General features: G+C 43.3%; 1 protein-coding gene across 3 annotated transcripts; it reads right to left on the bottom strand.

Moving 5' to 3' along the window:
* Positions 1–7,508: 7,508 nt before the first annotated feature.
* EGLN3 (egl-9 family hypoxia inducible factor 3) lies at positions 7,509–37,545 on the bottom strand. Of its 3 annotated transcripts, XM_058666327.1 has the most exons (7): positions 37,466–37,545; positions 34,820–34,946; positions 33,230–33,591; positions 13,159–13,278; positions 11,265–11,401; positions 9,986–10,059; positions 7,509–9,202 (listed from the first exon to the last, which is right to left on the bottom strand). In XM_058666327.1, exons 3-7 carry the CDS (start codon positions 33,584–33,586, stop codon positions 9,171–9,173), a joined length of 720 nt encoding a protein of 239 aa, XP_058522310.1. In that variant the 5' UTR covers positions 33,587–33,591; positions 34,820–34,946; positions 37,466–37,545; the 3' UTR covers positions 7,509–9,170. The 3 variants fall into 3 exon arrangements, with proteins under 3 accessions (XP_058522310.1, XP_058522309.1, XP_058522308.1); XM_058666326.1 differs by lacking the exon at positions 34,820–34,946 and having other exon boundaries at positions 37,466–37,516; XM_058666325.1 differs by lacking the exons at positions 34,820–34,946; positions 37,466–37,545 and having other exon boundaries at positions 33,230–34,070.
* Positions 37,546–72,089: the final 34,544 nt, after the last annotated feature.

Below are 72,089 nucleotides of genomic sequence, written 5' to 3' on the forward strand. Positions count from 1 at the left end.
TCTAAATACTCCAGCAAATTCTCTGCCCCATGTTACTGCACCTGTCGTAATAGTTGAGTCAAGCCATTGTTGGGATTCCAAGAAATTGCTTGCAGGTGATAGTTTCATTAACTGTGATAACGTACACCTTAGATCCCAACCACCAGCCAACAGCAGAGGAGCACTGGCTCAAATCCAGGCAAGTCTTAGCAGAAACATTTATGTGTTTTGTGTGTGTGCGCGCACGCACACGCGCACGCATGTACATGAGCTCCAGCAGTGGGATGTCTTCTGGACTATTCCTCTTACTAAGTCGGCCTCAGTCCAGCACAGGCACAAAACTGCAGTGACTGCATCAGTTGACAGGCAGCGTAATGACTACCACGCTAGAGGAAGAGCAGCTGAGCAAGAAATAAGGGAGATTTTACAGCCTCGTTCCATTATCAAAGGCAAGAAACATGAGTTGGAAGGGAGAGGCAGTAAATCAGTAACTGGTTAACTTCAACCCACTTGCAACAGCTGTCCAGGGCTGTTAACCTCCAACAGTAACCTGAACCCACCTTCCCAAATGGATTGAGTCCTGTGGAGAGCTGCCTGGGAGTGTTGCTAGAACTTTCCATGAACCTGTACTATGGTGTCTGGCAGTCAAGGATGGACCACCAGAGAAGCCCCAAAAACCATCACCTGCGTTTCTCTGAATCCTTCTTGTGCAGCTCTGGCCCTAACTCTCCCTTGATTCATCAATCACTAGAGCTGACAAGGACATTCATTGCTGTCATTCAGGCCTACTTCCTTACAACTTCAGACTCCTGACGCCAGGAATGGCCAGGTGGCTCTCCCCACACCCAAATCCAGTACAGATATCATTGCCACCAAGGTGCAATCATTTCTTTTTGGGGCACAAACCCTCTAACTTAGGCAGTGTCCACATTCAAGGGGCCAAAAAGCACTTTGGAGGTGGATTATGGTGTAATCAGTACTGGGGGCAGAGACAAGGTTAAGGAAGAGGAAATTGAGTTCTAAAGATTAGATAACTTACATGGTTTGCACAATGAGAAACAGCTGAACTGGACTTTCAAGCCAAGTTGGACTCCAAAGTCCCTGTTGTTTGCAATGCAGCCTGTTGCTTCGACTAAACACCATACCGTTCTGAAATACTGGTGACTAATTAACCAATGCCAAACAGTAAGCCTCCGGTGCCGCCTCTGGCACCTAAGAGAGCCCCTCACAGACACACAGCACTGGGGAGCCGTGCTTAGCTACTTCAGATTGCCCTGCCGGCTCGAGATGTTTGCCCTCCAGAAAGCAGCGCCATTCCCCCAGGATGTCAAAACCATGTGGCCTTACCTTATCTCAGAGTTGAGCCTTTTCCAAGCTTGAAAACACTACAGCACAGACTAAGTCTAGACCTTGGCAGCTCCGTGGCTACACTTCCTAGCCTGCGGCTCATCTGGCTTGTGGCAACCGCGGGCCAGAGAGGGAGGAATCGGCTGACTTTTAAGGACCCACCCTCCACAACCAGGCTCAGCTGCTCATTTAGAGAAGGAGTCGCAGCTGGGAAAGGGCTAACACCTTGCAGAACTTTAAATGCCAGCAACAGCAAAGGGTGCTCTCCTCCACCTCCACGGCCCGAATGGGGCTCGAGGGAAACACATGGTTGGGGTCTGGAGAAAACATTATCTAAGACCTAGAGTAAATGTCCTGTCTCTCCCCTCCCTCACCCTCTCTCTCTGGAGGCAGCTAGCCATAATCTAATAGGGAAAGAAATGGCCATGATGTAATTACTATCTTTGAAGATGAAACCTCCTAATAATATTACTTCCATTTGCATAGGTCATCACCAAGACCAGGCTCCTATGCGGGTTTGAGAGACATGATCGAATTTGTATAGTTCTAAGAGTTGCCACAGGGTGAGGTATGACTCTACCACTCATCCCATTTCACACATGAGGCAAGTGAAGGAGAGCAGCAGAGCCTACCTTGAGAAATGAGAGTGCCTTCAGCTGCCAGCACTCAGCAGGTGTCTCACCTTCCCCACCCTCCACCTAAGCTCTCCAGGCCCTTGTGTCTGCTCTGATTGGCACTAAATCTGTTCCCAAGAGTGCATGCTCTAAGAGTGGAGCTGTCAAAAGGTCAATCTAATTCACTAGTGCATGTGCAAACAGGTTACTTTCAACCATTTCAGTCTTTAGGCATAAAGCGTTCACTTTTTTTTTTTTTTACCATGCAGTTAGGCAATTTTTTATGTTATCGCAGTGCAAATCGTATATGGTCCTGGTGTGTGTGTCAGTCACTGTTGTAGAAACTTCACAGTCGCCTACGCCTCATCGAAAGTCAAGGAAGTGTGTGCTAATTGTACAACCAAGGAAGCTGAGGCAGTGATGACAGGAGCTTGGCAGAAGTCACATAGCTAGTAAGTTACGACTGCTTTCAAAGATTTAATACTTTTTACTAGCACCCACACAAACAAGTTTGGCTTTTCCCATTCTCGGTGCTCAGAACGGCAAGCCTGCTCTGCATTTACAATTTAAGACTCCAATGGCAGTTAATAGGAAAAAGATGTTAAGGCAAGAGCCAAATCAAATCTTAGAAGCAGCGATGTTCTGTTCCATTCTGTTCCATACTAGCGGTAGCAACAGTCATACGCTTACCTGTCATCTGTTTCCTCTAGTTCCATTCTGGCAGAGTCCCATGGCTTCCTCCTGCAAACGCCCCAGCTCCTGGCAGGCAGTCATCCCACCCAGCCTCTTCTGCTGGTTACAGCCTCCTTCCTATAGTTCTTTATGCTGCTAAGCGATACCACCTGCTGTTAAGTCAGGTTCCCTGCACTGTCTCTTGTGGTTGCCCTATGGTGGAAACTCCTTTTATTTTTCTCCAATTATTCCAGTAGGTGTACTGTGTACTGTGTGTTACATAATTCCTTCTGGCATCTTGTTGCTCTATCATAATAGGCAGCAGAAATGTTGATACTGTGTTCTGAAGTCATTTGATAACAGTCTTCATTCTCTGAAGCTATATCACCATTAAAAAAAATGTTTCCCCATGCCTATCATGGCAGTAGGAAATGTTAAGTAACTAAAGACATGATGTATGATAGAGCTAAGTGACACTCGAGAGACAACTGGTCCACTGAGAACAAAACGCAGTCGGAGGCCATGAAGTTCACGTCTCCAGCCACATTCCCATGCACACCCTTCTCTGGGGAATGCAGGCAGCCCCTGCAAACCCCATTCTCCTCTCCAGGTTGCACACTTCCTCTTGACTCTCGTGTGAGTTTGGAAGAGTTTCAGCCATAACCGTATTTAGTCATACTTGAAGAGGGGAAGTCGGAGAAGGCAAAGGCTCCAAAGAAAAAAAGGAAAGTGTGCGGACATAAGTGGCTGAGATAACAGTTGATTCCCAACAGACTTTTCTGGGAAAGCCATGGTCAGAGGTCAGATGACAACAAAACAAAACCCCAATCCCTTGCCCTCCATTTGGGTGGACAGTCCGTTTGATTACCTCCCAAGCCAAGCATCAGCGTGGAAACTGAGGCCTTTGATGTCTACTCTGGAAGTGACTCCAGGCCATCCTTGATGGGTGACCAGTTCCTCATAATCACTGCAACTCACAGTAGTCTCCTTTCCACCATCCCCTCAAGCAGTGTTTCTTTTTATCAAGATAATACCAATTTAATAACACAAGGGACCATGTAGACCCCAGAAGGAAAATACGAGTGCTGGTTGAAAACAGGAACATGCACAGAAGAGGAAATGTCCCAGCCCTGGGAAGTTAAGGCAGAATCTAGAATTCTGACGAGCTGCCCTCAGAGAAATTAGCTGGCACCAGACGCTGTGACCAGGCATTCCTGCACACACCTCTCTGGGAAGAAGTGTGTGTGTGTGTGTGTGTGTGTGTGTGCGCGCGCGCGTGCATACCTGGGGCTCTTGAAAAAAGAAGCAGAGGGAAGGAGGTCCGGACTGGTTAAAAATAAAACTTATCAGATGAGAATTAAGACCTGAGAATGTTATCTCTCCTCACAGCAGTGTGGAAAAAAACAACAACAACACAGTGTGTGAAGAATGCAAGCCCCAGGATGAATAAGCACAAAAATGGGAGGAAATGACTGAGTGAACGTGCCCAACGTGCTGGGGAGAACCACTGAGGAGGTGTTGGCTTTCCAGGATTGTTCAGCTCCACTCTGACACAGCCCAGAGCATGAGTCAAGCCCAAACCCCACAGGGTCTACATAAGCAACTGGCCAAGAGCCTGTTTCTGGAAGAAACTGATTTCTGTTTAAACGTCAATACTTTTCAGGATGACTGCATTTCACACTCCCAACCATGTGCTTGTATTAGCTTTAAAAAAAAAAAGTCAATTAAAAAAAAGGTGCTTAGGATATCCCGCTTTGCAGAATTTTATTGCAGGTAACATGGTCCCTACATTCTCAAACCCCAGACAGTCTGAATATTGAAGGCTTTCCCCAGCTGTTGGCCGCTGTTCCTCATCCCTGCGCAGCCTCTGAAAGGAAGAACTTGCCAGAATAGCTCTTTCACATCCCATTGCAGCTTCTCAGAGACCTATGAACTTCGCTCCCTTCAAACACACAGCACACCCAGACCCTGCTCTCCAACATCCAAATTCTCCCACAAGTCCTTTAATGTTCCTTATATTCCTTAATCTCAAATCACCTTTTACATCTTCAGAAACCATGCATCAGTTACAGGGACAAGAGATTTTTCTCTCAAGAAGTAAGCACAAAACACCACCTACTACATTTGTTTCTAGTGACCCAGTGTTTGCTCACTCACTGCTCCATCTGAGCTGTTCCTCCAACATTTAAAGAAAAATCACTATAGCCTTTATAAATATATCTTTTAAAAAATTTATTTGACTTCTATTGGAAAGTAAGATATACTGAGAGGAGAGATAGAGAAAGATCTTCTGTCCAATGATTCACTCCCCAAGTGGTCACAATGGCCAGAGCTGAGCCAATCCAGAGCCAGGAGCCTGGAGCTTCCTCCAGGTCCCCTATGCAAGTGCAGGGTCCCAAGGCTTTGGGCCATCCTCAACTACTTTCCCTGACCACAAGCAGGGAGCTGGATGAGAACCGGGGCCACTGCGACTAGAACCAGTGCCCATATGGATCCCAGGGTTTGCAAGGTGAGGACTTCAACTGCTAGGCTACCACACCAGGCCCATAAATGTGTCTTAAATCTTAGTTGCAGCACTGGGTACTTGCACCAGAGCCGACTTTCTTCAATGCTACATTTATCCAAGATCAAACAAACAAGATCCAAGAAAGAAACATAATTCAAAGAATTAGGTAATTTAACAAAATTAAGATTCAGCCTTCAATAAGCCACTTAAAAATATTAGTAAAGATGGCGCAAGCCCTTGTTACACACAAGTGACAAACCATCAGTAACAGAACTCCCTGCTGACTTTTCGGCTCTCCCTCCAGCCCATGCTGGGAAGTTAGGTCCCCTTGACCTGGGGACTTGAAGGTGGCAGCTTGCAGGCTGCCTGAAAGGCCCAGTGTGCTGCAGCCTGACAGAAAGTCTCCACATTACACCAAGAATCACAGTGTGCTTTCATTTCCAGTGGTTTCGGATACAAGAATGAGGGCACACCCCATGCAGCTCACACCCAGAAGGAGCCCCACACTCCACCACAATCCTGTGAGACATGCAGGAGAGATCCCATTGCAAAGTCAAGAAAGAATTCATTCAGAAAGCTGGTATTTTCTGCTTCTGTGGTTTTTATTGAATAACTGACACTCCTTCAGAACGCAAGGCATGACACCTTTGTTAATAACCATAACATTACATAAAAATATCAAGCAGCAAGCATTGCAAGCTCTCCTTCTCCGCTCCCTCCTGCTCTTTTGTTCGGAGCCACCTCAGCAGGAAGGAGGTATCAAAGACAACAAATAGCGAGGAGCTGGAAGTCTTGAGTCAAATCCTGGTGTGCCACTCCATTACTGTGTAGCCTTGGACAAGCCACCGAACTGTTCTGAACACATTTCCTCAGCTGTGGAAGAGGAAGGGCTGTCCGCAGTGGTTACGCAGAATAAACATTTGAGAGCACGTAGCCCAGGCCTCAGCATATAGGTATCCTCTGAGTATTTAGAGTCATCTTCCCCATTGTTCTCAGCTTCTGTACATCACGGCACTTTAACCCTGACCCTGACCACGCAATGTTAAGCCATGATAAATCCAGCCTCTCAAAGGATATAACTAATCAGCACAGTGGGAAGGCAGCATGTTAAAAATCATATCTGCTTGGCAGTGGACGAGGTCTAAAAATAGACTGGGTCTTTAATATTAACCAGCATAGACATTATCCAACAGAGTTCAACTAGAGATATCTTCATGTTTAAAAGAACCGCTTATTCCACTGTTTGGATCAGTCTCTAATCACCTTACTCACTTCTTTCTCAGCCATTCAGAGGATTCAGGACTGAAGTGAAGTTGATATTTTTCATTAAAGGTTTAGGAAGCCTTGGTGTTGGTCCTCGTTGTGGATCAAGTATCAAAGCATGTGGCATATCTAAACCCTTACCTTAAACAACTGCTGATCTGGCGTTCCATTTTCCATCACCAGTCTCTAAAACAATACAGGGCATTTCAAGACTGAATGGCCCCAAAGAATCAGGATGACCCAGCCTCTAAAAACAATGAGTTATTTAAAGAAAACCAAAATCATGTCTGAATGGATAAATCATGATTCAGTTGGCCCAGCACTTAATTGGTATTAACTACTCTATTAGAGATCTATTTAATGCACTTAGGTAAGACTTGATTTCCATGAAATTGGATCTTTGGCTCAAAATTTAATTTCTTATCAAGGACTCTGCACTATATAGATGATGTAATGGTGAGGTAGGCTCTTAACATTTCATTGCCAGGAATATAAATGAAATTGATCAGATTATTTGCCAAATAATGTTTCTTCAGCAGGGCTAAATCCTCCCCTAAATGAGGTATAAAGTAAAAAGCAAAAACCAGACACGGATTATTGATGTTGTGTTTTCCAGCTTAACTCAGATTCACTCATGAGCGTGCATGGAAATGGACTTGGTATCTATTTTATTAGTTTATGAACATTTGTCTGAAAGGCATAGCAAGGTGTAAAAGGTCAGATCTATTGGCAAGTCAAAATATTGACTCACCTGAATGACACAAGACACGCTCTTGGAACTACATCACAGTCCTTTAGAATAGTGGCACTACCAATCTCATGATATTAATTATGATGAAAACATAGTCATATAACATTCCTAGCACACATCCTCCTTTCTTTCTCGGTTTCTGTTTTTCAAAACTGTGCCAAAGGCTATCAGAGGCCACCTTTTACCTATCACAGTCCCAAGAGACAAAGGGCAGAATTATCACTTATCAATTTTCACATTCACAGTGGCCAATGGTTGGTGTATCTTACCTATGGGAACATAAAAATGACAGTCTGACCAAGCTGTCTAAAACTCTTAGCTTAAATGTGTTAAGGTTTTAGTAAGCTGTCAAAGATGAAGAAAAGGAATCAAACCATTAGAATTATAACATAGGAGACAGTGTTTATTCAAAAGTATTTACTGAGCCCTTGCTGTGTGTCAGGCACTATGTTAGGTGCTAGGAATACATTGCATTGATTAAAAACATACAAAATCCCTGTCTTCATTGTGCTCACACTCAAGAGGAAGGATAAAAGATAATAAACAAAATAAATAAGTAAATTACATAACAAGTTAGAAGGTGGTAAATACTACAGTGAAACAAAATTGAGCAGCTGTGAGAATGAATGATGATAAGTTTTATCTGGAAATTTTCCCAAACCAGGAAAGAAAAAAAAATAAACTTCTTTCTTGGAAAGTATATATATCTGTACATGACAAATGAAAATATTGCTGGCTCCTCAATATTCTTAGGGTTTTCAAGCAAGAATTAAAAAAAAACACAAGTAGAACTGCAAAGTAGGAAGGCTAGGTTTCATAAAATGGGTGCTCAACACAGAGTTCTTGAGGCAACAAGGTCTCTGCTGACTGCAGTAGGAGATGCTTCCACGGCTCTAGCAAGTTTCATGATTCATGCCACACTGTCACCTGCAGTGGGGCTGATGAGGCAGAAGGGACAGACAACGTGGAAGAATTCCAATAGCTGTTTGAGTCTTTTTTTTTTTACTCCGATTTCCTACTTATAATACAGCACCCAATACTTTTTGATTCTGTCAAATAACAGTGAGCTCAATAAAAATGAGAACTAGGGGAAAAAATCCTGGGAAGTCTGTATTTCCAACTCTAGCTTCCCTCTCCAATTGTTCAAGACATGCCCATTTATTGTATGGACATCAGTAGACTTAACTACGCTCTTCTCAGAGGTTGGCATCAAACTACCAAGATAGATTTCTCTTGTCCTTTGATTTAAATTCAAATTTCTATTCCAACCACACAATAAAATAACTCATACCTAGTGTTAGCTTTGGGAGAATTAGGTTCCCCGGTAAAAAGTGAAAAAAAGAGAATAAAAGGTGCTATCACCATTGATCAGAATATCATTATTTTCCGGAAAATGGGACAGAGGCAGAAAGTTCAGATTTTAAGAGCTAAAATGAATGTATGTATCTACATGTGTCCACGCCTTGGGACAGTTATTAACTGACCACAATAATAGCAGCCATTTCCAGAGGTAATCATGCCATTAGGTTGTGATGATACTCCTGAAAGCCCATCAGCCCCCTGGGTTGAGAACATCTGGAAATTGTTCAGATGACATAAATTTGTTTCCTGTTGTTGAGATTTGAATAATGCCTCTCTGTGGTATCTGTCACCATGGTTTGTTTGTTTCTTTGCAAACCTCCTCCTTTCAAGGCAGGAAGCATCCATAAAGTGCTAGGAAGATTCATCCTGGTGCTCCCAGGCTTGTGTTTCAGCAGCCAATTTCACCAAACCTATCTACTAAAGCGCCGGCCAGCAAGGACGTCTGTAGGTCTTCCTGGAGTTACCAAGGGGGTCCATCTGGCAGAGATCACCTCTGTCGGTCACCGCAGTCTTGGCAAGAAAACACGAAGTACCACACGCAAGACAGGGATGTGAAGGAGGCAAACAGTCAGGGGAAGCTTGTTGTCACTGGAGAGGCCATCTTTGGATTTCAACTTACAGAGCAGGCGAGAGGGGGTTACTACAATGAAAGAGGCCAGCAGATTTCAGAGCACGCTCAGTCTTCGGCGAGGGCAGACTCACTCTTCCCTGGGTTGGGGAAGAAAAGACAAATCAAACCAAAAGAACCTGCAGTCAGAACATGCACCTCAGAACATCAAGCCAAACCTTCTGATGGAGCTCCACGAATGGTGTTTGCTTCCCCGGGCATTTGATAACTACACAGCCCAAATGGGTCATGGGCGAAGCAAACATTACCTGTCGTTGTTGTTTTTGTAGTTTTTTCCTGTGCAATTTCTCAGAAACTTAATCACAGGCGAGGGAGTCCTGTGATTGTTCTAAACAGAGATAGAACGTGTAGCATTTCCCACATTTTGAGAAGCAGTAATTTACCTTTGCATAAGCCAACTTTGCAGGATTAACGTCGTAATGCAGCATATTTGGGGAGATGCTGGTTTATAACCCTGGTTGGAGGGGATACACACTCAGTGCATATGACCTGAGCCCTGCTTTCATACAGAGGAGGCTTGGTCCCAGGCCAACATAACAGATAAACTGCCGTAGCTGATTTCCATTTCCTTTAAAAATGTTCCAGAATCACAGGCAAGATTAACTGCTCCTTTGGTTAACATTAATGATACAAAGTTAATTTTCCCATCACACCACCAGTGGGCAGTCTCAGAAGCTGATCTTCCCATTTTCTTAAAAGAGGAAAGGCCAAGGCTTCAAGATTAACGTATCAGGGTATCATTATACACGACACTAAACCACTGATGCAATACAAACGTGTATACTACAGATTATACAGAATTCAGTCATAGATTGACTTAATCAGAAGTTGTAACAACAACAACAAAAAAAGTGAGCACATACTAGTTAAATTCTTAAATTTCTTTTTGGCTTCTGCTCTCTCTTCAGCATCAAAGTACCAAACAGTCATAGCGTATCTGAAAGATAAACAGGGATAAGAAGTTTAAGCTTACCATACTGCTCTTACGCTCATCTGTAAAACCAATAGAAGTTCACTCCAATTTTAATTTAAAATTAACTTCTCTGGTTTTGACCCCATTTAAATGCAATGGAAAACAGAAGGAATTCCAGGTATGCACCAGGCATGAACCGGGTATGGTGAGGTCACTGACTCTGTGATTGGGTCTTCCTCTTTCTCTTGGGCATGGGGAATTCAACAAGGACTGCAACAGGTCAATGAGATCTATACAGAAAGGACTAGAAGAAAATCATTCTGCCAAAGCCTGGGTGACCAATGTTGGTGGGGAAAACACAACAGAAGGTAACATTTTGGTAAATAGCTTATTTTAAATCCCAGGACCTGTAAATTTCTTGGCTTCTTTCCTCTAGTTTTGGCTATTATGGTAAAGAAGTGAATAACAATGCCCTCAGGCTTTCCACTGCATGCCCACTAATTGGCTTTGTCCCATCCCTGGGATCAACTGAACAATGGATGCTTGGCTTTCAGGAAGTCTTCTTGTCTATGATTATCTACCGGAACTCTTCCCAAAGGTTTTTCATCTACTCCAGCTCTCCTCCTGTCTCCCTGTGGAGTCAGTCATTGTGTGACGGGGGAATAACCCCAGACTTCGGCCACAGATGACAGCTCCTGATTACCCAACTCCATAAAACAAGTCCCAGGTAGATTTCATGCTTGCACCTCTAGATTCCAAGATGATTTGGCATTTAGTACAAGGGCATTTCAAAGAGTTGGTGGAAAAATGGAATTTAAAGATAAGTTTATTTTGATGTGGAATTGTTTTGAAATTCACACATTGATTTTCTCCTAATTCATATTTTTATGTACTTTATGACGATCCTTTTATGAACAGATTTTTTTTGCACCAAAATAGACCTACATTTAAATTCCATTTGCTATGAAATTTTTGAAGTAGGCTCATGTGTTATCTCTGATTTTTGAAGGAGAAGACCCTTGGTGATTGTAATGTGATCGCATGAAGTTTTGACATAGACCAGTACGGAAGAAGCCACGATCTCCCTCTTTAGTTTTTAAGGACTGCAGATGGGTTTGCTTTAGGTCACTCAGTCTTCCCTGTGTCCCCAAGTTCAGAGAGTTCCCTGGAAATGTTGGTGAGGGGCTCGACATGAGTGCCTGCAGAGCAATCATAGCCCAATCTACTACCTGGTGGCGTAGGAAGGCTGCACTTCATGCGGGTTCCTGCGATCTGACCAGAAGAACAGCAGTCTATCAAAAATGGGCTCCACATCTGCTACAAATGATTTGCCTTCTGGAAATATTCTCAGGATTCCACCGTGTATCTGGGGACCACAGAGAAGGTAGATTATTTCGTAGCCTCACATACAGCTGACCAAGAATAAGATTTCTGCTCTACCAGGAAATAATGCCATTTTCCAAGTTTTACTTCAACCTCACACTGGGTACCAAATTTTATTTCATGTTTTTAAAAAGATTTATATATGTATGCATGTATCTATTTGGAGGGGCAGCTTTAAAGAAAACAGAGTTAAAGAGAGCAAGAGAAAGATCTTCCATCCACTGGTTTACTCCCCAAATGGCCACAATGGCCGGAGCTGAGCTGATCAGAAGCCAGGAGTCAGGAACTTCTTCCAGGTCTCCCATGTGACCGTAGGGTCAAAAGGACTTGGGACATCTTTTACTGCTTTCCCAGGCCATAAGCAGGTAGCTGGGTTAGTAGTAGTGTAGCAGTGGTGACATAAACCAGCACCCAAATGGGATGCTGGTGCCATCACAGGCGGAGGCTTAGCCTACGATACCATAGCTCTGGCTCCAAATGACTAACTTTTTGCATGTGTACTCAATCTGTCTTACAAGAATAGCCAAGTTTAGAGCAGCATTCAGGCCCAAGCTATCAACATCTTCCCCACAGCACAATGCCTATGGCTAACAGGAAGTCATTGACTTGCTCAATGATTTCATACTTTGTGCTTTGCTTTACTGACCTACAATCCCTCCTCTTGCCTATGAGAGCACCTCAGAAAATTTTACAGGGGACCAGATGGCTGCAATTCAGTCACGTTACTCAAAAGGGAGAATAGGAGACAAGCCTTGGCGCTAACTCACTGGTTTCCCAGGTTTTGTTTTTCTGACCCTAGATAAAATACCCTGCTTTTATGACAGCCAGCATTTGCCCTAATGAACAGGAAATGGAGACGCAGAAAGTTCAAAAGCCAGAAAAGCTTCAGAAGTCCCCAACTTCCCGGACTCTTAAATCATGCTTAACTTTCAGAATGTGTATAAAGTCCAGACAATCATTTGCAAGCATGGGCCCAGACTGTCTGTCTGTCTCTCTCTCTGTCTCTCTCCCTCTCCTTCTCTATGTTTGTGTGTGTGTGTGTGTTCTAAAATACAAAAATAAGCCACAAAGCCTTTGGCACTCACACACTATAGTGAGCCATGGCAAGCAGCCATCAGCAAGATGTATCACCCTGAGAAAGAGGCGTGTGAGGGAAATTTCTCTTGGGGACAGATCCTATAAGTTCTATTTTTGTGCTGTTCTCTCAGTGTTACTGTTGGAGTGAAACACGTACATCCTATTCTGTACTGAGAGTCCCATCAGCTCAGAATTACACTAAAAAAATGTATCTCCAATCCTAAAGATTAAATGACCTTCCCTTTGTCAAGCACCCATTCCATACCTTAATAGTTTTCATACCCAACCCCCTCCAAATTAGCTTTATATACCTTACCTTTTTTTTCTAAGATTTATTTTATTTTTGTTACAAAGTCAGATATACTGAGAGGAGGAGAGACAGAGAGGAAGTGGAGCTGCCGGGATTAGAACCAGCGGCCACATGGGATCAAGGCGAGGACCTTAGCCACTAGGCCACGCTGCCGAGCCCTATATACCTTATCTTAATCTCATGAAATTTAGTAATAATTCCATGGGGGAGGAGGGAAAGGAAAAAATGAACCAGAGACATGATTCATCAGCAGCAGGGAGAGAGCTATTATAAACGCAGAACTTTCCTCTGAACGATCTCAACTCTTCCTGTGCTTTCCTAATTCCACGCATGCTCCCATTGGTCCTCAATACCTTGGCGTCCCAGTTCTTGTTCAGATAGTAGATGCAGGTGATACAGCGGCCGTCACCATTGGGGTTGTCCACATGGCGAACGTAGCCCGTTCCATTTCCCGGGTAGCAGGCTACCATCGCCTACAAGGAAAATACCAAGAACATTGGTTAATAACACCGAGGTATCCTTCTCTTCCCACCGGTGAACAGACAATAAAACAGTCTCTTTGGGTGTTCCTTGACATTTCTAGGTGCCTGCAGTACAGGCACAGCATGTCTAGTCAGCCTCTTTGGCATGTAAGAAGAACATCCAAGCCATGCCTTAGGGCTCAGCCCGCTAACTGGTGAAGCAATAGTGTCACAGCTTTAGGACACTTCGGAGCCCTTCATCAAGACAGGGCGTCCTGTCTTTCCTCGATACCTTGCTTTGAGAAAACCATTGATGAGTACCATTCTACGTCCACAAAATGAGAATCATTTGAGGTGGGGCTTAGGGGTCATGTCTGCTGAGCACGTGCCTCCGAATCACTGCATCACTCAGTTGTACAAGACCCAGTCACAAAAAAAAAAAAAAAAAAAAAGATCAAGCTTGCTCCAGAAAATGTTTAGGACTGAAGAAAGAACAGTCAACAGAAAACAAATATGTTAACAGGGACAACGCAGTGAAATCCCCTGCAGGGAAAAAACCACACATATATCTTAATGTGTGCTTCTTCATGTTTTGCTTCTTCCTACCTGTTAAATATGAAAGTAGGTGGTACCAGGAGGCCCTCCTCTTTTGTACAAATGCTACCTGTATCTAACGGGTAGAGAAATAAAGCAGAAGTTTTCCTGAAAATTACTGTGGTCGCCATGGTGGTGTAGCAAGTTAATCATCTACCAGCAGTGCCAGCATTGTAAATGGGCTCTGGTTTGTGCCCCAGTTGCTTCGCTTAGGACCCAACTCCTTGCTTTTGCCCTGGGAAAGCAATGGAGGATGACTCAAGTCCATTGCAGCCAGTGGGAGAGTAAACCAGTGAATGGAAGCCACCCCCAGCCCCCATCTCTCCTTCTTTCTGTAAATTTACCTTTTAAATAAAAATAAATAAATAAAACTTAAAATTACTGTGACAAGTTAACAAACCTCTAATTTTTTTTCCAGGAAAAATTTATAACAGGGTAGAAAGGGAAGGGCAAAATACAGAAACCCACTTCTTTTCTTTATGGTACTCTGCATAATTTAAAAACATTTTTAGGGCCTGGCGGCATGGCCTAGCGGCTAAAGTCCTCACCTGGAACGTGCCGGGATCCCATATGGGTGCCAGTTCTAATCCCAGCAGCTCCACCTGTGGCCTGGCAAAGCAGTCGAGGATGGCCCAAAGCCTTGGGACCCCTTACCCGTGTGGGAGACTTTGAGGGGGTTCCTGGTTCCTGACTTTGGATCGGCACAGCACCGGCCATGGCGGTCACTTGGGGAGTGAATTATCAGATGGAAGATCTTCTTCTCTGTCTCTCCTCCTCTCTGTATATCTGACTTTGTAATATAAATAAATAAATCTTTAAAAAAAATTTTTATAGGAATGTGGTGTATGTGGAGAAAATAAGAAAGCCAGCAGTGTAAGATGAGGGCAAGGATTTCTTTTTTGTGCTGATGTTGTTTTAGTAGCTAGGACAGTGTCTAACACAGAGAAAGTATCCATTCATTTCATTCAAAAGCAAATGGATACATCAATGAATTAGTAAAAGACTGTTTCTCTAAACAGTTTACACTCGGGCCCGGTGGCGTGGCCTAGTGGCTAAAGTCCTCACCTTGAACGCCCCGGGATCCCATATGGGTGCTGGTTCTAATCCCGGCAGCTCCACTTCCCATCCAGTTCCCTGCTTGTGGCCTGGGAAAGCAGGAGAGGATGGCCCAAAGCTTTGGGACCCTGCACCCGCCTGGGAGACCTGGAAGAGGTTCCTGGTCCAGGCATCGGATCGGCGCATACCGGCCCGTTGTGGCTCACTTGGGGAGTGAAACATCGGATGGAAGATCTTCCTCTCTGTCTCTCCTCCTCTGTATATCCGGCTTTCCAATAATAATAAAATCTTTTAAAAAAAAATAAAGTTTACACTCCATTTACATTGATTGCTACTTCTTTCATTTTAAAGACCTGACTTATAACATGTATATAGGGGTCCAATTCATAATGTTCTGTGCTGGATAGACTCTGAAACACGCTAATAGTTCAATGAACCCGTTTCCACGTGGATGTTAAATCATTCCACAGAGCAGCACAAAAATGCAGCACTAGGTATCACACACAACACATTCTCTATAGGATAGAAGGCTGAATGGTGACTTGGCTTCACTAAGATCTTAAAGTTTCAATCTCCCTTATCTCTCACACTTGATAGCTTCATGCCCTAGCAATCCCCGTTTCCTGCCTTAGAATGCTGAAAATGCCAATGCAACGGCATCATTGGAGCTGAAGCTAGACTGTTAGCTTGAATGTGTTTTAGAAGGTGGAATCGTAAGGCAGCTACAGTAAAGATCAAACAAACGATGGTACCATCAAGCAAAGGATGACTTGGGGAAAATGGAATTGGCAGCAGACAGAAATGCTGGGCCTAGCTGGAAAGGAAGAGATTAAATGAAGTCACCGAGTAGGGAATTACCCACCATCTCTGGAAAGCAGCTATTAGGATTATAAGAACCACCACTGAGCCAATAATGAAAGTCACTTAAGCCACAAACAATGACTGGCTGGATTCCCTATCATCTCAGCCTCCCTACATTTGGGTGTGAAAAGAAAAAGTGCTCATTCAAGCCCACACTATGCTATCCTCTTTGGTTCTTAAGTAGCTCTGTTCCAGGAAAAGGCCAGGGGTCTGGATGCCTGTTGCCTACCCCATTCTGCATCTGTGTGACCTAAGGCCCCATTTCTTTCCTCTGTAGAGGGGACATGGGTTACTCCACCTGGGAAGACTGAAGAAGATCAAAGAATTAATCCAAGCACCAACATTGAAAGAGCTAGCATTCTAGAGACCTGAGGAAGTAGTTTATCTGCCTTAAGATTCAGCTTGGATTATGATATTAAAAAAAATAAATAAATAAATAAAAAATAAATAAAAAATAAAAATAAAAAATAAATAAATGCTGTTGGGACAACTGGTTGATAGCCTGCAGAAACAAAAAAATAGATCCACATCTCTCACCATACACTAAGATCAGATCTAAATGGATAACAGATCTAAACCTACATCCAGAAACCTTCAAACTTTTGGAAGAAAATGTTGGAAACACACTGGAACACTTAGGGGTAGGCCCTCACTTCCTAAAAAAGACTCCAGATGCAGTAGAAATCACCAAAATAAACAATTGGGACCTCATCAAACTAAGAAGCTTCTGTACAGCTACAGAAACAATCAACAAATAAAAAGGCAACCCACAGAATGGGAGAAGATCTTTGCACACGACATAGGTGATAGAGGGCTAATATCCAGAATATACAAAGAGCTACAAAACAACCAAAATGTCAAAACAAGCAACCCACTCAAGAAATGGGCACGGGAAATGGGCAGACACTTCACAAACGAACAAACCCAAATGGCAAATAAACATATGAAAAAATGCTCAAGTTCCCTGGCAATAAGGGAAATCCAAATTAAAACATCAATGAGGTACCACCTAACGCCAGTAAGACTGGCCCACATGAATAAAAGCACCAACGACACTTGTTGGCGAGGTTGCGGGGAAAAGGGAACCCTACTCCACTGCTGGTGGGGCGGCAGGCTGGTACAGCCTCTATGGAAATCAGTATGGAGAATATTCAAACAACTCAAATTCAACATACCGTATGATCCAGCAATAGCACTCCTAGGAATATATCCAGAACACTTGTTCTATGAGAAACCAACATGCACTCCTATGTTCATAGCAGCACAATCAGTAATTGCAAAAACATGGAAACAACCAAAATGCCCATCAACAGAGGATTGGATAAGAAAGCTATGGTTCATCTACTCCATGGAATACTACTCAGCTATTAAAAAAAACAAAATGCAGTTCTTTGTGGCCAAATGGGCCAAACTGGAAACCATAATGCTAAGGGAAATGAGCCAATCCCAAAAGGTTAAATACCACATGTTTGCCTTGATTTAAGATGATATGATGTTATGTATAACATGTTATGTTTTGAATGTTATATGTTGTGTATAAACTAAAATTGAAGTATAGGTGAGGTGGTCACAGAAGGTGGCTGGAAACCCGCATTTACTTTTAACATATTGGTTACTCATTACTATGTCAATTAATTCCATAATGATGTAAATTTTTGCTGATGGTATGTTGGAGCTTTCAATTGACTGGGATGATACTCTGCTGGCTCTGTCATCAGACCAGAGAGGGTATACCTAAGAAGCCGTTGAACTTGACGGGACAATAAGATGCTGGACTCTATGTTTGGTATACGCTTGCAATGGGGAAATCTCAACTGAACTTGAGCTGTGGTTATGCAGTAAGGTGGAGGAATCCACCATGGTGGGAGGGTTTGGGGAGGGGTGGGGAGAACCCAAGTATCTATGTAACTGTGTCACATAATACAATGTAATTACTGAAGTTAAATAATAAATAATTAAAAAAAAATAATTCTAAAGGTAGATACAGTCTCACAAAAGTGCATTCTCTGGTAGTTGTTGCATCTTCACAACACACATGGAGAAGAGCCAGCACAATTCCAAGGGATTTGCCGTTAGGACAAAACCCCCAAAATGTAAGCAAACTATCTGATTGCTTACCGGAGAGAGAGGAAGAGAGAGAGATTTTCTGGCCAGGGTGAATATCCACGCTTTTTCCTGGTTCCAGAAACTATATGCATGCAGCTTAAAACAATGGAAGGAAATCATTACAAGCTGCAGTAAGCCTGTTGAAATTATATTCCGTCAATTTGAATCAGTGAGCTTTCTGGAACACTATAAGACATGGGTCCTGCCATGGGTGCATTCTCAAATATTTGCTGATCTTCAACAGGGTCTAAAGCCACCAAGCTCCAAGATGTCCTAAGGGGCAAGCCTCACACTAAAAATTAGCCATTCATTTCTGTGCCAACCTGTGCACAGGGCAGTAACAAACTGCGGAAATGGATTGGCTTAACTGAGCTGCTATCTGAACCTCATCAAGCCTGGGGAAGGATTGAGTCTATCACGCAGGAAAACGCTTCAAGGTTTTACTGTTGTACGAATGAGGCCAGAGTGCTTTTAATGCTCATGAAACAATGATGCCAAGCAATAACACTGACACATACCAGGAGGATGTCATTTATTACAGGCTTTTTGTTTGCTCAAACTTCCTGATGGGCTTAATAGCCAAAATGTACAGAAGGCAATAACGTGATGGTGTCATCTACATGAACGTAGCATAGTGTAGTCGTATAGTTATATTCTCGACAGTAAAATAAATCTACACATTGCCTTTGCATCACCACCCTCCCCGCCTCCCACCTCCCACCGTCTCCAGGAGCCTCTCCATAGCTCTGTGCAAGAGGAAATGAGTAGGGGTGAGACAAGTGTTCCCTGGCTGACTCTAGACCATGCACAGAAGTTCTGGACACCAAACAGCCATGTTTGGACAGGGAGTGTATATGCATTCTTTAAAAACACACATGTATAGGCAGATTTGTCACAATATCAAAATATACTCCCCAAGGTCATTAGTAGAAAAGGAAAACAGTGGTTCCATTAGAGTTATTGCAAAACCTAAACAGAATACTGAAGAATGCAATCAGTCACACCCTGATTACAGGGACAACCCCTCCATCACACATTCAGAAACGGCGACCATCTCGCATCCATATGCTCTGGTTAAACCTCTCACTTCTGTATTAACCATCACACTTTGTATTCCTAAAGAAATGGATTTTATATTGCTCATGACTTTGGAGTCAGATTTGCTGATTAAATGGTTTTAAACAACTCACAGTACAAAATTTTAAAATGGTTTTTTAAACTTACTTATTTTCTTTTATTTGAAAGGCAGAAAAACAAAATGATGAAAATCTTCCACCTGTTTATTTACTCTCCAAATACCCAGAACAGCCAGTCCTGGACCAGGCTGACACTGGGAGCCAAGAACTCCCTTCCGGTCTCCCAGGTGCATGGTTGGGACTCAAAGCCCTGAGGAGTCACCCACTGCCTCCCAGGGTGTGCATTAGCAGGAAGCTGAGCTCAGAAGCAGAACTGATACTCTTACTACGGGATACAGGCCGCCTAAGGAATGCCCTAACTGTGACATCAAATGCCTGCCCACATACACAGAATCACCTACCTCCCTTTGCCAAGGAACATATCACAAGGGAGCATGCAATAGCTAACTTTTCAGGATAGCAATGAGGCTCGTTTCTTTCCAGGAACAAGAACACAGGTGACCAACTTGCAAGTGTTTTTAGTCAGCTGTGGGTAAAGAAGTTGAAGGCTACACATCAGTCATGTTTCTGAATGATCTGTGTTCAGCATATGCTGAGCATGGACAGCGAGCAGGGCAGCCCAAGGTTATACACTTCTTTGTCCTACACTCATGACTGACGGAAGGGTCCCATTGTGTAATTCATCTGGAGGTGAGGGGGGATGGGGCATAATAATTAGCACAAAAGCACTGTATGTACTAGAAGCAGTTCTAACATGGAAATCCTATTTTTGAAAGAAAAACAAAAATTAAAAAAGTCTTTAAAGTATTCAAACTGCATTAGGCAGATAGCCTCAGGGAAAGCCAAAGTGAGAGGAAAATCTGTCCTGGGCATGGTTTTCACAAGGTTGATTATTTATTTTTTTTTTTTTCAAAAAAAATCTAATGACAAATTAAACCAAAATGTCAAATTCAACTGTGTTCTATTTGGCTTTTATAATGAAAGCTTTAGCCTTCCACCAGCTTCCTCACTCAAGTTCACGGGATTTTCAAGGTTACCCTGTGGGCTCCACTGTTCACTTAATACCGCCAGCACTGTGTCCACGAGGCCTCTTAACAAGACAATGGCAATGCCACAAAACTTCCCCAAAAATGTCACTGACATCCAAGTTCACACTCCCTGCCAGGTGGTCCCATTCGGATATGCAAGTGCACATAAAAGTGAGGTCTCAAAGTGATGATGAAACTGCATTAACTCACAAGCCTAAAAAGTCCTGCCAAGATTTTTACACGTTCATTCTAACTTCAAGTAGAGAGTGATAAAGAAATAAGTCACAGTTAATACAAGCAGAAAAACGAGGAAGTTGCTTAAACCATCATCCCTTATCTTGGCATCTATGTTGTTGATAAAGACCAACTCTTCCAGAGCCTCTCATTAGAGACTGACGTAATGAAACAGGAGAGGTGCAGTTAGTTGGTGGTGGGCAGCAACACCAGGATCCAGTTCCCACAATTCTCTTTGCTGCGTCAACCCCTGCCCACACAAGTGGGGAGACTCAGAATGCCAAGCAGGCAAGTAGCTGTCCTTCACAATGCTTTCTACTGTTCTATTTCCACAATGAAAACGATGTCCATCTCCCTCATTCACCATGAATCCACACTAAAAATACCTCTACTCTCCAACCTACAAGCCTACCGCACCACCGCTGTGGCTACAGACCCTCACTTCCCAATGTGGGAAGCTGAGATGCCAGAACGCTGGGATAGCTCAGAAGCCTCCCGGCTCTGAAAAGACAAAGTTTGAGCCTTACAGAAACTCTTGGCTGCTTTGGGAAGGTGAGTCTGCCCACATTCTGGGACAGACAAGGGCACACAAGCCTCAAAAGGCAAAGAATTCCCCTGTCTTACTTGAAAGCCTGTCCTCAGGTGAACTTGGCCCAAGCTTCAGGACCATCCAAGCAAGCATCAGCAACAACCTAGACTCTGGGACCTTTGGTTTGATTGTCCTGGGTCAGTGATCACAGTGCTAGCAGGTTCCCTGGACTCTTCGAGATAAGCACCTCAATCCCCAGAAACAGGCGTGCGTACACACACACACACAAGGAAGCTGCATAAAGTGACAGTGGGTTTGCAAGCTTTGAGGGCTCCCTGCATTTGATACTGTCTTCCAGGAACCCTGCACTTCAGGCATGAACTTCTGAGTGAATCTCTCCCTCACCCTCCCTCACCCCACTCCCTGGAAGCCACAAAAGGCCAGGAATGTGAAAGACTATTGTCATTCCAATCTCAGTTGAGGTTAATTCCTCTCCTTGGAGGGGATTCAGCCAGAGCCCTGCAATTAGGCACAGTACACAGGGCCCCGTGCTGCAGCCCTATCAAGACAGGCCGTTGGGGTTTGGGAAGGCTGCCCTTCCCGTGGAGGCCTGGCTCCAAGCCAGCTGGGTGATGACTGAGTGACAGGGCTACGTGCGCTTCGTGAGGGTGGCAGGCAGCCCACACCCGAGTACACAGCCAGGCGGCCCGGGGAGGGAGCAAACACTTGGAGAGTCCTCCCTCCTTCCCCCACCACTCCCTCAGTCACGGGGAGAAAGCTTTCCCTGAATTACAAAGTCAGAGCAAGGCAGCCAAACTCAGGGTAAGAACACGAAATAAGACAGGCTTTTAACCATGTCCTTTCTAATGCCCTTTCCACCAGAGTCACAGTAGCCAACTCCTGACGACCCACATAGCCCGGTGGCACTTTATACACCGTGTCTCCAGCAATTTCCTGGATGCTGGGAAGGTGAGTGGCGGCCATGTCCCCTGAGTCATGCTGCTCACTCTCTTCTGCAGAAGCCATTAACCCTGCAAGTCATCCTATGGACCTGCAAGTTATCGTGTTGCCATGGCAAAACAAAGTCATGAGTAATTCCTAAACCAGGATGGGGGTGGGACTCAGGCTGTTTAACCACCTCTGAAGGGAGACAACTGTTTTATCAGAAGAATATACCTGAACCTGGAGTTTTATAAAGATTCTGGGCTGGGCAGAAGAGTTAAAAAAAAAAAAAAAAGAAAACGAAAAGAAAAAGAAGAACTGTTGTGACTGTGGGATTGTCAGAGAATTAAGTATGATTCTGTTTCGATTTTCAACTGCAACTCATCCGAAAAAATGGGAAGAAATCCATGACAACTTAACGACACTGGTGGGACAGGACTTAGTGAATGGTAATACATTTAAAAAAAACAGTTACCAATCAAAACATGTCATGAAAAACCACCTTGAGGTAATACTGTTAAGACAGGAAAACCCCCTATTTCCATTTCCACATGTCGACAAATACACCCACTGAGTGAAAGAATTGTCACACAGCAAGCCCAGACGTGAAATTCAAGAAATCCAGTGACCACATGGATTGACTGAACAAACATTTTTATGGTGTTTGCTGTGCCTGATACCATTCTGCATGCTTTACAAATCTTAACTCATTCGCTCTTAATAACTACACAAGATGGAAACATTTCCCTTTTATAGACAAGAAAACCAAGGCACCAGGAGGCTCGGTAACATGCCTCTTTGATCCCAGTGAAGCCTACTTGATGAGCAGGAGTTGAGTTTATGAACAAAAAGCACCAAGGGAAGAATTTCCACAAAAGCCAATGTGTGGTAGCCTAGTGTCTAAATCCTCGCTTTGTATGTGCCAGGATCCCATATAGGCACCGGTTCATGTTCCAGCTGCTCCCTGCTTGTGGCCTGGGAAAGCAGTATATTATGGCACAAAGCTTTGGAACCCTGCACCTGCACGGGAGACCCAGGGAAACTCCTGGCTCCTGGCCTCAGATAGGCTCAGTTTCTGGCAGTTGCTACAGGTACTGGGAAAGTGAGTGAACCAGTGGATGGAGGATCTTTCTCTATGTCTCTCCTCTCTGTAAATCTGCCTTTCCAATAAAAATAAATAAATCTTGAAAAAAGAAGAAGAAAAAAGAAAGCCAGTGGGCAAAGGAAATTGAATTTGATTCCTCCAAGCAAGCTCAGATGTACAGGCTATTGTCTTTACATGGGTTATTCCCTTGCAGGCCAGGTTAAAGCTCACTATAAAAGCGGCTTGGACTGAAATTGGTCAACAGCCCATGGTCTGGGCTGCTCTTACCTCCCCAAGGCACCCTCCCCTTCCTCTCCAAGGTCTGTATTGTAACTCTGATCAACACTTGTTTCAGAGTTAGAAGGTAAGTTAAGACAAAATTTAAAAAAATTTAAAAAGGGAATACAAAAGTTTGTTTCCCAGGGGAAGAAAAGGAGTAGCACCAGGCAAAGGAATCCGAAGGATGCGATAAATTTTCCTTACTGATGCCCAACACTTGTCCAGAGACAACTTCACTGCTATAGCAAACAGCCACGGATGCAGCACTTTCCACAGTCAAGTTGGAATTCACTAGATACAGACTCACTGCGGTTCAGAGAAGGGGTGAGATCCGGAAGAGCTGCTGTTTCAGGGAGAGGAAAGTGGAGGCTCTTCTAGGTGAGGATGGGAGTTGGGTATCTGGGTGGGGGCTGGATCTGAAAACAGGTGCTATTGCATCCACTGGGACCATCAGTGAAATAGCCTTCGTTCCACTCCGGGCTAATACGACAAAGGCTGGTCTGATGGTGCTCCTGCCTTACCAAACACAGGTTTACACACTGGACTGGGACATCAAAGCCCTCCATGCCAGCCAAAAGGCATGTGGCAGCCATGGATTCACCTCTAAGTAATCATACCTTTGATTCCAATTGAGCCACTGTCCATTTGTTTGTCATATATTCTGACCCCGCCCCCACAAAAGCCCCACCTTTCAGGCTTCTCTGACTCTAACATTCTTCTTATCCTCGAGGGCCAAGACCACGTTGAGCTCCTGTGTGGTACTCACAGTTGACACTAATAAATGCCCATTAATGACAGAATCATTGGCCCCCAAGGCAGTCTGTGAGCATCAAAAATCATTGACTTTTACCATTTTTCCTGGGTACTTTAATTCACTCTCTATTGGATACCTAGATTATTAGATACCTGTTAAGGGGGCTTGAGTTGTGGTGCAGGTTAAGCTACCATAGGGGTGGAGAGTTAAACATCTGCCATCCTATGGGGACCCAAGTTCGAGAGCCAGTTGCTCTACTTTCAATTCCACTTCCTGCTGATGCGTCTGGAATGCAGAGGAGCTGGATCAGAGGTGAAGCAGTCAAGCGTTAAAGACATGTTCATATGGAATGATGCTATTAAAGGCAGGTGCCAAACACACTCGTCCACAGTGTTGGCCCGTAGCTGCCTCTTAATGTCTTAATTTTATACATTGATTCTCAAACTTGAGCACAATTAAAGATCAGCCGGAGACACTGTGAACTTCCTAGGAGAAAAGCCAAAGAATTTGCATTAACAATATGTTCTCAGGTGGTGGTGTTGCTAATGGAGAGACCACTGAAAACCACAACTTTTTTTTGGGAAAAATCAAGAGATTTTGCCACTCCTAAGAATTAAAAAAAAAGTAATGTGGAATTAGTCCACTGCTCTAGTTAATTTGGAGAACTGAAAGGGACCAGGTAGTGCAGGAAATGAGAGGAACTCCTGGTGTGTGGCACAGTCTTTGTAGCGTCATTCCTGAAGTGAACAGCAACATTCCTGTTGTAACTTCCCAGCATCGCTGGCCTGGGTTGGGTTCTGCCTCCAAGGGTTACTGTCAAGTCCACTGTTACTGGAGATTTCTCTCTCCAGGAGTCAAAAACAAGGTACTTACAGCACTGGATGAAAAATATATTTCAGGTAAAAATGTAGTCTTTCTTTGCATTTAAGTCTTGCTAATCCTGGGAGAAGATATATATTGTTGTACTTATGTGAATACTCTAGATGAAGCATTCTTGGAGAACTGACTTGCCCAAGAGCACGAGATGTATATAAGGTGTAAAACATTCATCCTAGTGCCTACTAGAAGGCACAGAACAAACTTTTCAAATTAATATAAAAATAAATATCAAATTAATCCATAAATGAAAACAAAGTCCCTACACAGTGCCCTGGACGTAGGTGCTAGCCCACCCACCATCAGGTCCTACACTCCCACACTCTTCCAGCCTCCCACCCTTACCATAAAGTGCCTGCCTTTTCCATGGCAAATCAACCTGTCTCTAACACAGTCTGGCTGAATGGAGCTGCAGTGTAGCAGGCCCTACAGGTTGTTGACCACAAGGATCTTCTAATTGCCAAGACTTTGATGTTTGGTCTTGTCCTGTAGGTTTTGTTTTTCCTTTTCCAGGAACCACAGGCACAGAGCAAGAAATAACAATCATGTGGCTGACTGGAGATTATTTTGCCATCGTCGACATTCACATAAGAACACAAGAGGGTCATAGGCGTTATTGACCAGTCAAGAACCCAGACATAAGCTAACCATGCACCTCTCAGTGCCAACTTAAGTCTCTAAGAACTGACAGCCTTAGCCCCTCAAAGAACCTTGGAATTAAGCAATAACTGCCCATCTCCTTGCTCTGTGATCTGCAATATCTACTGGATTATAGACAGAACAAAAGGCAAAGATAGGTGACTTATGGTTAAAGTCTCTTAAAAAAAAAGAGACCAACTTTCTAACTTAAGGATTTCTACTGGGAAAGGGAAACAAAAAATTTAATAACGATTTTAAAAAAAAAGACAAAACTTGAGGTTCTGCAGTGAACTTTTTTTTAAAAAAAGCAAAAATAATCAAAATTATTATTTTCAAAATAATAGTGAAGTATAACAGTCACATTTGTATCAGTAATACTACATGTTCTTGCCTGAATCTTCAATATTTGTATTGAAAGAATTTTTTAAACCCATTCCAGTCATTTGAATTAACCTATGAAACACTATGAATATGAAAGACATGATCCCCCTGTGTGAGTATTGAGCTTCCCAAGTAGTACATCAACTCAGCTTTGACCATATAGATAACCAGAAACCAGAAGACTAAGACACAGGCTCAGGCAGAATTTTGTGCCTGAAAAATACAGAGCAAGCTCCTCCAGATGTGAAAGCTGTACTTTGAGTACATGGCGCCAGCTGTGGACTTCAGGTGATGAAGTGCATGGGAGGCTCTACCACCCACATGGGGCACCTGGATTGCTGCCAGCTCCAGGTTTGGGCAGAGAAGTATAGGCATTTGGGAGTTAAGTAGCAGATGGAAGGTGGGGAGGGTGGGGGAAAGAGAAAGAAAAAAGAAGGGAAAAGAAGGAAAAAACAAACACTATAACCCAAGCAATCGTCTGTGTGTGTGTGTGTGTGTGTGTGTGTGTGTGAGGCACGTTTACTCTGGAAATTTAGAAACACCGATCACTGAACCTTTTAGAGAATAAAAACCAGGTTGACTTAATCAGGAGGTATTGACACTGTGTTACACATGGAAGCAGGTACAGAAAGAATCCAATGTAAGACCTGAAAGCCTTCATTATACAACAGCCAATCCATGGTTCTGTAAAGCTGAGGTTGGGCTGGGGCCAGGGTAAAAAATGTGCATGCACAGTCACTCCCAACTCATCAAGATCAAGAGCAGAAACTCACCCACAGATTAGCATTGAAAGAAGATGCAAAGTTAGTCAGTGTCTCACTGGTTTAAGACAGAAATAATTGAGAGAAAAGGGGGTACAAATTCTAGGTATAATTAACCAAGCTCACTAATCTTGCTTGGCAAACAGACACAGAGCTCTGAATCTGAGCCAAATCAACGGCTCCTGGCACTCTGCCAATGCTCCGTGCCTCAGTCTGGCATCCTGAAATGATTTGTCTGTTGTATTTACAATTCCGATGCCTCTGGATTAGGTTACCCGCTGGGCACCCCAGCAGATGCCCGGCAGAATACATCGGAACTATCATTACTGTCAGAACATGTGCTCTGGACAAGCACTAGAGAAAAGTGACATGCACTTCTTAGAGCAACGTGAGTTAACAGCGACAAAGCACTGCTACAAAGGGCTGCCCAGGTCTGTTGCTGCAAACAACCTTCAAACTCCTGCTTGGTCTTCAATGGACATGGAGCAAAATGGCATCTCATTGTTCTAGGGGCCACAAAGTGGAGTCTAGAGCAGGGGCCCTGCCAGATTGACTCATCAAAGCCCATGGGTGAGCAAGTCTCTGGGTTTAAGCCCGAGGTGCTTGGAAGAGATGAGCTCTGCTTACGGGTGGGGCAGAATGGCCCCCTCCCACTTCTCCCACTCCACTCCTATTCCTGCTTTACGTTTCTTCAGAGAAATCTTATCGACCTGCTGCATTCTCAGAAAGGGCTTACACAATGCGAGGCTGTTGTTATTTATGAAATGAGGCATTTTCCAAGAGTCACAGTCAGCAATGAAGAATTTAACAATTTGGCTTGAACTGAATGACATCCAAAAGGGAAATAATTTACCACACCCAAAAGCTGAAGGCAGACCCAATTAAAGGTATTTCTATCACTTCTCAGTCAGAATGATATTTAAAATTCTCACATAAAGTGCTAGTCCAGCTAAACTGACCTAGCAAGCCTGGGCCCACTCAAGCTGACTCCTGGTACAAGCCAGCCAGGACAGGACCTTCTCTACTAGGGCGGCTGTCAAAGGTCCAGTGGCAATGACCTGCTCCCGACAGCATCGCTCCAAGTAGGAAAAACAATTCAACTGCTCGATGAGGAACTGGATTGCCGTGATTTCTGTTACATCTCTCCCTCTAGAAACCCTTCTTACCAAAGCCTGCTATGGTTGTGGTTACATATTTAGGCTACTTCATTTTAAATTAATAGTGAAAATGAAGAAATCCCAAAGAGAAGTAATAACAAATGAAAGTAACAATGGGCTTTTAAACCAAAAGACAAGAAAGCAAAGCTTGGGGGGGGCCACTATGCAACACTCAGCTCTCAGCTCACCTCTTGGAGCTGTTCTTCATTACGCCCACCTTCCATCTCCCTCCCCCATCCTTGTAGAGGTCTACCACAATGCAAGGCATTCAATGACGTCAATGGATAAAGTAAATTGATATCTTTCCCTCCCAATTGCTCACTTCACTGAAGGCAGATCAGGTTGTGGTGGTGTGGCCGGTAGACTAAAATGGAGACAAAATCATAAATACACACTTTTCCTTCTTTGTCCTGAATGTCATTCAACAAATAAAGAAAGCCATGACTACTCACACAGAGGGACTTGCTTCATTTTCACTGGGGTAGTGTTCTGATGACTATTTCCTAAATTTCCTCTCTTCAAAAGTTAAGTTGTCTCGCAAAAGCCTTCATAGGACTTTCTTATGTCCTTATGTCTTCATAGGACTTTCTTATGTCCTTACAGAAGGATATTCCAGTGCTGTAAACTCAGTGACCCCATCTTCCTAAAATACCTTATGCACAAGCAGACAGCAAGTATGATATCCAGTCCTCACATATCTCCTACAGACGCTGGAAACCTTACTTGTGACACATCCTCCACTGTCCCCAACCAAGGCTTTGATAGGTCCCTGAGCCAGGGTGAGACAACTAGACTTTCTCAAGCACTAAACAAAGGGATCATGAAATGTTGCCCAAGTGACCTCAAGGCCAAGGGTAGCCGTGATGGAGCCACCTTCTTGAGCCGCATGTGGAACAAAAACAAGACTCATGAGGAGCACAGAGGGAGAGAAGGAAAGAGTACAAAGAAGCAAAATGGAGGCTATGAACTTTCAGAAACAAAAGCAGCCCACTGGTCATCACGCATGTTCAGGGGTTTCTGGGCCCGATTTGGGGCTACAGGCTTCTCAGCAGCCCGGCTGCATTGCCTGCACTTGTCCTGAGAGCCTGGTCTGTGCAGTGCATTGTCCTGCTGCTGGCTCAAGTAGGTCACAACCAGGAGAAGCTCCTACTGTAACGAAGGGCTATTCCTGACACCACACAAGAAGGGTGGGCCGAAGCTGGTACTGCCCAACCACAGGGGAATAAGCCCACTACTGGGCAACATGTGTGCTTCGATTCATCACCTCTTGGGCCTAGACACAACTCCTGGGTGTCATCTCTAGTGGAGGACTTAACCTTGCTATTCACCATCAACCGTCCCAATCCCATAACCCAGAGCTGCAACCAGCCTTGCTCAAGAGGACCTTTCCTAAAACCCATAGCAGGAAAAACCCTGGCGGTATACTGCACTTCTGCCTCAAATATTTTCAACTGACCCAGTTCAACATTTGAGGTTTGTTTTTTTTTTTCAAGGCTTCAGAATTAGTTAGGTATATACTAAAATATTCTATAATCCAAAGTTACATGTAAGTTTCTTCACCACTTTATCCAAAACTCTGGCACAGTTTGCCCTAGACAGTGAGTGAATGCTCTAAAAACACTTGGAGGGGGGCCAGCCTTGTGGTACAGCTGGTTAGGCCACCATGTGCCACACCCACACCCCATATCAGTTGAATTGTAGCTTCTCTGCTTCCAATCCAGCAACTTGTTAATGTTAATGACCCAAGTACTTGGGTTCCTGCCACCCACATAGGAGACCCAGATGGAGATCTTGGCTCCTGGTTTTATCCTGGCCTAGCCCTGGCTGTTGCAGCCTTTTGGGGAGTAAGCCAGTAGGTGGAAGATTCCCCCTGCCCTCCTCTCCCTCTCCTTTACCCATCGATAAAGAAATCTTCATAAAAAAAAAACTTGTTTTATACATGGAAGGATGAGAAAATCGGGGGGGGGGGGGGGAGGCATAATAAAGAACAGAATCCAGAGCCGGACAAACCTGGATTAGACTCTCATATCTCCCACTTGAAACCTCAGAATCCAGATGAAGCCTTAGAATTCTGATAATGATTTTATGGACATTATCTTTTATTATTCATACAGTCCATTATATAGTTTTGCAGATATAGAGTGTCTCCCCTTTCCTGCCTCCTCCCTCTCTCCTCCCCACCTCCCCACCTCCCCACCTCCCCACCTCCCCCTGTATTTTACAATAAAACAGTCCTTCAGCTGCAGTCACAACTCCAGTGTTTTGCTCTTTACATGTGTCATGACATTATACGCACGACAGTGATGGAGAATCTAGTATCTTGTTGTCTTGTTGTCAAGGTATATTAATCATTTTATTGGAGGTCTTTTTTATGTACATTATCTTAATGTTCCTTTTCCCCCAAAATACTTTAAGGTATTGCTTTCCCTCAATTTTACACTTAGTGTCAACTTAAGCAACTTGCTTAAGGTCAAAAGATGAGTAACTCCATGCCTAAGCCCCTACAATCCAATGGTAAACTGCTGCTTACCACTGACTTAGGGCCAAATTGAAGCATTCAATTTGTTTCAGATCATTGTTCTGAAGATTGAGATGTCTTTGGAAAGTGCTGAGCACATTGCCAGACCCAGCAAGATGCTCAAAGGTATTTATTATTAGAGATCCTACACACAGAATTCATAGTGAGATGCTTCAAAGAGAAGAACTTTCAGTTCTCTACATTTCACATATTCTGGAAACTAGCCATTTACAAGATCTAGGCAGCGAATACAACACGAGAAAATGATGACCAATATTCATCTTGGATATAGCCTAAAATCTCCACCAGGAAATAGAAATCCTTTGCAAACCATAAGGCAATGACCATATTTGAGGTTAGGGGGCGCCATGCTGCTGTAGGATACAGGAAACCACTTTTCCACAGGGGCTTCAGCACCCCAGCCCTTCTTACCAACAAAGATAAAGAAGCAGATAAACTCTGACCAGTAACAACTTTTCTGGCAGGCAGAAGCACTTTCTAATATTTATTTCTGTCCTCTTCTGCAGCTTCTTTTTTTTTAGGATCAGTACATGTTTCTGTTTTTCTCAAAGCCTTCCCTATTGCTTCCCTCCACTAAAGGGGCTCATCGCTTCACTTAACAACCTCTAAAAATCCAGCAGAAAACAACAAAAGAAGTTAAGATGAACATTTTTATACACATAATGTCAAGAAATTCAAAGTTATTTCAAAAAATCAATCTAAAATTGTTGAAACAGAGTGATGGGAGCTCATTATACTACCTTTTCTATTTTCACATTTATGCAAGCTTGAAAATAAAATATTCAAACATGTCCAACCTTTAAAAAACATTTAAAAAACATTTAAAAAACATTTTTTATGAAAATTTAAAACCCGCTTGATGTACTGTTGGAAGCAATGCAACATGCAGGACTTGTTTGAGAGAAGAAGAAATAAGAAGTAAAAAGGTTAAATTGGGGTGAAACTTACATAAATCACTGGAAATGGGATGTGCCTCCACAATGCCATTAGAATAAACTTCAAACAAGAGACGACTAGCCACAATGCATCAAGAAGAGGACTTCTTCAGACAAGCAAATAAAACAATTTCACTGTACTGTTTGCTCAAGTCTGGTTTGCATTTGGTTCTAATTGGCCAAGAAATATCTGAATTTGCAGGTGTTTTCCTGAAGGCAGGAATAAAGAGCTCTGTGCTAAAACAGCCAAAGTGAATCTAGAAATCTGGAGTTGGGAGACGTACTTTCTGTAGACTTGACCAATGTTCTCTTTTCAACTCAGTCACCTGCAGGCAGAGTTGAGTGATTTCCCACCCAGAAGATAACCCATATCTGGGTAATCACATCTAGGAATTGTTATTCCTTTTCCTGAGTTAACACAGTGTGTTCCGTTCAATGTCAGTTCATTCTAGTCTGAAGCTAAACAAAAATCTTTAACTTTCAAATATGTCAGTGACCTCTTGTTAGCCAATTAATTCTGGCTCCTCCAGAGCAAATTTTGTTCCTAAAATTCTGGAGGGAAAATTCCTAGTACCTGAGATAAGAAGAGACCTTTAAGAACACTGTTAGGAAGCCAACTGCTTTCCAGGGTGAAGCTACCAGGGCCCAGCATCACTGAAGGTAAGCCTCCTCCTCCTTTCTAGGAGACAAGTAACACCACTTACTGCAAAAGCAAATCTCATTTTTAAAAAAAATGACTTTTTAATACACCAAAGTGATGTTGGAAGAATAAAGAAAGACTTTAATGTCATTCCTCTACAGAGTTCAGCTTATGGTAACTTTTCCCCCAAAAATCAAAGCAAAATTTAGAAGGCAGCATTTTCTTCTAAGATTCATTGCATGTGTATCCGCCAGTTGCAATACTTTCAGATTTCTAGACAGTTCCTCCTGGGTTGAAAGGTGAACAGCCATCTTTGGCTCCCGACTCTACTCACTCACCTCAACCCTCAGCTTCCAGTTTTTCTCAACTGCTCTGTTATTCAGAGTGCTCTATCATTTTGTGGGACAAATGAGACAACACCAGTTCGGCCTGCCACAGGATCTTAGACTGAGAAATGCTACATTTATTGTCTTAAGAACGGTACCCGGGCGGATGTTCATCTTCCCTCTGCTGCGAGCCTGCTTCGCCTCACTTGGGTTTCAGGCAACATTTTGCACAATTTTGAGTGTCTCCACACCACCATAGAAGCACAAGTCACTCAAAACTGACCAGGAAAAATGGGCTGGATTATCATTTGAAGGCAAGAATGAAGAGCAAGACTCTCCCAAAGGAACACACACATGCAGCAACATCCTGATGAGTGTTCATACATTTCTGTCAAAGTACCTGTGTGTGTTTCCAAGATTCATTACCAGCCAGGGAGTCACTTTCCAGCTCTGTGAACAAAAACATGGTTTCTTTCCAGGTCCAGCCACTTGCCCACACTCCCAGCCGGAACTCACCTGCTTGTGCTAAGAGAATTTTGCCATCAGCTCATAACTGGGAAAAGGAAGGAGGATATGCAGGGTTCAGCACCCAGAGAGAATTTCCTGTCAAGCTGATGATCTAACAGTGCTCTTTTCCAAGGAATCAAGGACAGACCGGAGAAGTAAGGAGTTTTACCCTTTTCTTTGTCCGCCTTCCTCCCCACACCTAACACCCCTCTGCAATAGCCAAATGGCCTCCAAAACTGAAGTGCTTTTGTAAGAATCCCATCTAACCACCACAAAGGGCAATCACAGATGTCCCTCCGAACAAATACCATGTTCCCTCACATCGCTTCCCGTCTGGATGTTGGTTAGCCAACCCATCTGGATATTTCAACGTCAACAGGGGTCATCCGAGCCTCTTAATGCAGACCTTCTAACAGCAGCTGGACAGGGGAAAACGGGGAGTGTATAGGGCCCAAGAACAAACCTGGCTGATTTCTTAGTTAAAACCCCAAACTCGCTCACACCCCTGCGAAGCTGGTGAGCTACAGACTGGAAAGGGCATACTCCTGCTGCCACTCCTGTCCCCCCCTCTCCAACCCGCAGTGTGTGATCCTCCCTACCTTGGACCTCTCCTTGACAAGGTATTTGCCCAGCCGGCTCCCGCAGTACAAAACCAGCCTGTCGATGAGCGACAGGAGAAAGTTGATGGCTTCGCAGCCCTCCTCGTTGCCTCCAATCCACGTGATCTGGTCGCCGCGCAGGTGCCGCTTGGAGACTCCTGCGCGCGGCCCCGCCAGCTGGCCATCCCGCAGGACCCCGTCCTGGTGCAATTGCTTGACGCGCTTCAGCACACAGTCGCCCACCACCTCGCCCAGGAAGTTGTCCAGGTAGCAGAAGCCCACCTCGTGCAGGCAGGGCACGATGTACTCTACGGCGATTTTCTCCAGATCCCGGTTCATAATGTGTTCCAAGGGCATCTCACCTGCAAGACGGAGAGCACGGACCCCTAATGTGCAGGCACGGGGAGAGCAACTCACGGGAGCGCCGAGCCAAGGTTTGGGAAGCGGAGCCCGGGGTTCAGAAATCTGTGGCGGCCACGGTCCCCCAGCCTCCGAACCACCGCAGCACCAGGGACAGGGGAAAGTTGTCGGCAACTCGGGCCCGGGGGGATCTCTGGTCAGGGAACAGTGCGAGTCCTGCAGTGCTCCGCAACCCAGCGCAGGACCAGCCCGGTGAGGAGTCGGAGGACCCCGTTGTAGGTGCCGAGCCACCGTAGCGGCGGCCTGGGGCAGGGAGAGGCTGTGGTCCGGCCCTGGGGCCGGCGGACTCAGCGCGTCATGGACCCCGCCCTGAGACCGCCTCCCGGGCCGCCCGCTCCGCCTCCTGCCCATCACCCAGCCGGAGCTGCCCTGGCCGCTGCCCTGGCCGGGAGGGATCCCAGCGAGCTGCGCGCCAGTCTCACCCGTTTGAGACCAGGGAAAAGCTGGAGCAGAGATGGGCCTTTTAAAGCCGGCCCATCATTTGCATATTGTTTTGCATACAATCCCCAGGCAAATGGAAAACCTGAATCTTAACTGTTCAAGAATTGCATAACAAGCTTTCTTGCCTGCCACGTTCTGGGTTGGTCCCATCACAGGTTTTTGCAAATAAACATGGTAACGAAGGTATTACCTGAACAGTGGTTTTGCTCTAGCTTTCCTTAGCAGGCTCCGGCTGCTGAAGGGGAGGAATGCAGATTTAACACCGAATACAGTAACAGACTCATTTAACTCCTACTGTGTGCTCACATGAAGAGGGGTGTGACTAAGGAAAAAACTCTGGGTCATAGCTGATTGAACACTGCAAATACTGCATTTTCCATTGCCACATATTTCCTTCTACTTACTTTCCATGGTCCTTAATAAAATATGATGTTCTAAATTTCTACTTTCAAAATCAGTAGCACACCTGTGGGCTATATAGACAGGTTCTCCCTCTGTCTCTGCTCCCCAACCCCGAATTAACTAGGTCTCTTGCTTTTTCCATGAATGGTTGTACCCCGAAAGGAGAAAGGAACAGATACCACCTACAAGACATTTTAGTAATTCACAGATAAGTCAATTGCATTATAGAGTTATGACTTTGTGTCCCACTGAACACCAGAAATCAGAATGGGAATGGGGAGGGCACATAAATTGTATGGAACACCATGTCCATATTTTCAGTTTCACCTTAATATGGACTTGGCTTCTTCGTTGAACAAGAGAAAGAACTCGATTTTCAGGTATTTCTGATTTTGTATGCAATTCTCCACAAGTTTTTCACTTTCACTCCTCCATAGCACAGAGCCCTCCACCTCTGAGGAGAGAAAAAGAATCAAAACAGGACCCACGTGTAGGAGAGGCTTAGGGGTACTCCAGGAGGAGCTGTCTGGTGGCCCAGGGTTTACGACTGAAACTGTTTCATCCTAGGAAGCTGGTAAGTCATAGGTTCACATTTTCAGCAGGAGGCGCCACTACTCAAACCTTTCAAGGGCCAGTACTCAAGGAACCTTCAGGTGAATTCCAGGACAGGATTCCCGACACGTAGTCCTCACAAACACTTCCTGGGAACACAATATCTGATCCTGAATCACAGCTGGATTCTGGGACGAGACGTCTAGTAGGAAAAGGGGACTAGGGAGGTTCACCAAGAAAATTCACTGAAAGAGATTGCCAGACAGACTAGCGTGACCCGGAACAAAACCTCAGCAGCCGGAGAAGGCAAAGGGGAATTCTCGGAGGGCGTCTGTCTCTTGGCTTTCTCTCCCTATTCAACCATGGTAAATATTTGCGCCCTGGACACGGAGACTTAAAGTAAAAACTGGAGCCCTGCTCACTTGTATCAAGAAGTGAAATGGAGATGAATCGCCAGACAGAAACAAGGCCCTTTCCTCCTATTTCTGCCGGACCCTCTCCCACCCCAAGTAACCAAGAACCACTCTGGTCCCCTGCTGGAATCTCCTCTAGTGAACTTCGGATGATTGGATGGCCAGCTGATGCCCAGACAGGGTTGGCCTGACTGTGGGCCCTGAGAAGCAGTGGCTAATGATCTTTGTCAATTTGGAGTCAACGGAAACCTCGGAAGACCTTGTGAGAAAGCCTCAAAGGGGCCAAAACTGACAGGGGAAGCAGTGACAGATAACCCTTGATCACTCTCAAAATTGTCCCAGCTGAAGAATCTTGGTAGATAGGACTGACTCCTTGGAAGAAAGGAAGGAAGGAAGAAAATTATATACTCATTTTCTGGAATGAACATACTGGGTGACCCAGGACTTTAAACCCCAGGACCAGTGTGAGCTTTTGGTGCAGTAGTTAAGTCACTACTTGGGACACTCACAATCCCATACCAGAGTGCCTGCTTCATGGCCCAGCAATTCCACTGACAATCCAGCTTCCTGCTAACACACACACCCTGGAAAGCCGCAGGTGATGGATCACATATTTGGGGGCTCTGCCACCCATGTGGAAAATGTAGATTAAGTTTCCAACTCCTAGCTTTGACTTAGATCAATCCTGGCTGTTGTAGGCATTGGGGTAGTGACACAGCAGATGGAAGACGTCTCACTGCCTCCCTGCCTTTCAAAAAAAATGATTAAAAATGCTTTAAGTACTGTTGATGTAGTACTTCACTATTTTTAGAGAGAAATAATAAGTCCAGTTCCATGTAAAGCAATAGTCAAGGCAAATTCTGGTGACTGGTGGCCTTAAATTGCTCTAGATTATTTTCATTGCAAGGCATGGGTAGTTTAAAGAGCAACTTGATCTCTCGGTGCCATCCCTTCCTAGCAAGGACACTCATTAATCAATCAAGGAATGTCCAGTCAGCTCAAGCTGGAAACACTGCCTTTGGCAGAGGAACCAAAGATACCATGACTGGCAAAATCATAGTGTGTGATTACACACACAGGTGCAGCAGGCTGGAGTCAGGCATGGGCTAAGAGTGTGAGCTCCGGGGGGATAAACTCAAGCTCCTTGTCAACATGCAGTTTGCTTTTGTTACTTGTCCATTACGTTTTGTCATTATAAGAATGGACAGTAAGAACCTTCTTGCAGAAAATGATGCTACTGTATGATCTATGAGTCACTGAAGAATTCAATCAGAAGAAAGCATTTTGAAGAGATGAAACTAACAGAAACTTCAAAACCCATGCGATATAGTCTCCGCTGATTTTTGTTAGTGAAATGTGTCTCCAGTAGGCAACAAATAGATGTTTTTTTTTTAATCCAGCTACTAATCTATGACATTTGATTGAACTTAAGCCATTTACATTCAGGGATAATATGTATGGGTGGTACTTTGGTCCTGTCATTTTAGGAATGGGTTGCTCTTGATTTTCACATTAGTGATTTAGTAGCATGTTATTTAACTTCATGGCAATGTAAATTTCTATTTTTCTTCCTATTGTTGATTTTATATTATGACTTTTCATTTGAGGGGATGTACAGTAGCTGTGAAATGGAGTCTAACATACCGAGATGTGAGGATTCGATGTAGTATGCATTTCTACTTCCAGACAAAGATGGACTTACAATGAAACTGTTTACTATATCGTAACAATAGGATGCTGGACTCTCTGCTGTTGTCCATGCCCGCAATGATGGACATATGACTTTGTACGAAGAACTATACTTTAGTAATGATATAGAGGAACTAGGTGGGTGGGGGGAATTGGGGAGGGGATAAGGGAAATGCCAGGAGGCTATGGAACTGTATCATAAAATGATAATAATAATAATATTAATAAAATGTAAAATGTGAAAAAAAGGAATGAACAGTAAAACAACATGGCATTATTAGTAAGTTAAAAAAAATTAATTTCCCTGTCATGCACTTACATCCACTTTGTCTTCCAGGGTATGTCTGCTGTCCAGATGCAGTCATGCTCAAATATGTAGAGGACAGGAAGGAAAGATGTTGAGTTTCTGTCCCTTAGAATTTAGAATGGAAGGGATCGTAGTTGTCTCCGGGTCTGATGTCATCATCCTGCAGATGGGGAATGGAGATGCAGCAGGCTGGACACTAGTAACCTTCTCAAGTCAGACATTTCAGGGAGGTGCAGGAAGAAGCCTCTGCCTTCTCTTCTGTAAAATGACAGCATTTTCACTTTCCTGTTTATGCATATTTTCAGATAAGGTGAACTTCACAAAACATCAAATTAACCACTTCAAAGGAAACAATTCAGCAGCATTTAGCACATTCACGAAGTTGTGTGGCCACCACCTCTAATCCCAAAACATTTTCACCACCTCGAAAGAAAATCCTCTAACCAGTAAGCAATTACCCTCTATTTCCTTGTCTCCCAGACCCAGAGAGCTGCTGACCAGCTTTCTGTCTCCACGGGTTGGTCTATTCTGGGTATTTTCTACAACTAGAGTTCTGTGATCTTTGCTGGCTGCGCTCTTCCACTTAGCATAGCGTTTTCTTTTTCTAAAGATCTGTTTTATTTTAACGTGTAAAAGAGAGAGGTGGGGGGCGGGGGACAAATAAAGATCTATCATCCATTGGCTAAGCCAGACCAATGCCAGGAACCAGCAGCTTTTTCCAAGTCTCCCTTTTGGGTATTGGGGCATGCATATGTACACACTTGACTACCTGTTTTCAACAGGTAGTAAAAATTTTAGGTCAAATTTAGCTTGTCTTTTTTAAGATACTAATTTGAAAGGCCTCTCCCTCCAGTTACAGAGGGAAGGAGAGATCTTCCAACTGTTGTTTCAACCGTTGTTCCAACTGTTGGTTCACTCCCCTAAATGATGCAATGGCTGTGACTGGACCAGACCCAAGCCAGGAGCCAGACACTTCATCCAGGTATGAGTGGCAGAGGCCTAAACACTTAGGCCTGCTTCTGCTTTCCCAGGAACTTTAGCAGGGAGATGAATCAGAAAACACAGGGTATCCAGGACTTGAACTGACTCTCCTACGGCATGGCATGCCAGGTCACAGGTTACAGCTTAACTTGTTGTGCCATAATGCCAGCCCCTATGCTTAACTTTCTGAAGAGCTGCCAAACTATCTTCCACAACAGCTGTACTGTTTTACTCTGGAAATATGGAAGGGGCGCCATCAGCTTTGATTTTATTTCTGAAGATAACACTCCACATTTCTTCTGTCCTGTCAGAAGTTCTACCATCCTGAGTTTCCCTCCCGCCTATTGTGCCTGAACACTCTTTTTAGTGTTTTAGCACATCAACAGGAGGTCTGTTGTCATACTTACTGACATTAATGTGTGCAAGGGCAATCTTATTTACTGACTAGTCAAACATTGATAACATTTGCTACTGTGCAAAAATAAATAGGTGTTATTGTTATTATTCATTGGAATTTTTATTATTATTATTCATTGGTCATACTGGGAGACCAAATTTAGAGACTTCAGTATAGAAAGATCATGGGATAAATCATTCGGAGCCATTTGTTTAGCATAGAAATGGTATCACCTTCAATTACTCCTTTTTAGTTGTTTTTTTTTTAATTAGAACACAATCATCTGTGATAAAAAAATTTAATAATTAGTTTATTAATACACCCATTATTGAATGGGCATAAACAAAACCATCAACTGATTAGTTAACCTCATAAGAGTTGTTTTACAAGCAAAAAATCAGATGCGCCTTGCCTCAGCTAAGGGATCAAGCATAAATTCAGTGATGTATGGTAACCTGAGAGCTGCTGGTAAAGAACTAGTCTGCTGGGGTGAATGGTTCGCCCCTCAGGACACAGGAGGTAAGTTCACTTCAATGGAGTCGGTGAAACCAGAAAAGATGGAATACAGGACCTTAGCTCACATCTGATCATGTTTCTTTCCTTGCGGAGTCTAACTCCTTCCCAGCTCATGTAAGATTGGCAAAGAAAGTGAGTTTCCATTTCTACCAGCTCTTAATTGTTTCTCAGGATAAAGACAAGCATCAGCTCCTCTTGGGCGCTCTTTGATGATTCTGGCCATGCGCAGATTCTGGGAAGTGTGATCGATCAGGAACACTCATTAATATCTTCCAATCCAACTCTCACTGAAGCTGAAAATGTCTAAAAAGCATTTCCATCAATCATGAAAATAGAGCAGTGTCAAATTTTAATATGAAGCATTAAAAAAACACTTCTGTTTAATTTAAATAAAGCTTTTCTTTATATATATATATATATATATATATTTTAAAGATTTATTATTTTTGGAAAGCCGGATATACAGAGAGGAGGAGAGACAGAGAGGAAGATCTTCCATCTGATGATTCACTCCCCAACTGAGCCGCAACGGGCCGGTGCGCGCCGATCCAATGCCAGCAACCAGGAACCTCTTCCGGGTCTCCCACACGGGTGCAGGGTCCCAAAGCATTGGGCCGTCCTCAACTGCTTTCCCAGGCCACAAGCAGGGAGCTGGATGGGAAGTGGAGCTGCAGGGATTTGAACCGGCGCCCATATGGGATCCCGGGGCTTTCAAGGCGAGGACTTTAGCCGCTAGGCCACGCCGCCGGGCCCATAAATAAAGCTTTTCTGAAGGAATTTCTAGTCAATAGCATTTTATCTAACATTGTGTCCTATTTTAAGAACAAAATGTTCAATTTAGGATAGTTTTGGATTTATAGGAAAGTTGTGGAGACCTATTTATATGTTCCCATGTTACTCATACCTGGTTTTCCCTATGGTTAACATCTGATATTAGTGTGAAGTATTTGTCATAATTTATGGGCCAATATTGATGTATTGTTATCAAATAAAGTTCTGATTTTATTCAGACTTCCTTTGCCTTTACTAATGTAAAGCATTCTGTTGAAACTTGTTCCGATTGAAATACGTTCATCCCTGGTCATCTTCCCAACTGTATACATCAGAAACCAGTCCAGAGTAGCACGGAAGGCAGGAATGGACACCTTCAGAATAGGCCTTTTCCCCTTCCTAACATCCCAGCAGCTCTGTGTGGATGGCACCATTGAGAAGCACTGTGGGGTTCTGGTGGCCGGCCCTGTCTGTCCCTTTTACTGGCCTGGCGGTGGCAGAAGGGAGCAGTAGGTTCCCAGGGGCCTGGGCGATGCTGTCATATCAGCTCTGGGACTGGTGCAACTGCTCACCCCTGCCCTTGCTCCACAGTCAGAGTCTCGTGGCTCCAGGATGGTGGGTCTCAAAACCAGAACATCCAATAGAGTCATCCAGCCAGCTTGTGGAAACATATACTGGAAAATCCCTGGCCTGTGCTTCTTATCCAGCAGGCCTGGTGTGGCCCTGAGCAACGTGCCTTTCTCCCAGCTCCCCACCACATCTGCTGGTCTGGAATGATACTTTGAGGGTCATTTTCTAAGCCAGTTAGTTCTCTGCCCTACCCTGGGGATTGTTAGAGATTGAAGCATGGGCGGGGGCTACATCAGCCAGATCCAGGGGCTCAGTTCCCTTGTTGTACATGAGAACCCCTTTGAAACTCTGGCAATAGGTTAGTGCAGGATCCCTATCCCAGATTAACAAATGCGCACTTTTAGGGCTAAGAGCTAGGTATGGGCTCTTTAAAAAGCACAATAAATTATACAGCAATGGTAATACATCAATCAAACATGTGGCAATTTTCATGGGCGGCAGTAGTGGGAACCTGGGGTCTGCATGAACTGAAGAATTCATGCTGGAGGGAGCAGTCCTCTCGTGTCTGTCTTTCGTGCTGGACTCAGAAAGGAAAACAAGCAGCCCTGGGGCCTCGGGCAGGCGTCTCACCCCCAGGAAGGGCGCTGGTCTCAGGATGAAGGCAACACAGAGGAAGGCAGGACAGGGTGTTGGAAGAACTCGGGATCTTAGTGACATCAAGGGGCTGCTTATCTCCCTGTTCCTGGAACCTGACCTACCTCTGGACTTCCAGTGACATGAGATAATACGTTTCCTCATGTCCAAGGTGAACTGAAGTCTGTTTACAACAGCTAGCAGTCAAAAACATTCTAACAAACAAATCCTGAAAAACAGGTATTTGCTCTGAAGCCTCTTAAAAAAAAATACACAGCCTCTGTTCTCCTCTGGTCCCCGGGCTGTGCCTGGTACCTGTCCACTGCACACTGCCGGGGACCAGCTCTTGAGCAGAAGCAAGTTTGATCCAGCAGAGAACAGAGGGGCAAGGTGATGCTCCCGTGGCAGGCTGCGGTCAAGATGTTGCAACTCCAGGCGATGCACTGCCAGCCCCAAAGTGAGACCCAGGAGAGTTCTTTCCTGCCTAAGGCAGGATATAACTGGGCAGAACCACACACTTGTTTAAAGTTTCTGGCAGTGCCTGCTGCCTTGACTGGCAGCCACGGAGGCCGGAGTGCTGTGCAGTGGCTGGTATCAGTGGTTTGGGCAGCGACCAGCTGCACAACATCAGGTTCTTCCCCCAGTGTCAGATGCCAGTCACTGCTTGGCTCTGGTAACTTCGCCACCAGAGACGCCAATGACTTGCTGCAGTCCTTATCTCTAGGTTGCCATACCTTCCCCCATTTTGTTCCTCTCCAACCTTTTAACTGTTTCTCAAATCTTTCCAAGGGTTTTGGTGATTGATTCTTCACACCGAAGTCCCTCTGTTTAATATGCCTTGTGCTCGCATCTGATCTTTGTTTGGTCTCCCAAAGGCCCACGTGTTACAGGTTTAGTCCCCCAAGTTTCATGTTAGTGGGTAACAGACTCAGGCTAATGGCTAATGAAGTGAGGCTGGAGACATAAGGCAGTCCCAGAAGCGGAAGCTGGCCTTCTGGGAAGTGATTCGACTGGATTAGTTGCTGGGGTGCAACCTCTGAGATGGTGGGTTTATAAGAAGAGGTCACACAGACACAGATGAATCTGCCCGCTGTGCAATTCCTAGGTCGCTGTGCAGTGGTCTGCAGGCACTCCACCCACCACTGCCACAATCCAACACAAACCATGGGGCTGCCTGAGCTGTGCACCAAACTGACCTCCTTCCTTTGTCAGTAGCTTGTCTCAAGTACTCAGTTGTAGCAACGAAAATCTAAATACATCTAATAGCGATTGCAATTTTACCAACTAGACACTGACAAATAGCCACATAAGACCTCAATGTCCATCTTGAACTCACTGGCAAATGGTACCAAGTGCTATAGTTCAATCCTAACTGTAGACTGTCCTCTTCTTGCTTTCTCCGCCATCACCACCACCAACCAGTCCAGCTCCCATCATCCCCTAGCCAGATGGATGTCCGTCCCAGCCCCCTGCCGCCTGACCTCCCTGCTTCTGTGCTTGCTCACGGCGATCTATTGTACACACAGAAGCCAGATCAGCTCTCCTAAGACACAGGTATTGTTTACTGCAGTTCCTTATTCCCTTTGTGATTCCTATCAAAACTTGATATACTGGCTGGTTGGTTTATGGCAATGGGTCTGTTTTGTATCTGTCTTAGCCAATAATGCAAGCGAAGAGATGTACAAACAACAGTATTTCCGGTGTCTGACACAAATCAGGCATTCAATGAATGTTCTGCAAAATTAGCCTTTTCAAAACTCACACATGAAATGTCATTTCAATAAATTCTGTATCGTTGATGTCTAGAATGTTTTTCTCTAGAAACAAATCTACAAATTTAAATCTAAAAAAGTAAAAAGAAAAATAAACAAACATTTTTGGGAAACAAGTCAAACTGATAAAAAATAAAGAACCACATATCGTTCCCACGGCAGAGACGCAAAGCTTCCTCCCTCCCAAATTAGATTTGGTCAAAACGCTTCTGTTGATAAAGTTTGCTTTTGCCAAAACTGGTTTTACTCTTTTAGTTAAAATAGATTCAGTTTTCTAAGCTGGTTTCCAAGTCATTTTTGAGGAAGATAGTCAGGGAATTTCACTTTGAATTCAATCTCCTTCTTAAAACATATTTAGCTCTTGGGCTCAGCACGGTAGCCTATAAGCTAAAGTTCTTACCTTGACGTGCTAGGATCCCACACAGGTGCCGGTTCTAATCCTAGTGACCCCGCTTCCCATCCAGCTCCCTGCTTGTGGCCTGGGAAAGCAGTCGAGGACGGCCCAAAGCACTGGGACCCTGCACCTGTGAGGGAGACCCGGAGGAGGTTCCTGTCTCCTGGCTTTGGATTGGCTTAGCATTGGCCATTGAGGCCACTTGGGGAGTGAATCATCAGATGGAAGATCTTTCTCTCTGTCTCTCCTCCTCTCTGTATATTTGGCTTTTCAATAAAAATAGATATCATAAAATAAATAAATCTTTTAGAAAAAAAGTGGTATATGGGCTGACACTCTGGCGGAGCAGGTTACACTGTGACTTGTAGTACCAGCATCCCATATGGGTATCAGTTTGAGTTCTGGTTGCTCCACTTCTGATTCAGCTCCCTGCAAATATGCCTGGGAAGCAGTGGAAGACTGTTCAATTACTTAGGCCGTTAGACCCACATAGGAGACCCAGAAGGAGCTCGCGACTCCTGATTTTGCTCTGGCCCAGTACCAGCTAGTGAGGCAGGCCATTTGGAAAGTGAACTAGCAGATGGAATCTTGCTCACTCTTTCCCCACTATGGCAGTAACTCTGCCTTTCAAGTATATAAAATAAATCTTTTTTTTAAGATTTATTTTTATTGCAAAGTCAGATATACAGAGAGGAGTAGAGACAGAGAGGAAGATCCTTTGTCAGATGATTCACTCCTCAAGTGACCTCAAAGGCCTGAGCTGCGCCAAGCCGAAGCAAGGAGCCAGGAGTCTCTCTGGGTCTCCCACAGGAACCTGCAGGAACCCAAGGCCTTGGGCCATCCTCAACTGTCCTCCCAGGCAATAAGCAGGAAGCTGCATGGACAGTGGGGCTGCCGGAACCAGAATCAGTGCCCATATGGGATCCTGGTGCATTCAAGGCGAGGACCTTAGCCACTAGGCCACCATGCTGGCCCAAAATAAATCTTAAAAAAAGTGCGGGTAGAGGTGGGACTCCAGCCCAGGAACTCCTATGTGAGATGTGAGTGTCCCAAGTGCAAGCTAACATTTCACAACAATACCTGCTCCCCTTCAACTATTTTTATATTTATTAAAAGGAAAGAAATATAAAAGAATAAAATCACAAGAATTTGTAATCTTATTTTTTTAACCTTTAACCAGTTAGGTCTTAACTAGTTTTGTCTTCCAGAGCTCCAATGAACAGATTTTAAATTCATAAAACAATTGAAGGATTTGGTGCGATGACTCAGTGAATAAATTCTCACCTTGCAAGCACTAGGATCCCGTGTAATTGCCAGTGTGCGGCACAGGTATTTCACTTTCCATCCAGCTCCCTGCTTGTGGCCTGGGACAGCAGTGGAGGACGGTCCAAAGCATTGGGACCCTGCAACCACATGGAAGACCCGGAAGAAGTTCCTGGCTCCCGGCTTCTGACCAGCTCATCTCTGGCCATTGAGGCCATTTGGGGAGTGAACCAGCAGATGGAAGATCTTTCTCTCTGTATCTCCTTATTTCTGCAAACCTGAATTGCCTTTCCAATGAAAATAAACAAATCTAGAAAGAAAGAAAGAAAATGGAAAAAAAAATGAGAGAGAGAGAGAGAACGAGAAAAGGGGGAGAGGGAGGGAGGGAGGAAGGAAGAAAGGAAGGATGAAAAAAGAAAGAAAAAGAAAATAGCTGAAGAAGGCAAAAACAGGAACTGAGACACTGGTCATTTGAAAGCTACTTCCCTTGTAAGGCAGGAACAAGGAAACAGAACAACAGGGGAACAGCTAACTAGTTACCTTGGGGTCCATCTTCTGCAGGAGGATTTGAGTATTTCATTGTCATGTGAACTAAAACTGGCCAGTTAGAGAAATCTGCCTGTTATCTCAGAAACTCAGATAAACAGCTTCCCTTCAGCTTGGAAATGTGAAACTTGGGTGACTCCAAGTTGACATTTAGTTTGATCTATTGAGGCCTAGTGCAGGAACTTAGTTCCAAACAATAGCTTTAGATGACTTTTTATTTAGCAAAAGAAAGGAAAAGAGAAGGAGGAAGGAGAAAATTAGGCTAGTAAATGAAATGTCTTACTGAATACAATGGTGTTACTCTTGAGCATGCCCCTCCATTTTTCAAGTGTTCTCTCCTGCTTTTGTTTCTGTTCTTATAATGATTTAAAATACACACACACACACACATACTCTCTCTCTCTCTCTCTCTCTCTCACTCACTGTTTCTCTCTCTCTCTCTCAAAGGGACATGTGTTCAGTGCAATAGCTGTTTAGCCACTTGCTGGTTCACCCATGAACCATATTGAAGTGTATGGGTTCAAGTGCCAGCTCTGCTCAAACTCCAGCTTCTTGGGAGGCCACAGTCAGTGTTTGGTCCCTACCATCCATGTAAGAGTTCTGAACTGAGCTCCAGCTCTTGGCTTGCTATCAACTTTTGGGGGGTGGGGAGGTGGGCAATCAGTGATGCACCATGGAAAGGAGCTTGTTGTGTTTCTTGTCTGTCTCTGGCCATCATGGCTGCTTGGGGAGTGAATCAATGGATAGAAGATCTTCCTCTCTCTGTCTCTCCTCTATATATCTGACTTTCCAATGAAAATAAATACTGGACCGTTCCCAGTCCTCATTTGAGAGTAGGAATGGTTTTGGAGCCTTAAGGACAAGAGGATGGGAAGCTAAGTGAGGCTGGTGGCTCCAGCCTTGGACAGAACATTAGTGGATTCCAAAGTGTGGTAAATATCACATTACCTGCGGAATGCCTGCAAACCCTCAATTTTCTTCCATCCCCACTTGTCTCCCCAAATCCCACCCTACAACCTCCTCACTGCGCAGTAGAACCTCTCTTACTACCAGGAGTGGGTCTGCCTGCCTGGTATGTTGGAGCTAGGAGGTCTAGCACAATTTTAGGGCCCCTCTTTAAGAATACAAACATAAAATGCCTGCAGCCAATATAAAATGTACCCAGCACTCCTGTGCCAGATACAAATCCAGCTCATTCTTCTCAATAATTACTCACTGCTTGAGTGCATGAAGGCACTCTAATTTATTGACTCACCTCCCATGGAGAGAACCAGATGGTGTTGTCCCAGCCTCTTGCTGTGACATACATTGTCATGAGTGTGTGTGATTTTCAATTTTCACCAAAATAAATCTATTTTTTAATTCTACTTCCATGAACTTCTCAAACTTCCCTTGAATATCATTTCCTACACTCATGCATGTCTCTTTAGGGAAAATTCCTAGAAGAAATTTTCATGAGTTTAGGAGTTTGTGTATTTGTAGGTTTAATAAATTTTATACATTACCTTCTGGAGAAGTCACCCCAACTTATATTCCCAGAAGCTGGATACAAGAGAAACTACTTCCCATGCTCTTGGGGACATAGTATCACTAACAATATTGCTTTATCTTTGCCAATTTGGTAGTGAAAAATTGCATCTTTATTACATAAGTGAGTGGTATTTCCTCATGGTTGAGTGTGTGTGTGCTCTGTTCATATCCCTTGCCCATTTTTTCTGATTTGTAGAAATACTTCATAATTTTGAGAATTAAGCCCCTTGACTATAATACATGTTGTAAACATCTTTTATTAACTTTTTATTAGTCCTTTATTACATTCATATCATACAGATTTTTTATTTTAAGATTTGTTCTGGGCCCAGTATAGTGGCATAGCGGCTAAGGTACTCACCTTGCATGTACCAGGATACCATATGGGTGCCAGTTCATGTCTAGGCTGCTCCACTTCCCATCCAGTTCCCTTTTTGTGGCCTGGTAAAGCAGTAGAGCATGGCCTAAAGTTTTGGGACTCTGCACCCACGTGGGAGACTGGGAAGAAGCTCCTAGCTCCTGGCTTTGGATTGGCTAAGCTCCAATCGTTGCAGCTACGTGAGGAGTGAACCAGCGAATGGAAGAGCCTTCTCTCAGTCTGTCCTCTCTGTATATCTGACTTTCCAAGAAAAATTAATAAATCTTAAAAAAATTATTTGTTCTATTTCACAAGAAAGCCAGAAAACCAGAGTTGCAGAGATGGAGAGAGAGCGATTTCTCTTATTCACTGGTTCACTTCCCACATGGCCATAATGGCCTCGGCTGGTCTGAAACTGGGAGCCAGGAACTTCTTCTGTCTGGGTCCCCCATGTAGGTGCAGGGACCTGAGGCCTTGAGCCATCCTCCACTGCTTTCCCAGACCATTAGCAATGAACTGGATCAGAAATGGAGGAGCTAGGAATCAAACTGATGCCCATGTGGGATGCTGGCCTTGCAAGTGGACCATTAGCATGTCATGTTACATCACTGTAAACTGGCCTGTATAGATTTTATTTTAAAATGTTACCAAATGTATTTTGCCAAAAGCGACCTGTCTTAGCTATGGTTATTGTTGAAGGTTCCTTTAAAATAATGGTATTTGAGCAGAAACCTACATTTCATGTAAAGAGTTGACTACTAGGAGGCTCTGAGGCAGGAGCACACTTTGAGTGTTGGATGAACTGAAAGAAGCCCCCGTGAACACAGCACACAAGAAGGAAATTGCCTTCTTGTGAGAGTGAAAGACAGGGAGAGAAAGACTTTCCACGCCCTGGTTTACTTCCTAAATGCCCAACAAGCCAAAATTGGTCCAGGCTGAAGCCAGGAGCCAGGAGCCAGGAGCCAGGAACTCCATCAGGTCGCCAATGTAGGTGGCAAGAACCCAAGTCCTTAGGCAGTCACCTGCTGCCTACCAGGATGAGCACAGAGCAGGAAGAGGAAGCTGATCCCAAGTACTCCATCATGGGATGTGGGATCCCAAGCAGTGGCTTAACGTGCTGCACCACCATGCCTGCCCCCAAATGGATGTACTAATAATTATCCCAACCTAGGCTACAATGGATTCTCACAATATTCCTTAGTGAGTTGCTGGTCCTTGGAATTCAGAGGAAACTCAAATATGTTTGTTCAATTAGTTGACATTTACCTCTCTTCAATATTCCAAGAGTTTCTATGATTTCACAACTCCAGCTTTTCTCTTTCTTTATGGTTGTTTTCCCCTTTTATACTATTTTTTTAAAGATTTATTTTATTTTGATTGCAAAGTCAGATATACAGAGAGGAGGACAGACAGAGAAGCAGATCTTCTGTCCAATGATTCACTCCCCAAGTGACTACAATGGCTGGTGCTGTATCAATCTGAAACTAGGAGCCAGGAATTTCCTCCAGGTCTCTCACACGGTGCAGGATCCCAAGGCTTTGGGCCATTCTCGACTGCCTTTCTAGGTCACAAGCGGGGAGCTGGATGAGAAGTGGAGCTGCTGGGATTAGAACTAGCACCCATGTGGGATCCCAGCACGTTCAAGGCAAGGACTTTAGCCGCTAGGCCACTGCACTGGGCCCTTCCTTTTCTATTCTTAACTGTACTTTCTGCCTTTCTTTCATTATCCTCATCCATGTTATTGCACTACCAATTGTTTATTCTTTATGGATAGCATTACAGACCAATGCTATGCTATTTATGCAGAAATTTCTATTTTCAATGACACCTGTTTCATATACATGGCTTGCACATACCTGACAGCGAAAACCTGTTTGACCCAGGAGACCCTCAGGATAGAAACCATGTCTTCCCATCCATGTTATATGCTGGTATCGAGACAAAGATCCACTAAGCGCTTGGTAAACAGGCATTACTACCATGCATTCAAAGACTGTTTTGCAAAACAGCTACTCGCTGATAGTCCAGTCTCCACTTAACAGTTGAGATTTAGAAACAGAGAGAGTGAAGACTGGCCAATTGAATCAAGATAGGAAATTGGTTCTGGAACCTTCCTCCTATAGCCCCAGTTCAAGATAAGATCACCAATGCAAAATGCAGTGGAAAGGATGCAGAAGGGCATGGAAATAAAGCAACCATGTTTAGGATCTAGTGCAATGGCTCAATTGGCTAATCCTCTTGTAGCAAGCACCAGCATCCCTATGGGCATTGGTTGGTGTCCAGGCTGCTCTACTTCTCATCCAGCTCCCTCCCCACAAGCAGCGTAGGATGGCCTAAAGGAAAGCAGCCTAAGGACTTGGAACCCTGCATCCATGTGGAAGACCCGGAAGAGGCTCCTGACTCCTGGCTTCAGATCAGCTCAGCACCAACCATTGGGGTCATTTGGAGAGTGAACCAGCAGATGGAAGATCTTTCTCTCTGTATCTCCTTCTCTCTGTAAATCTACCTTTCCTATAAAAAAAATGTTTAAAAAAAGAAAACATTTTCAGCTATAGAATCCTTATATTATATATCCTTATATTATGTATCCTATTTGAAGCCAAACTCGGTCGCACCTCTGATTAATAATTAGGTAGGGAGCCAGGTAGGGAACCAAAAGAACCACTAAACACGGATCAACACTTCCTGTTGGTAACCTAGCAGGTTCATCATGCCTTTCAGTTGTTTAACTCTATATCCAAAATACCACTGAATCCCAAAACTTATCCAAAATATCACTGAATTCCAAAACTTTCTATTGTAATGCTTTTGAACTCAATCTATTACCAACTCTTGGTCTGACACAATCCTATGGTTAGCATCCATAATAACATTGGTAGTGAAAATACCATTATATGGCTTCCACCCTTGATTATTCAAAGCACATGTAAAAACCCCCATTCGTGGCTCAATCGTCATTGCAGCTGAACTATGAAAATTAGTAAGGTGTGGCATGGTAAAAATTGCAACTACCCTAAACCTTCTAACAAGCTTTATGACTTACCCATTCCTAGCATTATCCTAATGTGACATAATCATGACAAGTTCAATTTACCTACTCCAGCCTGGTCTAATATCATTAATGGCTTATTTATCAGTTAACCATATAGCACTAATAATTGCAGCTCTTATCCAAACCCAAAGAACACCTTAAAAGCCACAGGCAGGTTAAATGATACTGAGTTAGAAAGAAGTAGTTAGAGGAGGGAGTTTTGACACTGAAATGGTGAAAAAAGAAAACAAAACAGGACTAGAAGACAGAAGAGGCTGCCGTCAGAGTTTGGGGCTACAAATGAAGCTGCATTGTAGGGTGGTAGGGGGACACAAGGTAGAGAGGAGTTTACATAGATTGAATGCCTTTTCAGGCCAAAAAACAAAACTTTGTAGACTTTAAATTCATAGATGCTCTGCAAGTTAAATGATTCCAGTTTTCCAGTTGTACAGGTTGAGACTCAGGAAAGCACAAAAGTTGGAGAAGGTGTTGGGATATAGCAGGTTAAGCCAATTCCTCGGATACCTGCATCTCATATCATAGTGTCTGGGATCCAGTCCCACCTCCACTTCCAATCAAGATCCTTGTAATGCTTCTCAGAAGCACAGTCATGTGGGAGACCCAAACCAAGTTCCTGACCCCTAGGTTTCGCTTACCCCAATACTGGTTGTTGAAGACATTTGGGGAGCAAACCAACAGAAGGAATATCTCTTCCTCAACCACTTTTTCAAGTACATAAAAATGAATAAACATTTTTTTTAAAAAAGCCAACTGCTGCTTCCAAATACACACAACCAGTGAGTGACAAAGCTGAGCTATGTACCTGCTCTGACACCACAGCCACACTCCTTTCACCCAATCAGGAAAAAAAAAAGGGTGGAATACTCCATCACGAACATTGGCTGGTAGCCTTATGAGAGCCCAGCAACTGTCCAGACAAACAGAGGACATGTTTTTAGCCACACAAACTGGGCCAGCAGGGGCCTGGTGTGATAGCATAGTGATTAAAGTCTTCACCTTGCATGCGCCAGGATCCCATGTGGGCGTCGGTTCAAATCCTGGTGGCCCTGCTTCCCATCCAGCTCCCTGCTTGTGGCCTGGGAAAGCAGTCGAGGACAGCCCAAAGCTTTGGGACTCTGCACCCACATGGGAGACCTGGAGGAGGCTCCTCGCAGCTGGCTTCGGATTGGCTCAGTTCCAGCCGTTGCGGTCACTTGGGGAGTGAATCATCGGACGGAAGATCTTCCTCTCTCTCCTCCTCTCCGTATATCTGACTTCTCATTAAAAAAAAAAAAAAAAAAAAAAAAAAAACTGGGCCAGCAAAAATGCCCTGCTTTGGTTAGAAGCAAGGCAAGGAGAGCTGCAGATTTAACAGATTTATTAAAAAATGTATTAATTACTTATTTGGTTACTCCTGTCAGCCAAGTTGATATCACGGCTTTTGATCTAAGGCCATGCTTTATCCAAACAATATCCCAGTGATTTCTCAAAGTAAGACCTCAACATGTATACTTTACAGATTCTGATTTCCTTTGGATTTCTTATTTCCCCAGAACTGACTTCTCTTGACACATTTTTCTTTTACACACAAATGATTATCTAATCTGAAGAAAAGGGCTCTTATTCTATGACAAAAGGGAAGATGTCTATAGGACAACAGACTCTAAAATGCTTTTAAAAACAAATCCACCATGGATTTAGTTGTTGATGGAAATGATTCTGCTTCAAACACATTGTAGTACAACCTGACATTTAAGCATAAAGATTTTCTAAATTTTCTTACTTGCTGATTGTTTATAATACATAATACAGAGAACCATACACTGGTTCACTCACCAAGTCTCCACACCGGCCAGAATTGAGCCAATCTGAAGCCATGAGCCTTCTGGGTGACTCCCATGCAGGAACAAGATCCTAAGGCTTTGGGCCATCCTTGACCATTTTCCCAGGCCACAAACAGGGAGCTGGATGAGAAGTGGAACAGCTAGGGCACAAAATGGTGCCCATACGGAATCTTGGTGCTTGCATGGCAAGGATTTAGCCACTAGGGCATTGTGCCAGGTCCTTATTTTCTGCTTTTTAAAAACTCAACAAATCTCTTCCGTATAAAAGCTAAACTATTTTCTTCTTTGCCTAACCATGTTCTTCTTATCACAAAGTACATAAATAAAGTACATCCATAAAGCTGATATTATAGGACAAGCTCAAACAAAAGTTGGAAAGAAAATCTAGAGGGTATAGTATCCCCTACGTAAATCCTAGATAGAGAGTATGCCAAAAACCAAGAGAGCTAGATGACTTATATTAGGCCCCTGAAGAACTTTCTATTTCCTAAAGCTTTACAGGTCAACCGTTTTCTCATTCAATGTCAACCAACTGGGCCCTTGTTTAACACTCAGTTGATGAATAAGAGACTTGGAATAGGTCCTTTGCCCACTCTGTTAGCATCTAAACCTATCAAATGGGGACAGGATTCACTAGGTCCTCCCAGATACCACCTTCCATGGTTCTTAGCAACTTAATGTTCCACTACCTTTCCCATTTATTTTATTTTATTTTTTTTCCTTTCCCATTTATTTTATGGTGAAGGCCGCATTTGGAACAATGTGAAGACTATGGAGAGGAGGTATATACTAGGGTATATACTAGGGTTTTTCTTAAAGTGATATGCCTGTGCTCTGTGTTAGCCCATTTTAAGTTATTGCAACAAAATCCTTTGAAGCAGCCCAAGTTTATAAAGAAATTAGTTCAGCTCACAGGTCTGGAATTCAAGGGCATGATATAGGCACCAGCCCCAAATTGATGAGGAGCTCTCAGTCGACAGTGGGAACACAGCGGGAAGAGGAGAGCCCATTGCCGAAGAAGGCCAAAGAGACTGCATGGGGGCAGGCTTAGGCATTTGCCAACTCACATTCATGAGGACTAACCAGGTTTTTAGCTGCAATATCTTAATCAGTTCCAAGAGTACCATACCCAGGGACCTAAGGCTGTCCCACTGGACTCTACCACTTTAGAGGTCCCACCATCACACTATGGGCTGACATTTAATACATGAGATTTCAGGTTGGCCTTGTGGCCCAATCATTGTGGCTTACTATTGAAGCCCTGCTTTGAATCCTGGCTGCTCTGCTTCCAGTCCAGCTCCATGCTAATGTACCTGGGAAGGCAACAGCAGAAAATACCCAACTACTTGGGCCCCTGTTATCCACATGAGAGACCCACATGGGGTTCTGGGCTTAGCATTTTTGGCCATTTGAGGTGTGAACCAGAAGACAGACCACGCTCTCTCTGCTCTTCTACTCTGTCACCCTGCCTATTGAACAAGTTTTTAGAAATCTTACAAAAAACTAAACTTTGGATAAAATTCACATTTAAGCCTTACCACGCTCTTTCCTTAGGAGATGCTAATGTCAACTGATCGGGGTTCCTCCTCTCTAAGAGACCAGTGCGATAGCTCTCTCCAGTGATTTGATCACATGATTCTAGCATAAAAACAGTTAACTCTGTTGTAAACCAAGATTATGGTTTTATTTAAAATCTACTCTGGCTTGATAGTAAACAAATCATTTCCAACTTGAAACTACCTAGAATTTCATTTTTTTTCTTTCAGTTACTCCAGTTTTTTTTTTCGGTTCACAATTTTATTCATTCTTGGACACTGAGGACAATGACAGTAAACTCACAGAATCTATATTTGCATAACTTTTGTGGTATACATTCAAGTGATGAACTTTGGCAGGTTTCCTCAAGGCAAAGCACTCTTGACAAAAAGTTAGAACTTTGTCTTTAATTCCTATTTTAAACATTTTATAAACTTGCAAATTTATTTCCCAACTGATTCAATCTGCCATCTCTAAATCTTGAGGGAGAATTACAGAATTACAGAAATGAAGATAAAATCTTGGTAATTTATTCAATTTTATCACTTCTGCTGATCCCATAAAAACACTCCATCTGTCAAATTATCTTTTCTTAAATAAAACCAGCTCTTCTCATCATTTTCTTGATAAGGGTATGCTGAAAATGAGGAGTATCTATGTTGTGAAAACTATTGACGTACCAATAAAATCTGTTCCTTTCAAATAATCTGTTCCTTAGCCTCTTTTGAGAGGAAAGCTTCCAGCTTCTATCATTTGTTTATAATTTGCTTGAGTAGCATGGGATTTATCACTTTGAGTGAATATATTATGGAATATTTGAGAAGCATACAACAAAAAAATTCTTATGCTAACATATCCTGTGATTTGGATTCCTGTCCACAATCAGTACATCTTTCTTTTCAAAATTTCTGCCTTGGTTTTCTTGGAAGCATAAACGGAAGAGTAAACAGAGAAGCCTAGCTGATCACGTGATCTCAGCCTTGTTTCTTTAATCACAGACTGTGCAATTGCAGAGGCACTTGAGCGACTAAGCTCTGCTAGAAAAACACACCTCCTGTGAGTTTTCTGATTTCTAATCTTTTCAAATAGAGATTCATTTATTTATATATTTTTTTTGTTTGAAGGACAGAGTGACAGAAAGAGGTAGGGACACACAGAGAAGGAGATTTCACTTCCCCTGACTCACTGCTCAAATTGCCACAGCAGTCAAGTCTGGGCTGGGACAAAGTCAGGGGCCAGAAACTCCGTGCTGGTTTTCCATATGGGTGGTAGAAGCCCTAGTATTGGAGCTATCGTGCAATGGGTCCCAAGTACATGAACAAAAAGCTGGATCGGAAACAAGCCAAGTGGAACCTGAATCATCACTTTGATGGGGTTTGCTGCATTTACAAAAGGTGGCTTAGCCTGTGGCGCCACAACTCCAGTCTCTCTTTAAAAAACAGTTAATTAAAAAATATTTATCAGATGTATACAGATTACACTTTCATGGGCTACCATGTGATATCATGCTTCCTGTTCACATTGTATAATATCTAATCAAGGTAAATAAATCCATCTTCTCAAATTGGTTTCTAATCTTAATTGGTCACCACTGTTACGACTATGATGGGCTTTGTCTCCCTTTACTAATCATTTGATTAGCTCTCCCATTTTATCAATATGACGTTAGAACTTCACTTTTGAATTCAAGGCCTGCCTAGGATTGCGAGGAAAAACACAGGACTCCAGTGAGAATTAAATTTCATACAAAGAATGAGACAGTTTATGTCTCAAGAAAATTAAATGTGTCTGTAGTTTCACTAGCTAGATTGGGCAACCCTACTTCTAACTTTTCTTGCTCCCACCATTTATTTTGTTTCATAAAAAAATTAGCAGGACCTTCCTTGACCTTCTGCCTTCTCTTGCCTCTACTTCTGATCTGTTCAACTCTGTTCTGTTCTAATCTGATCAACTCAGGTCTGTGCTGTGGTCCTGAGCACTCCTCACTGTCCATCTGCATGTTAGGTGTTCCAACACCAAAATGCAGAGTCCCAGGATGTACTGCAGTAGGAATGACCACAGTACGAATGTGCTGAATAGAGGAGAAACAGGTTTGAAATAGATGAACTAGAAACCAGCCTATGGAAAATGCCTCTGATTTTTCCAGTTATATTGGATAGAAATCTGATAGCTTTTCCAGATTTGACAACAACCGTAAACATCTGCACAGCTTTATTGCTAATAGTGATGCAGGGAGAACATTTTCTCTGAAAGTTTAAATGTCTATATGTAGTAATCAGAGTTTCACTGCTATGATGAAATAACTGATGCAAGGTACATTATAAAGAAAAGTATTTTGGGATCCTGGTTCTGGAGGTACGAGGTCTAGGGGCCTCATCTCCTTGCTGGGAGAGTATGGAGGGATATATGGCATTACATGACCAGAGACAGGGAATATACATGTGGTATGTGTCTCATAAACCACTGAGATTTGATCACAGGAACTCCACCACTGTTGTGACTATGATGGGATTTGTCTCCCGAAAACTCTTGCCAAATATTTATAGACTAAGTGTGGAGATTTGATCTATCTGTAGTGGTTAGGAGGTGGGGCCATTTGGGTCATTGGGGGTGTGTCCTTGGAAGGTGGGCCTCATAATACATTTGGTCATTGCAGTTCAAGTTCAGCTTGGGTTCTTGCTTTGTCTGGTTCCCAGAGCATGCCTCCACAACTATCATGGTCAGCCTCCATCAAATACTAGACTATGTGGCTACCCAGTCCTATAACCTTCAGCTGGAAGCTGAAATAAACTTTAACTTTCCCATGCTCTCACATGCTTCATTTAAAATAATGCAAAGCAGATCAATACAGAAAGTAGATCCTAGAAGCGGGGTAATTACTAGTAACTATTGCTGAAGCAGTGAGGAGATTCTGGAACTGATTTGGTACGAAAGATTGGGAAAAATCTATTGGAGCAGGCTAGAGAAAGCCTTGAGTATTATAAATACTGAGCATTTCAGGCAGTTCTGATGAAGGCTCACAGACCAGGAGGCTGGTGGAGATGTGGACAATAAAAACCTTGCTAATGTGGTTTCAGGTGGAAATGAGAACCTTCTCTAAAACTGGATTCAAGGTCACCCTTGCAACTTGGTGGCAACGAACATAGTCAGGTGTTAGGTGACAGTCCTGAGGATTTGTATAAAGCTGAAGTTAAGAATGGTGGACTAGCATGCTTGACCAGGAGACTCAAGGCAATCTAGTGTTCAAGTCACAGCCTGGCTCTTAACAGTTGCTCTTACAACAGGTTACCATGAGAATAACAGCAACAGTTACCAGAGCAGAAAGATCTGAAAAATCTGCAAGTTAGCCACAGAAGGTATGAAAAAAAGGTAGTGTGCTTAGGACAGGAAAATGCCATTGAGAAGCTGCTTCCTGAAGACATAGGCCAGGTAAAAGGCAGCACATGTTAACATGCAGGGCAATGTGAGAGAGATACTGAAGGCGTCTCAGAGATCTTTGGGCCTCATCAGAAGCATGCAAGTTAAAAATTGTTTTCCAGGATTTTCCAGAATGGAGCCCTTCATGAAGGAGTGGAAGGCCTGGCTCCGATTAGTGGCAGAACCTGGCATCGTCCACATGCTGCTGGCTGTGGAGATGTCCAGAGCACAAGAGTTAGAGAGTCATGGCAGCTTCCATCAAAATTTCAAAGCAAAGTCTGTAAGGCCAGACAGAATAGTGCTGTGGGCTCAGAACCCCTGCCTGCATAGAGTAATGCGTAGTGGAGCTGTGTGGGTAGACCTGTAGAGGAAATCCTGAAACACAAGAGGTGCCAGGAAAATGTGATACCTGCTAAGAAAAACCACAAGCAGTAGGGCAGACCAGTTTGCAAAAACCACAGACATCAGTGTGCAGCCTCGGAGAGCAGCTACAGGAACCCAGACCAATAGGACCATGGAAGTACAGAGGCTGGACTTCAAAGGACGTTGTGGACAAAGAGGGAGCCTAGACAGAGGTGGATTTTGGCAGTAGAGTCACTATAAGGAGCTTCTACTGGGGCAATATCTAGCAGAGCTGCAATGATGGGACTCCCACCTGCAGGAATTGAAACAAGGGGAGCAGAGTTCCAGGGGACAGGTCAGCCCCAACGCCGCATGAGGCTGCAGTAAGTGGAACTATGGGACAGAATGTTTGCCCTGCAGGATTTCCACCTTACTTTGGCAAATTAATTTTTCCTATATCCTTGACTCTCCTGTTTGCAATGGTAAGGTATATGCCTTTCCTCTCTTACCATTTTGTCTTAGAAATATCTCACTTCTTTCCAATTTTATAGGTTCACAGCCAAGAGAAATTGCCTTGTTTCAGATGAGCCTATGGATTATGGACTTAATGAACAAACAATTGTGTTAAGATGTTGGGACTTTGGAGATGGATGTATTATTGGTAGAGCAAGAGTTTGGAGAATCAGGGTGGAATGCTATGGGCATATTAGAACTTGTCCTCTAAGACTCATGCAAAATGTTTATGCATTAGAGGTACAAACCTGATCTTATTATGGTAATTAAAAGGTGGGGCCAGTGGGCAGTCTTTGGGTCACTGGGGGTATGCCTTTGGAAGGTGGTTCTTGTGAGAGGTTTGTATAGTTGAGTTCAAGTTCTCTCCCTGTCTGTATCTCTCTCTTGCAGATTACCATCAAGCATGCCTCCACATCTACCATGACCATCTTCCATCAGACCCCAGATTGTGAGCTGTTGAACTGTATAGCCTCCAGTGTTAACCTGAAATAAACTTTTCTTTCTCAAGAAAACTCCTCTTGGGTATTTTAAGTAAAATACTGGATTAATACAAACCTAATGACATTGTCTAACCATAATCACTTCCCAAAGGCCCCACCCATCTCTAGATACTTTGTTCGAGTTAAGTTCATACCCATTTACACCTCAAAATGGGGAATTAATTCCAACACTTGAAACTCGTGGACAAATCCACACCATAGCACTCTGCTATAGTAAAGACTGCATTATCTTTGTTCACTCTTCAGAAAACAATGCTATAAACTCACTGCCATAAAGGCAATTAACATTTATGATACCAATAATTTAGGGAAGTATTTTAGAAGTTTTTAAAGTTCATTTTCTTAAAAAAATTATATAATTTTTCTCAGATTTTATTATGGTGGTATTTGTCAATGTTCAGAAATGGTCATTATTGTCATTTATTTACTCCTAAATAAATATTTACTTATTATGTAATACAGGATGTATATTCATATTTATAATTTTGTATTCTCTTTCTCTTGGATATTTATCTTCATCTATTTGAAGTGAGTAATAAGGAGAGAGACAGACGGAAACAGAGAGGGAGAGATTTCCTCCCATCAGCTGGTTCCTCACCAAATGCCCATATAGTTGGCATTTGGCTGGGCCAAGGCCAGGAGCCTGGAATTATACTTGGGTCTCCAATGTGCATGGCACAGGCCCAAGCACTGGGTTATCACTTGCTGCCTTCCGGGATGCATTTCCAGGAAGCTGGGCTGAAAGCAGAGGTATGAGGACTCAAAGCAGTGTTCTGATATAAGGGCATGAGAAGCAAATTCATCTGTCGCGTTATAACGCCGACCCTGCATCCTTCTTTAAATGAGCCTCTACCAGTATGTGGACTTCAAGATCCCATCCAAATATTGATTCGTCTTTGTCTGCAGGAATATAAAACTGGAAGTACTTGCTGGGTCCTCATTAGTCAAAGTGAGAACTAAATGGTGCCCACACCAGGTGAGAAAGGGGGGGACCTGGGTTTTATAATATCTTTTGGGGGAAAATAAGAAGTGAACTTGATTAAGTCCAGAGAAGAAAAGCACATGCCTTTGACAGTGCTACACGCATTCTTGGAATTCTTTTCACTGGTCAGGTTCAGTTTCAGATAACTGGCTTGCTTTGTTTAGTCTTTCTGACATATTCTTCAGGCTTCTGTCCTTGCTTTTCCCTGCTTACTGCACACACTTACAAATTGTGCAATTTCATCTACTCCCGTGTTTATAATCAATACCTATAATCTATAACTTTGAGCATTATTCCTAGGAATCACCTCTTTCCCCAGCTTCAATACTCTTTTGAGGCATTTCCTAATTGCAGTGAACCCTAACTGCCACTCCTCACTATACTAAAGAGGCCCCAGCAGCCAATTTGCGTTTCTGCCTCCCAAAGTCAGCTGGATTAGAGGCAGCCATCTGATTCAGGATGGGACCATCAGAGACCTTTTCTCTATGAATTTAGGTTGAAAGGAAGGTGAAAGCTCTATTGGTTTAACTTTCTCCTCAGAGCTGGCCATGTCGAGGGTAAGGCTGCACTGCCGATGAGCCTCTAACCATGGCAGAGGAGCCAGGAGGCCAGTGGGCAGAGAAAGCAGTCAACAAGCTGACACGCAAGGTGAAGGAGAAAAGACAGCCAGAACAGGTGTCCAGTTTTCGGAGTTTGGGTGTTGGAATCTCCCCAATACCCACTGTTGAGACACTTCTGCATTCCCGGAAAGAAATTTCTACTTTGAGCTTAAGTTAGCAGGAGCCTATTTCCAATGTTTATGTCTATAAAAATACTTCTAATAGTTAGATATACCTGCTAGGCCACACTGCAAACTCAGATCAATCAACCTAAAAATGATCGCGTAAACAAAACAAACCTGTTGGCAGAAGAATTCCATCAAAGAAGAGTTTGAAAAGCACCACAGTAAGGCTTCCTGGAGCGGGTCCTGCAAGGTGGTCAAGGCAATCTTTTATTTAATTGAAAAGTTAAAAAAAGGAGTAAGTTCCCTGTTGCTTCTGTCTGGGTGTTCACCTGTCCGAATCCCCCAGACTGGAGCCCAGTCTTCCTGGTGTGCCAGTAGGCAGAGCTCCCGGGCGGCATCTGGCTTCCACAGGGAGGAGCCTCGCCTTGTTGCACAGTGCTCCCTCTGCAGAGCATCTCAAGCCGGCTGCCGTCACTCTCCACTCCTCTGGCCTCACAACAGAGTTTAATCTCTGTTCCAATTCAAAGATAAATGAAGGATGACACTCCTGAAGTATCAAAGTAATTCTCATTCCCCACAAGTAGTGTCTTCCTATGACACCTCTTCCCCCGCTCTTTGACTCAACAGGTTTCACTATTTCAGGGGAAAGATGAATATCCGAACAGAATAATGTCATTATTTGACTCACGATGTCAAGGAAATGCCTCAAGTTCACAGCAAGTTCATTTCAGGCTTTCTGAAGAGAAAAATGGTTTTGCCAAAATCTGAAAAAAAATTCTCCTTTTTCAACATTTCAAGAGCAAATCTCAGGGCTGGTGCTGGGGCATAGTAGCTTAAGCTTCCATTTGCAGAGCTGGCATCCTTGAGGGTACTCATTCAAGTCCCAGTTGTTCCACTTACAATCCAGGTCCCTGCTAATGCACAGACGACCTAAGGGATACTGGGATGGCAGAAATTTCAAGAAAAACTATTTGAAATGGTCAACTTCCACAAGGTCGTTAATTTAGCTCAGAATTGCTGAAATACCAGAAAAACTGGGCTGGCATTGTGGCATAGCATATTAAGCTGCCACTTGGGATGCCAGTATTCCGGGTGGGTGACAGTCAAGTTCCAGCTGCTCCACTTCCAATCCAGCTCTCTGTTAACATACCTAGGAAAGCAGCACTTGGGACCCTGCACCCACTTGGGAGCCCCAGATAAAACTCCTCACTAGCTGTTCCCTCTGGAGAGAGAACCACTGGTAACAACCTTCTCTCAGTCTCTCCTTTTGTCTCTGTAACTGTGCCTTTAAAGTAAATAAATACATACATCCTAAAAAAACAGAAAAAACATTGTGGATAATTTAATCATCTCTACAACAGTCTGTATCTATAAAAACTGACACTTTCCATCTTTTTAGGTCAAATATTGATTATCTGAAATGCATGGGACCAGGGATTATTTCAGATTTTGGATTTTTAAAAATTTATTTATTTTTTTTATGTCAAAGTCAGATATACAGAGAGGAGGAGAGACAGAGAGGAAGATCTTCCGTCCGATGATTCACTCTCCAAGTGACCACAATGGCCGGTGCTGCGCTGATCCAAAGCAAGGAGCCAGGAACTTCCTCCAGGTCTCCCACAAGGGGGCAGGGTGCCAAGGCTTTGGGCTGTCCTCGACTGCTTTCCCAGGCCACAAGCAGGGAGCTAGATGGGAAGTGGAGCTGCTGGGATTAGAACCGATGCCCATATGGGATTCTGGTGCATTCAAGGTGAGGACTTTGGTCACTAGGCTACCGTGCCGGGCCCAGATTTTGGATTTTAAAATTGGATCACTAGCATATATACAGGATGAACTTTTTTTTTTAAAGATTTATTTTATTTTTATTACAAAGTCAGATATACAGAGAGGAGAGACAGAGAGGAAGATCTTCCATCCGATGTTTCACTCCCCAAGTGAGCCCCAATGGGCCGCTGCGCGCTGATCCCGATGCCAGGAACCAGGAATCTCTTCCAGGTTTCCCACACGGGTGCAGGGTTCCAAAGCTTTGGGCTGTCCTTGACTGCCTTCCCAGGCCACAAGCAGGGAGCTGGATGGGAAGTGGAGCTGCTGGGATTAGAACCGGCGCCCATACGGGATCCTGGGGCTTTCAAGGCGAGGACTTTAGCCGCTAGACCATGTCGCCAGGCCCCAGGATGAATTGTCTTACAGAATGGGACCCAGGACCAAATATAAAATTCATTTAAGTCTCATATACATGTTAATCACTTAGCCTGAAGTTAACTTTCTACAATACTTTTAGTACTTTTGTGAAGGAAATAAAGTTTTATGGTGGGGAATTTCCCACTTACGCTATCATATTGATGCTCAAAATGTTTTTTTTTTTTTTATTTTGGAGCAATTTGGATTTTACATTTTTGGATTAGGGATGCTGAGTTTGCATTAATGTTTATTTATTTATTTATTTAGGAAGGCAAACAGTAAAAGAAAGAGAAAATTTCTACCCTCTAGTTCACTCCTTCAAATGTTAACAACATGGGCTAGGTCAAGTTAAAGCCAGGAGCCAGGAATTGAATCCGGGTCTCCCACATGAGTGGCTGGGATCCAAGTATTTGAGCCATCAAGTGCTGCTTCACCCAGCATCAGAACAAAGCTGGATGAGCAGAGAGGTGGGGCTTGAACTCAGGGACCTTGCTATGGGACGCACGTATCACAAGTAGTGGCTTAACCAATTTCACGACAACATTTCCCATGTCTTCATTAAGATCCTCTCCAGGGGTGGTAGCCTAGCAGCTGAAGTCCTCACCTTGCATGCTCTGGGATCCCATATGGGCTCTGGTGCATATCTCGGCTACCCCGCTTCCCATCCAGCTCCCAGTCGAGGATGGTCCTAAGTCTTGGGACCCTGCACCCATGTAGTAAACCTGGGGGAGGCTCTGGGCTCCTGGCTTCAGATCAGTGCGTTGTGGCCACTTGAGGACTAAATCAGTAGACAGATCTTCCTCTCTGTGTCTCCTCCTCTCTGTGTATTTGACTTTCCAATAAAAATAAATCTTTTTTTAAAAAATCATCTCCCATTAGCTATTCCTGAGGTGAAATAATCTAGAGACTCTGCCATGAAAATTTAATCCATTGTCAGTGTAGCATCAGATTTGACGGTAAGTCAACAGGAATTTTTTTTTTTTTTTAGCTATGAGGCATTGGCAAATAGCTTCAATTTAGTTTAATTCTTCACAATGATCAAACAGCCTCTCATTTCAACAAATCTATTTAAATAATAACAAGTTGTTATTTAATATATTATTTTGGCTAAAACCAAACCAATACTTTTCATGATTTTTTTGTTTGAAACCACTTCCATTAGACACAGCCTGAAATGACAACAGAGATCATGATCATGACCTTGCTTCTCTTCCAGCCTCTTAGGTCTAGAGGGCTACAATTTTCTCTTCAGAGAGTGTGACACCACAGCATGACCTGACAGGTAATTCACTACTTTAGTAGTTAATACAGTGTATACTTTGAAGCAGAAGCAATTCCATCCCTAAGAGTTGCTTGGCCAATTCATTCTTCCTCTGGCTCTGGAAAGTGTACTAGTAATTACCCTGGAATCTAAAAGTCATCCGGGGAATTCCTTGCTCCACATGGAGGGCACACACAGTGAACAACCTGAACATGTTGTACTCTTGTGCTGTGTTAGCGGTAGGTGGGGCAGTGGCTTGAGTGTCACTATACGGAGAAGAAATATCTGGCTGTAAAGATCAGAACATCCCTTATCTGACCAGGTTGCCTAATGAGTTTCAAAACAGAAGCTGAGAATGAGTTGGAAGACATATCTGGAAAAGTTTCACAAGAAGGAATTCTTACAGGTGTTACCTCCTTATAATTGCTGTCATTTCAAATTCTACACATTCAAAAGATCTTTCTACAGCTTCATGGTTCTATCATTGGTCTCTCCCAGCTTCAAACCCAGCCTTGACTAACTCCTTTATTTTCACATCTAACCAGAAGCTCCAGCTGCAGAATTACCCTGCTTTTACATTGGCATGGGTGGTGCTATGACTCTTGGTAAAAAGGTTGTGGCTACTGTATTTAGATCAATGACTTAGTCAATTAGCTACTCACTGGATCAAACTATTTTACTTCCACCTGATTCTCACCTCTCTTGTTTCTGTGACAATTATTGTGACATGATCATTTGACTGTGTTCTGCGCAACAGTCTTTCTGAAGTAACTCAGTTCCCAGGGCAGAGAGTGTGGGTGGGTCAGGTCCGCTCCACTTTTATCTTTTCCAGCTTTACAGATTCACACACACCAAAGCAGATGCTCTGTTGAACTGACTGCAACAGTGATTGTATTGACTTTATATTACTCATTTTCATTGTCTGTCTCAAAAAATTGATGGTGATCCTGCTGGGGTTTTGCCAGTTTTATCCTTCAACCACTTCAGCACACCTCAATACCTTTAGGGTTGGAAGCAAGTAAAAGGCATTGAGCCAACCAACTGTTTCAAAACCAGAGGTAAATCTCTGGTCTGGAGAGAACTCAGAGGGTCAATGAGGAAGATGTTATTAATTTTGTTTTTGTTTTTAACTTTGGGTCATTCCCAAAAGGCCTGCAGTGGCAGGGGCTAGGCCAGGCTGAAGCCAGGAGAACAGAACTCAGTCTGGGTCTCCTGCATCAGTGGCAAGGCCTCAAAGAACTCAAGCCATCATCAAGATGCTGCCTCTTAGGTGCACAAGAGTGGGAATGCTGGATCAAGAGGAGCAGATAGGATTCAAATCAGCACTCAAAATTGGACGTAGACAAACTAAGAGGTAACTTAAATGGCTACAGCAATTACCCACTCTAGAATTTATTATTTATTGTACTTCTGCTAAGTACAGAAAACACAGGCTTTGAGGTCAAGTTGGTTACAATTTGGTTGAACAAGAGTAGACTCATATGCATGAGACAATATGTACAATGGGAAGTGCCTTCTCACTAAACCCTAGTGGAACTCTGGAACTTCAGAGGGAACATGAAACCCAAGGGCTGATTAATAATGGAGGAGCTGAACCAGGTGTTAGAGGAAAACAAACTTGGGCAAGGCAATATGAAGCAGACAGACATCACTGTGGAGACAACAGTGGGAGCAAAACCCACAGAGCCACAACCAAGCTGGCCAGTGGCCTGTGTAGGGCAGGAGACAGAAAATTTTGGGAATATGTGAGCTTGAGAGGAAAGAGTACAATTAGAGAGGGCCTTTAAAGTCACACAGAGAGCTTTAGGTAATAGAAAATAAGAAGACACTGAAGGAATTTGATCTAGAGGGCAACATAAAAGCATTGTTTTTAGACAACTTTTTGGTAGCAACATACAGAAGGAAATCAGACTAGGTACAAGGAGCAGTGAGATGACGTAGGGCATTATGGTTATGGTGGTGGCCATGGGGACAGAGGCAAAGATTATTGCAAGACAAAGTTTAACCAATCTTAGCATCTGGCTAGATGAGCAAGGAGTTAGTAGCGGGTGGACTTAAACAAGGGGCTGGGGAGATTAATGATGTTTGAAATTTGAAATGACAACGAGTGTCAGGAGGAAACGTTTAGTTGAGTGACTTAAAATCATGCAAAGGTATTTCCATTCAACTCCTGGGAGGGTCAGGAGTCTAACACAAGTTCCACTGGGTTAAAATCATGTCTCAGCCACTTTGGGCTCATTCTGGAACTGTAAGGTAGAATCCATTTTCTTGGCTTTTCCAGTTTGTAGAGGCTGCCAGCATTTCTCAGATGTTGGTTCGTTCCATCTTCAGAAGCAGCAATGGGCTATCTTCCTCACATCCCATCACTCTGCATGTTACTATGCTGCCTCGCCTTTTATTTAGAAGGGTGTCTGTGAGCATACAAATGGCAGCAATAGGAACTACTATAGACACATGTGAGTTTGAGATTCGAATAGTTATCTAGAGGATAGTTTTGCTGAGATCTGGATAGAATTATAAATTTGGGAGTCATTGGCACATGCCATGTAAACATCACACTTTGCCAATATCTTTTACTCTGAAATCAGGAAGTGTTATGCAATTGACAATATCTTACAATTGCTGTTGACAAGCACAGACATACTACCTGTATACATCCAAGTGGCTAGGCTGGACAAATTCATCCCCGTGGGGAACATTTGAAAAAAGAATTGCAAGTTCCAGTTGCATCTAAAAAATTTCTGTCCACATATTTTGGAAAGGATGAAAAAAACCCAACACCAAAACTTTCCAAACAGATATGAATGACTTAGGAAAACGTCTTAGAGAATTAGTACAAAAATCTTCTAAGTAACACTGAACAGGGTGGGAGGGAGGCAGAGAAAGGGGGAGATATCTTCCATGCCCTGGTTCAGTTCTCAGAAGCCTGCAATATATAGGGCTGGGCCAGGCTGAAAACAAGAGCCAGGAATTCCAATCAGGACTCCCATTGGGGCGGCAGGAATCCAAATACTTGAGCCACCACCTACTGCCTGCCCCATTGGGTGTACATTGCCAGGAAGCAGGATTGGAAGTTGAGAAGGGACTCCATGCCAGGCACTCCAATATGGGATGCCAGCCTCTTAAGTGGCAGCTTTTAGCCTACTGTGCTACAATTCACGTACCTGTCAGTATTCTTGAAGGAACAAGAGACAACTCTGTGACACAAAAACAAAAATAAAAACAAATGCAAATCATAAAGTAGCACTGAAGAGTTCGTTTCTGAAGATCCAAGTTAGCACATGAACAAACAGATTTTGATTGCATTTTCTTTCCATAAATGCACAAAGTCCAAAGGACCTCTTCAGTAATTATGAAACAAAATGTTTAAATGATAAAAATTCTCATGTCAAACTAATGAATTCCATGCTTCTGCAGCTCCCTGCTTGTGGCCTGAGAAAGCAGTCGAGGATGGCCCAAAGCCTTGGGACCCTGCACCCACGTGGGAGACCTGGAACAAGCTCCCAGCTCCTGGCTTCTGGCTTCACCCATTATTGCCTCCTGGGGAGTGAACCAGCAGATGGAAGCTTTTCCTTTCTATCTCTCTTTCTCTGTGTAAATCTGCCTTTTCAATAAAAATAAATAAATGTTACCAAAAAAAAAAAAAAGGTGGTGGGCCCAGCGTGGTGGCCCAGTGGCTAAAGTCCTCACCTTGAACACGCTGGGATCCCTTGAGTGCTTGTTCTAATCCCGGCAGCTCCACTTCCCATCCAACTCCCTGCTTGTGGCCTGGGAAGGCAATCAAGGTCGGCCCAAAGCCTCGGGACCCTGTAGTCCTGTGTGGGAGACCTGGAGGAGGTTCCTGTCTCCTGGCTTCAGATCAGCACAGCACCAGCCATTGTGGTCACTTGGAGAGTGAATCATTAGATGGAAGATCTTCCTCTCTGTCTCTCCTCCTCTCTGTATATCTGACTTTGCAATAAAAAAAAATAAATCTTTATAAAGAAAAAGTGGAGCAACTATTTTCCATGTAGGATGCTGGTACCACAGGTAGAGGCTTAGCTTGCTATGCCACTGCACTAGCCCATCTGCTATTTTAGTAGATTTCTACTCAGGAGAGTTTTGAGCACATTTTAGATGTAACAACTGTGATTAACAAAAGTAGTAAATACTAGTATGGAGAAAAGGAAAATTCACTATTGAATGTAACTGCTGCCAAAACTTCCTAGAATTACACATTCATGTGGAAAATTATGACAGTTATGTAGGAAATGGAATTATGAGTATTTACTCTGAGTTTGTGAGGCATCATTATGTTATTTTATAAACATAACAGGAGCAGCAGAAAAAAATGATTGAAGCTACTATAATTTATGAAATAGTCACCTATGCAACTACTGAACAGATACACAAACTAGGATTAGAAACTACTGATTCAATAGACAAGTGACCAACACACAAGTGTGACTTGAGAACTCACGGAATGAATTTCTAGGGGCCTGCGTTTGGTGTAGCCAGGTAAGTCAGCCCATGGAACGATAGTGTCCTAGAATAGGATGCTGGGCTGAGTCTTGGATATCCTGCTGTCAAGTCAGCTTCCCGCATACAAGCCAGGGAAGGCGATAGAAGATGGCCTAATGCATGGGCTCCTGCTCCCCGTGAGGGACACCAGGAAGGAGTTCCTGGCTCCTGGCTTTGGCCTGGCCCAGCTGTGGCTGTTGCTGGCATTTGGGTAGAAAATCTTTCTGTCTTACAAACAAACAAATCAATCTTTCTTTGAAAAGAACTTGCAAAGAACCAAGGCAGAATAACCTATTTGCCTTTAAGTTTTCATCATCAGAATAAATTTATTACCATTTTCAATGGTTCTTAAAGAACTGAGACTGGTTTTTATGTAGCTTCTACCTAATAACATTTTGACTACCTCAAAAATCTCCAGGAATTTTCCCATGCAGTTTTTCTCATCCGGGTAACTGAGTGTAATTACAGTTATAATTGTAATCAGAGGAGGAATTGACAAAGACTTGGCCAAAATCCAGCTACATTTAATGTCTTCCAACAAGTGAAAATCCATGGCTTTAGATATCAAGTACTCTGTTTCCATATTTAGGATTATTGCCCTTAGTGCATTAAAATTTTCTACACCTTCTTACACGGGGTGCATATAGAACATAATTCAACCTTTTAAAGTAGAGAGTTCTAGTCATTAAAATGAATATCAGGGGCCAGTGTAGTAGTTCAATTGGCTAATCCTCCACCTGTGCCACCAGCACCCCTTGTGGGTTACCAGTTTGAGTCCTGGACATTTCACTTCTGATCCAATTCACTGTTTATGGCCTGGGAAAGCAATGGAAGCTGACCAAAAGTGAGAGACTTGGAAGAAGCTCCTAGCTCCTGGCCTCAGATTGACTCAGCTCCAGCCATTGTGGCCATTTAGGGAGTTAACCAGCAGATGGAGGATCTTTTCCTCTGTCTCACCTTCTCTTTGTAAATATGCTTTGGCAATAAAAAATAATAAAAGATAAATAAAATGAATATCAATAATTATATACTAGCTTATAGTAATGACTTTTTAGATTCTTTAAATTTCTAATTATTTTTGTGAAAATATATTCCTGGTTATGATATTTACCTTTCACATTTATATTTTAAACTTTTTAATCTGAAATATAGAGTAACAGAGAAAAAGACAAACACAGAGAGATCTCCCATCCACTGGTTTATTCCCCAAATGCCCGCAACAACCAACCATGGCCCAACCAAAAGCTGGGGCTCCATGTGGTGATAGGAACCTATTATTAGCACCACTCTTTGCTGCCTCCCAGTTTATATGGTAGCAGGAACCTAGAATCAGGAGCTAGGATTCAAACTCATTCTGATAAGGGCTTGATTGGGCATCCCACATGACAGCTTAACCTCTGTGCCGTATGCCTGCATTGTCTTTTGCATTTGTGAATCATGATTCCTGAAATTATATATCTGAGTGTGTATATGGAATTCCCTAGCCCTTCTACCCATATGATTGTAATGGAAAAACCGTGGTCAAGCAATATAATCCCTTTCTATAGGGCCATAATGGGTGATACAGGAATGAGCATGTGACAGAACACACAGACATGCATGCACATATGTGCAAAGGCACACAGATCCATCCAGGCTCTGTGGACTTGCTAATTTTGTTACTGCTCCTTTGATTTGCTGTATTCATAGAAACTTACAGGCAAGTTTATTCAAAGTGCATAGAAAATGGGAGTTTACACTTTCAAGTCAGATATTCTTGGGTGCATGTATATGAAAATTATGCAGAAAACAGTAAGTGTGGAGATTTGGTCCTTCAGAAGTTCCATAAAAGAAAGCTAAGACTGTTGTCTAATGAAGTTCTAGTTAAAGGAGAGTCAAAAGACAACTATGGATAAATCAAGAACATTTGTGTTATGTGCACCACTCCTTAATTTCTGGAAAATTTTCATCTGGAATTACCACCCCTTCATCTATGTGGTTTTATTGGGAAAAGCCAACATTGGGCAATGTGGTTCTCTCCCCACCATAAGGCCATAAATGGTTGGGGTCAGAGTGGGCATGTGACAGAAGGCAAGCAATCCAGTTCCTACCCTAGGGCTGTAAAAATGGACAGAGAGGGAGGGAAATCAGTCTTGCTCCAACCGGCCAAATGTGTCAAGTGAAAAGGCAGAGTGTGGCCGAGCATCACCCATCTGCAGAGGCCACAGCAGGGAGAAGAAAGCACAGATGCAAGAGAAGTCTGAGCACTTCCAAGGGTCCAGGTCTAGTCCCTTCCCTTGAACTCTACAAGATATCATGTATCCAGAAGTTAATACTTAAGATGGTACAAAGGGATAAAGTCAGAACAGATAAGGGCAGATGGATAGGAACATGGCAGTGGAAGTCCATTGCCATTCTAAGCATGACTCCTGTTAGAAAGTGCAAGTTTTGGGAAATCACCAGAGGATGAACTGGGCTCCTTATGTGGAAATATTCGGACATCTGAGAATGATAAGAACATAAGTATTTCATAACATAAGCAACTACTGGCATCAGACAAGAGCAACCAGCCTGATATCAACCCTAACTGTATCATTATAGGAAAAATGCTTTGTCATTTAAACTGAAAGTAGACTCTGACACAATCGTTAAGAGTCCTTAAGAATATGATTTGCAACTGTGACATGGTTTCCTAACAGTTCCGTTGACTGCATTTGATGTTACTTCATAAAGCCTTAAGGACTGGAATGAAAATTGAACACATCCCTGTGTCCCATGGTTTTTATCTTATTAATTTGTCACAAGATTGAAAAAACAAAACTGCATCTTTCAATTCCATACAAGCATCAGAGGTACAACCTACAGATTAATGTACTTTTCATACTATAATATAATATATATTCATAATAGTAGCATTTGAAATATAGATGAAGAAAGCAAAGATTTAAACTTAGTTACCTAATCATAAGTAAAATGCAATTGCTGTTAACACATTTGCATATATCCCGATTTTGTATGAGTATGTGATTCCTAATACCTACAGAAATAGCTTTACATGGAAACCATCTTTAATTTATGATGACACTTCAAAAAGTAAATGTAAGAGAACTAAAAAAAAATTTAGCATAAAGAACATTAAAATCCATATAATTTTTCATAAAACTATTCCCATAAACTTTTTGAAGCAGTCCTGTATTGTGAATCTTCCCTTTACAAACCCAGATTTTCAAAAATCTCTTGTCATGTGTTTCATTTTGTGGGTATTTGGACATTAGGGGAAAGAATGAAGACAGATCTTTGGGGTTATTTGAGGTCCAAGGTTTACAGAACATGTTGCTTTTCACTCACAGTGCAGGTCTCATGGGAACAAGGTTGACCTCCTTTGCAGGCAGAATCATCTATGCTATCACTTTTACTTTGGAGGCTGTGTAGCTAGACCTATCTGCCTAGCTAAGAAAGGAGGAATTTGCTCATTCAGAAGCAGGTACATGGAAGTTGGCCAAGTCAATTATTTTATCTCCAACATAAGTTCCTGCATTACAAAGCAGCAGGAAGACAAATGACTTACGGAATCTCATACCTCACTTCACTTCTTTTCTTTTATCCATTGGGAAGTACAGTCTCTTTTAGGTAAGAAAAGCTTCTGGCATTGAATTACTCAGACTCCATCCAGAGTACTGCTAACCTGATGTGAAGTGTTGGTACCACAGGTGACCTGCCAGATCCAGGAAGTGAATAATTACCACACAATGACAAATCATCCATGGTGGAGAGAAAACGCAGAAACCCAAGAACTCCAATGGAGAAGCCACATAGGAACATTCAGAGTATAGAAACAAAAGAGTATAGGTTAAACCACTTGAAGAGTGGCAGTTCTGTGCTACCTACAAGCCCCAGAAAGGGCTATAACAAGAAAAACTTGCCATTTTGGTCTGAACAAATAGAAGTGCATTGTTCAATAAAAGCAATATGTCTCCTGGATTTTATGTAAATTCATCATTCTATATCTGGTCAAATGTCTAGTCTCAGGTCAAATGTCAAGTCTTAGGAAGGTAACAGGCCATGTTCATTCGAAAATAGAAAATGGAAAGAAAG

The sequence above is a fragment of the Ochotona princeps genome, chromosome 6 (genome assembly GCF_030435755.1).
Source record: "Ochotona princeps isolate mOchPri1 chromosome 6, mOchPri1.hap1, whole genome shotgun sequence".
NCBI classification, from domain to species: domain Eukaryota; kingdom Metazoa; phylum Chordata; class Mammalia; order Lagomorpha; family Ochotonidae; genus Ochotona; species Ochotona princeps.

Coding starts and splice junctions, on each gene's coding strand:
- EGLN3 (XM_058666325.1), bottom strand. CDS start 34,000: ATGGGCAGGAGGCGGAGCGGGCGGCCCGGGAGGCGGTCTCAGGGCGGG. Junction 13,279..33,229: donor TTGTCAAGGAGAGGTCCAAG/GTAGGGAGGATC, acceptor TTTTCCTTGTAG/GCGATGGTAGCCTGCTACCC. Junction 10,060..11,264: donor CAGCCTTCCTACGCCACCAG/GTAGTAGATTGG, acceptor TTTATCTTTCAG/ATACGCTATGACTGTTTGGT.